Source organism: Vicia villosa, linkage group LG2 (genome assembly GCF_029867415.1).
Source record: "Vicia villosa cultivar HV-30 ecotype Madison, WI linkage group LG2, Vvil1.0, whole genome shotgun sequence".
Lineage (NCBI taxonomy): Eukaryota > Viridiplantae > Streptophyta > Magnoliopsida > Fabales > Fabaceae > Vicia > Vicia villosa.
In genome coordinates this window covers 135,850,857-135,922,945 of record NC_081181.1, presented here as the reverse complement: position 1 = coordinate 135,922,945, position 72,089 = coordinate 135,850,857, and the positions used below count along the sequence as shown (strand labels likewise).

At 31.4% G+C, this 72,089-nt stretch overlaps 7 protein-coding genes, 1 long non-coding RNA gene and 2 pseudogenes across 14 annotated transcripts; 8 read left to right on the top strand and 2 right to left on the bottom strand.

Moving 5' to 3' along the window:
- Positions 1-1,324: 1,324 nt before the first annotated feature.
- Positions 1,325-5,829, top strand: LOC131650104 (mitogen-activated protein kinase kinase kinase 20-like). Its single transcript, XM_058919839.1, has 2 exons — positions 1,325-1,338; positions 4,905-5,829. The coding sequence occupies exons 1-2, from the start codon at positions 1,325-1,327 to the stop codon at positions 5,827-5,829; spliced, it is 939 nt and encodes a 312-aa protein (XP_058775822.1).
- An 11,368-nt stretch (positions 5,830-17,197) lies between these two features.
- LOC131646879 (mitogen-activated protein kinase kinase kinase 20-like) lies at positions 17,198-20,108 on the top strand. The gene is made up of 2 exons (XM_058916822.1): positions 17,198-18,072; positions 20,102-20,108. Exons 1-2 carry the CDS (start codon positions 17,198-17,200, stop codon positions 20,106-20,108), a joined length of 882 nt encoding a protein of 293 aa, XP_058772805.1.
- A 2,885-nt stretch (positions 20,109-22,993) lies between these two features.
- LOC131650103 (mitogen-activated protein kinase kinase kinase 20-like) lies at positions 22,994-23,932 on the top strand. The gene has a single exon (XM_058919838.1). It carries the CDS (start codon positions 22,994-22,996, stop codon positions 23,930-23,932), a length of 939 nt encoding a protein of 312 aa, XP_058775821.1.
- Positions 23,933-33,128: 9,196 nt separating this feature from the next.
- LOC131650102 (mitogen-activated protein kinase kinase kinase 20-like) lies at positions 33,129-34,068 on the top strand (annotated as a pseudogene).
- Positions 34,069-42,663: 8,595 nt separating this feature from the next.
- LOC131650101 (uncharacterized) lies at positions 42,664-43,191 on the top strand. Its single transcript, XM_058919837.1, has one exon. The coding sequence runs from the start codon at positions 42,664-42,666 to the stop codon at positions 43,189-43,191; it is 528 nt and encodes a 175-aa protein (XP_058775820.1).
- Positions 43,192-45,889: 2,698 nt separating this feature from the next.
- On the top strand, positions 45,890-46,825 carry LOC131650100 (mitogen-activated protein kinase kinase kinase 20-like). The gene has a single exon (XM_058919836.1). It carries the CDS (start codon positions 45,890-45,892, stop codon positions 46,823-46,825), a length of 936 nt encoding a protein of 311 aa, XP_058775819.1.
- A 3,045-nt stretch (positions 46,826-49,870) lies between these two features.
- On the bottom strand, positions 49,871-51,849 carry LOC131650099 (ATP-dependent DNA helicase pfh1-like; annotated as a pseudogene).
- An 87-nt stretch (positions 51,850-51,936) lies between these two features.
- LOC131650098 (uncharacterized) lies at positions 51,937-53,420 on the bottom strand. The gene is made up of 3 exons (XM_058919835.1): positions 53,300-53,420; positions 52,946-53,041; positions 51,937-52,844 (listed from the first exon to the last, which is right to left on the bottom strand). Exons 1-3 carry the CDS (start codon positions 53,418-53,420, stop codon positions 51,937-51,939), a joined length of 1,125 nt encoding a protein of 374 aa, XP_058775818.1.
- Positions 53,421-61,940: 8,520 nt separating this feature from the next.
- Positions 61,941-65,488, top strand: LOC131646878 (uncharacterized). 7 transcript variants are annotated; one of them, XR_009297661.1, is made up of 12 exons: positions 61,941-62,196; positions 62,319-62,409; positions 62,628-62,701; positions 62,881-62,927; positions 63,144-63,200; positions 63,347-63,507; positions 63,600-63,621; positions 63,782-64,015; positions 64,085-64,454; positions 64,534-64,776; positions 64,870-65,263; positions 65,379-65,488. It is a non-coding gene; the product is annotated as an uncharacterized LOC131646878 (long non-coding RNA). The 7 variants fall into 7 exon arrangements; XR_009297662.1 differs by having other exon boundaries at positions 64,612-64,776; positions 64,870-65,482; XR_009297666.1 differs by having other exon boundaries at positions 64,534-64,675; positions 64,870-65,482.
- A 2,989-nt stretch (positions 65,489-68,477) lies between these two features.
- LOC131650097 (uncharacterized) lies at positions 68,478-69,005 on the top strand. The gene has a single exon (XM_058919834.1). The coding sequence runs from the start codon at positions 68,478-68,480 to the stop codon at positions 69,003-69,005; it is 528 nt and encodes a 175-aa protein (XP_058775817.1).
- The last annotated feature ends 3,084 nt before the right edge of the window (positions 69,006-72,089 follow it).

Sequence of the window (72,089 nt, the reverse complement as noted above, 5' to 3'; positions counted from 1 at the left end):
GGGGAATCAAGCCCTTTCCCGATACAGAATAAACAAGATAAACAAATATAAATGCAGCAAACACATGAAATGACACAGAGGTTAGGCAGGACCTCTCTTGTTTGGGGGGGAATTTGGCATCCCTAATTCCTCATTGGGGCTGGACCAGCAACAGGTCAACCATTGGCTTGGATGAAAAACCAAGGTTTTTAACACTTATATCCCCAGCAGAGTCGCCATTTTTCTGTGGTTGTCGTTTTTTTTTACCTCCCCGTTTCACTTGGGAGGACGGCACGCTAGACCCTTCACGCGAAATTTGGAAGGAGAATGCGCCCGTGGTGGGATGAACTTTATTTCAGTTCTTCCTACGATATCACACGAACTTTCTTATTGTCCTACAAGTAGGAAAGGGAAAAAAAGATCTCAACTAAACCCTAAGAGTTTGCTAAGTGTGGGGATTCACCTAGACTAGAAATTCTGGAGTCCGGGGGGTCGGTTATACATAGGGAAGTGTTTAAGCACCCTACATATCTGTAGTACTCTACAGGAACCTTCTCTGTGTCTAAATGTGTTTGTGCTGCTAATGATTATTGGGAAAGTTTCTCCTTTGTATTAGGAGAAGGAATTGAATTGAATAAAAGAAAGACAGACAGACTGACTGACTATTTTTGGTATTTTATTAGCTCGCTGAGATTCCTTGTGAACCTCATGCCTACATATCCCTAATGGAAGTCAGAGCTTAATGTAGTTCGGGGAACTAATTAATTATTAATTATTTTTGGGTGCCTTGCTTGAAGCTCAAGGTTGAAGCTTGAATTAAATCTCTGTTTACAGTAAAGAGACATGAATTTATCTTTACAGAGAGGTATTTCTACTATTCCACCACAAACATTAAAAGAGTGACAGAATAACTGAATTCATTTCATTCAAGAGGGGGACCTTACTTGTGTATGTGCAAGTATACTAGTCAAATGCCTCTTAAATGAAAGAAAGATGCTCATCCAAATTAGGGAAAGTTACCACATGTCTGGGTTTTACTGCCAGCTCATGCCTTTCAAAATCCTAAATGGGAGACTTGATTAAAATGTAATGTAATGTTTGTTTGTTTGAATGTGGTGAGATAGAGGAAAGATCTCTCTATAGAGATAAGCTATGTCTATCTACTGTATAAAAGATTTGATTTTTAACTGGCTTGTATGAGGCCCAGGCTTGAGGCTTTTTGATTGATTGATTATTATTATGACTCTGGGAGAAAACTCCACTGGGGATTATTTTACAAGGGGTTTTTATGTTCTGTACAAAGCCCAGAATTGAGGCTGACTCTACTTGGAGAGTGTTTATTTTGATGGATTTTATTCGGTGTTCTGTACAAAGCCCAGAATTGAGGCTGACTCTAGCTAGGGAAAACATCATTTTCTGCCTTGTACAAAGCCCAAGGTTGTGGCGGACTCTTAAATAAACTGAGTATGGATGACTCTAATAGGGAAAAGATCCTAGATGTTAGGAATCTTTGACACATGAAGTATGGTTTATCTGCCTTGTACAAAGCCCAAGGTTGTGGCTACCTGAATGATGAAGGACTCACTGGGGAGACTCTATTATCTGCCTTGCACAATGCCCAAGGTTGAGGCTGACTCTTAACAGGGGAGTTTTATTGTTTTGGTGCCTTGTATGAAGCCCAAGGTTGAGGCTAACTATTTTTGTTGGATTTTGACTCTACTGAAGGATTTATTTATTAAAAGACTGATTTTTTGGAAGCTAACCCTTTCCAGGGATTTTGTCTCAGCTGGAGAATTTGTCTTTTGAAAAGAATGATTTTTGGAAGCTAACCCTTTCCAGGGATTTTATTCTTTTAAACAGGTTTTTATTAATTGACTTTGGAGGCTAACCCTTTCCAGGGGTTTTGACTCTTTGGGGAAATTATCTCCTAAGAGAAATGAATCTTTGGTTTTTGAAGAAGTGTTTTTGGAGGCTAACCCTTTCCAGGGGTTTTTGACTCTTTGGGGAAATTATCTCCTAAGAGAAATGAATCTTTGGTTTTTGAAGAAGTGTTTTTGGAGGCTAACCCTTTCCAGGGGTTTTTGTTAAAATGAAAGAATGATTTGGAGGCTAACCCTTTCCAGGGGTTTTTGTTAAAATGAAAGAATGATTTGGAGGCTAACCCTTTCCAGGGGAGTTTTATTAAAATGAATGGCAGAAAGATTATCTAGTGGAGACTTCTTGTTTAAAGCCCAAGATGAAGGCTGACACTGACTGAGGGTAAGCAAACATGGATCCTAGACTCTGCTAAGGAAAATTGATGAAGATAAGGGTGACAGAGACTGTCCATGTCTCTCATTCCAAAAGGTGTACTCAATGTAAAATTTGAGACAAACTTAGCTTGTTTAAAGTCTGGTTTAAATGGGAAGAAACTCACCAGGGTATGTTAAAAGGTGACTAAAGACCTGTTCCTATGTTTATAAGAAACCTGGTGGGTCCTTGTATACAAGCTCAAGAGGAAGCTGGAAATGCTTTTAAGAAGCCTATGGGTCCTTGTACAAAGCCCAAGAGGAGGCTAATCAAGGGTCATCGAGGGTTCTTGTTATAGCACAAGAGAAAGCTATGTAGTTTTGAACTTATTTTGGCTCTAAGCAAATGGGTAAGAGGTTTCACCGGGAATAATTCCTCTTGGGTGGATGTGTCCTATTTTTTGGATTCTAAGGTTTTTGCCAAGATGTTTCACCGGGAATAATTCATCTTGGGGGTTTGAACTACAGATCTCTAATTAGGAAAGAGCCTTCACCGGGAAGACATTCTCAATCCTAGGCCATATTCCTATAATATATATATAGTTTAACTGTCCTAGGGTTTACACTCAAACGTAGTTCTAAACTAATATATGCACAGTTTATATTTGACAGTAATTTAAATAAAGACTGTAAATGGAAAGCTTGTAAAGCCTAACCTGGATGGAGTGGGGGCCTTTGAAGAAGTGTGTACAAAGCCTTAAAAATGGAGATTTGGCTCTGATCAAAAGGTGTTACAGAGCTGTTGTAACGATCCAGATAGCTTCAATGACTCCTTTGGAAGGTGTTGAGATGCCTGGCTTGGATTGAAATTGCCCAGAACTTCTTGCTCGACCCCAACTGCAACAGCTCCAAGTGAGAGGTGAAGATGATGATTCTCCACGCCCAGAAGTGTTTCAGAGGTTTGGATCACCTCTAAGTGACTCCCCTAAGGTGTTTGAATACTTAATTCCAAAGGAAGAGCTCTGGTTTGAAGAATCCGAGTCTTCTTGCCAAAGAACCTTTGAAAACCTTAAGTATGAAGAAAGAAGAGAGAAAGCAAGAATTCTGTTGCTTTGGTGTCTTTTTTGAATGAGAAAGACCCCTCTATTTATAGGCAATTGGTTCAGAGTGATTGTGCATAGTGAGCTTGCTTAGTGAAGTGAGTTTGGTTTCTTAGCCATGAAGAAAATTTGAAAAGATCCCAAATGCAATGATGCATTTTCGGGCTAGCTTCCCCAACCATTGATCTTGTATGATCTAAGGGAACATTTCTGATTCAGAGGAGAGTTCTTATTGGCTTAGAGCAAGATTCCTAGATGATTCACCATTTGCCATAAATTTAAAAATGCAATCATTACATAATCACATGCCTTTGTTTTTGGGAATCTTCTCTAATCCTTATGCAATGATGAATTTGGATGTATGGCATGCTTGCAGATGTATTAGAGGTCGTGTAGCATCACTTAGTGAAGCAAAATGCACAAAATTGCAAAGTTTCAAATTGTACATGACCTATAATTTCACTTCATGAGGCCAACTTTGAACAAGCATAACTCTTAGCTCAAAATGAATTTGGAGAAGGTTGATTATAATTTGGAAATCCCTAAACATCTACTTCAAATCATTAGTTTATGGTTCCTTCAGAATCCTTTGGCAAATTTGTGAAAAATGAGGCCAAAGTTGGAAGAAAACTAGGTTAAAAACACTTAGAAAATTTTCTAAGTGTTTATGACCTAAAACTTCAAAATTTCCAAATCTCTTAAATGATTGATCTTTTGAAAAAAGTTCCATTGTAAGATGTTGTTTTATTTTGCAAGATCTACAACTTTCATGTTGGAAGTTTTTTGAGTTGTGTAGGTGAAATTTTGAGTTCCCACAATGCCCTCAAAAACCCTAATTCCCGACTTTTTGCTCCTTGATGATTCTTCTTGAATTTCTTTGGTCAAATGACTTTAATGTCCATATATTGATGATATTGATCTTTGAATGTCATGGTTTGACCAAAAATCTTAAAAGTCAAAGGTGATCCCATACAATTGACTTTTTCCAGATAAACTGAGATTCTGGACTTTTGTGTGGAATTAAGATCTTCTCCTCAAATGAGTGATGTAAATGGGTTATATTGATGTAGTAAAGGTTCTTGAATCATGTCTTGAGTTTTGGATCCATGCCCTGATTAAAAGTCAACTATCCAGATGAATTAGGTTAAAAATCCTAATTGTCGACCAGATGAAATTGGTGACTGTAGATCTTGAATTGAGGTGTGATGTCCAGTGGATCTTATTGTATGGATCATTTGAAGATGATTGAAGTCTTTAATAGATGTCTTGGAGCTTTTTAGGGTTTCCCAAAGGTGATCCCTGATTTCAGTCCTTGATAGGCTCAAAAACCCTAGTCTGGTGACCTGAGTAAACCTATACTCAGATGACTGGGTGTCTAATCAATCAAAGGTGAATATAAAAGTGAAGCTTTTGAGTCCTATGATTGTGTTAGAGACCAATCCTTCTATTGATTGATCCTTTACCTGAGTTTTCTTGTCTTTGAACATCCTTGATTAAATGCTAGATGAAGAAGTGACTGCTCTGGGTACTTGCTTTGACCTGATGAAAATCCTGAAGATATGTCATCTCAGGGGGGTCAAAAATTAGGGTATGACAGCGGTGGTATGCTAGGTAGTGGAAGCTTCGCCACTGTCTATTTAGCCACACACACAAAACAATCTCTTAACTTTCCGTCTATCACCGCCGTCAAATCCTCCGAAAACTACACCTCACATTTTCTTCAAAAGGAGAAACACATACTAGATTGTTTAGGTTCATCTCCACATATTATCAAGTGTTTTGGTCACGATTTTACTTTTGAAAATGGCGAGGACTGTTATAATATATTTCTTGAATATGCCGCCGGTGGAACACTTTCCGATCAACTCAAGAATCACGGAGGAAAGTTTTCGGAAACTCTCATTCGCCGTTACACAAGGTCTGTTTTAGAAGGACTTAAACACATTCATGAAAACGGTTTTGTTCATTGTGACATAAAGCTAGAAAACATTCTTGTATTCGACAACGGAAATGTTAAGATTTCAGATTTTGGTCTAGCAAAGGAGACAGGTTTAGAACATGGTGAGAAGAAGTTGGAATTCAGAGGAACTCCTATATTTATGGCGCCGGAGTCGGTTAACGATAGCGTTTATGAATCTCCGGTGAATATTTGGGCTCTTGGTTGCGCCGTCGTGGAAATGATTACCGGTAAACCAGCATGGATTATGAGTAGCAAGGAAAATATGTGGTCGTTGATGATTCGTATTGGGATTGGAAAAGAATTACCGTTGATTCCAGATGAATTATCAGAAGAAGGCAAATATTTTCTTAAAAAGTGTTTTGTTAAAGATCCTTTGAAAAGATGGAGTGCTGAGATGCTATTGAAACACCCTTTTATTTCTGATGATGATGAAACTGTTTTATCTATGAAAGAGTTGTCATTACCATTAATGTCTCCAAGAACTCACTTTGATTTTATTCAATGGGCCTTTTCTACTGTGAAGACTTTACCGACGGAGAGACTCCAACAATTAGTTACATAGATTGATTAGAATCAGACAGGTGTTTTGTCCGGTGAAATTAGAATTTTGATGAATCACATTGTAATGTTTATATCATAAAAGTCATTTTTTTTAAAGTTATTTCATTTTTATAATAAAGAATATATATTTGAAAAATACTTGCATGGATACAAACCTAAATCCATATTTTTAGGAACATCCAATAACAAAGAGGATAAATCAAATTTATTTAAATTTTATTTCCTTTTTAATTGGAATAATTAGGGTGATTAGGATAATGGAGGAGAGATATAATTTTATTTTTAGTTTTTAACAAAGTATTTTCGTATATATTATTAAATGTGGTAACAAACATACGGAATAATTTCTCAGTTAGGTATTTTCGATAATGTAAACTTTAAACTTAAAACAACAATCCTTTTTTTTTTTAAGGATCTATTCATTGAAGAAGTAGTTTTAATCAAAGAGGATATTATTGAATTAGATTTAAGTCTTTATTTGGATGATGACAATAATAATAATAATAATAATAATAATAATAATAATAATAATAATAATAATAATAATAAATAATAATAATACTAAATAATAATAATAATATATAGATGATTTATATTTTTATGGCACGCAAGTTTAAGAAAATGTTAAACTGTAATTTTATTGTTGAAAAAATATATATAGTTAATTCGGGGTGGACAGGCGGTCATATAGGTTTGAATTCGGGCTCAAAAACGCAATCCAGTCCAAACCTCGGGTGCCATACCAAACCCCAATTCCGACCAAAAAAATCAGTTTGATCGGGTTATAGTTTATCGGATTCCCGGTTTGTATGCATGATTCAGTTAGATTGGATTACATGACAGTCAAATAATTGCATTATTTGACCATTCAAAAACATTCATATATTAGAAATGATATAGCAGAAAAATTCATAAATTATAATAAACATTCATGCTTCATAATTATATTAAAACTAGACATTCAATTTTGACATTGAGTTTTGTTGAAACTTAAATACTGTGTTAATATTTAAATTACAGTCATCCTTCATATAAAAATTAACATGAAAAGCCAATATAATAACACAGCTAAGGGTGGGAATAGGCCAGACCGACTAACAGGGGCCTACGGTCCAGCCTACATAGGCCTATGTCAGGCCAGGCTTTTTATATAAATAGAAAAGGCCTAGGCTTTTTTATAAGCCTATTTAACTAAAAAGGCTAGGCCACAGGCCATATAAAAAACCTTTTACGCCTATGAGACCGACCTATTTAAATAAATATAAATAATTTTATTATTAATATATTGTATTTTGTACTTTAAATTAAATTCTAAAAATAAATCTTAGTTATCTTGAAGAAATTATGAAAATAAGATGAAAATAAATCTTATGAACAATGTCATAAGTGAAGGTTCGAAAAACACAATAAGGGGGGTTGGAATGAGTTTTTGATAAAATAAAAAACTTAAGGCATGTTTGATTATCTTGGTTTGTTTGAACTCAAACTACTCCATTCCACCCGCCAAGGTGATTTTGCCTCTCTCTTACGAGGACTTAATCCATTAAATCAAACTTGATTACAACAACTTTCACAATGAAAACTGTCAAAGTCTTCTTGAGATAAACCACAATCCGGTTTCTCAAGGAACAATAAAACAAAACTTAATCTTATGTGTTTACAAAAGAGCTTCTAATAAGTTGTATCACAACTGTGATGTATAGACAATATTTAAGAACAATGTACAAAAACAATAAAAGAATGAATAGTAAATTGAGAGTTTTTCGTAATGGTTTGTGCATTAGTGTTCTCTACTTTGACTTCAGTAGTGTCTTAAATATATAGTGAAGCTTTTGAACCGTTTGAGACACACATTTTTCACTTTTGGAATGTTGAAATAATATGATTTAAGACCTTTCCAAAGATAGAGATTTTGTCCATAGAATTGATGATCCAGCCGTTAATAGAAGATCTTGAATTTAACACTTTGTAACAGAAAAGAGTATCAGAGCATTATGCATTGGTGCAAGAAGCATTTCTCTTATCAGAGCTTGATTCAGAACTTCTGCTTCTGAGAAATCACATTCAAAACCTGAGCAATCGATAACTTTACTACTTCGATCTTGGAGAGCTTGTTGTAGTTACTTTCAGAACATGATCTTCTTTAGACGGAGATCGAGTGGCAAATACTTATTGTTCTTGTAGACTTCCTTCAAAGTTATCAGAACTACTTGTTCTTATAACCTTCCTTCAAAGATTAGATCTTCTTATTCTTGTAAACCTCTCTCTTGATGAAGCCTTCTGATTCTGAGAGACTAATGTTCAGACTTTCTTCTTCATATAAGCTTCCGTCAATGCAGCCTTCTGCTACGTTTTCTGCTTTAGAACTTCTGAAACACAAATAACAATTAGGGAGCATATATGTTCTTATTAAAAATATGTGTTTGTTACCATCAAAACTATTTCAAAGATGTAGAACCAAACTTTGTTCTAACAATAAGTTCTTCCATAAGTTCTCTCAAGAAATAGTATCGCAAAATTTATGCCACTAGGTAAAATCAAATAAGTCAATGCAAACAAACATTTAATCTCATTGATCTTTTAATTTGTTAGTTTATATAAAGTAGAGTTGAATGACTTATTTACAAATGTTCAAATGAAAAGGCTTTTAAGTAGGCTAATAGGCCAATCAGGCCTTCAAAAAGGCCAGGCTCAGGCCCAAAAGATAAGCCTACGATAGGCAATAGGCCGACTTAGACTTTTAAGTAGGCTAAAAGGCCAGAAGTTATTTCTTGATCTGAATAGCTTCCTTGTGTTGTAGGGAAGCTAAATGACTGCTTCATTGCTCCTTAGGACCTCTGGAAATTGGAACTCGATTGTACCTACTAAACAAGAAAACAAAAATGGAATTTGATGTCCGATGTGTTTCACCTCCAAATGAATGATTCAAACAACTTCCATATGACACAGTGAAGGTGTTTGAATGGATATTTTAGCTAGTGAGCTTATGGAACAAAGTTTGGAATGATAAGGCCTTTGGTGAAGCTTTAACGGAGGTATGGAAGTGATTCTGAGTTTGAGGTGTTTGGTAAGTGTTTGGAGGTGATCAACAGCTTCCAAATGATGTATGGAAGATGTTAGAAAGGTTGGTTTGCACCCAGAACTTCTCTAACTAAAAAATTTCTATGGAAATGCAAATGACACAAAAAAATGGATTTTGGAATGAAGGGTGACTTTGGGATTTCTTGTGTGTTTGATCAAGGGAGTGATTCCCTCTATTTATAGGCATGAATTAGGGTTTATGGGTGAAGGAATATCAGAATTTGGCCTTCACATGTGATAGTTGTAACGCCTGTATAATTTTAATATTAATTTAATTAGAATATTGAATTAATAATTAGAATTATTAAGAATTTTATGGAAAATAATGGTTTATGGCAATTGGGCCACTGTAAGGAAATAGTAAAGAAGGGGGTGTGATATAGTAAAGTTTTTACTAACCTTAATATTATTATTTTCATAAAATAATAAAGAATTGGAGAAAAGAAAGAACGTGAAAGAACAGAAGTTTTGGGAACGAGGAACGTGAAGGAGAACTGAAGAGGAGAGACCAAGGATCAAGAATTTGGCTAAGGTAAGGGGGGACTTGTCTGATTATCATCTATTATCGGGTTAGGGGTTGATAATACTGAATAGATGTAGAATTCGGGTCGATTGAGTCATATGATAGGTTTAGGGATTGAGTCAAATTGTATGATGTTTGATCTCTATGTTTGAATCCATGATGTCTGTGTTATTATGATCTCAATTGATGCATAATTGGTGTATTATGAGGTGTATTTTGTGTTGTTTGTGCATTCCACTTCCCTAGGTTTGTACTGGTATGGATTGGGTGAGTTTGGAATGTGTAGAATGTTGTTTTCTGCAGGTTGGGGTTTCTGAAATCTCCGGTTGGCGCCGCGTGCATAGGGTTGGCGCCGCGAACAGGTGGGCAGAATGCAAAGAAGTTGTGATACGCACAGGTCGCGCCGCGTACCCGTGTTGGCGCCGCGAAGGCGTAACTTTTTCTCGTTTCGCGCCGCGTGCAGATGGTTGCGCCGCGAATAGCTTGGCAGAGAGCCAAGGATTCTTGGAATGCTCAGTTCGCGCCGCGAACTAAGATGGCGCCGCGTGCTGTTGATGTTTTGAGATATTTTTTTAAAAAGTTCAAAGATGCATAACTTTTTAACTGTTGGTCCGTTTGATGTGTCGTTTCGAGCTAAGCGAACCTTATAGAATAATATATATGATGATGATTGATTGGTTTTAGAATGATGAAAATACATGTATACTATTTCTTATTGGTGATGATGATTGGTGCAAGTACGTGTATGTTTTATATATGAAGATGATGGAATTGTGATTGAATGATGTTAATATATATGAACATACTTGAATGATGATGATGATGTTGATGATGATGATGATGGTATAAGTATGTTGTATATGTTGAATTCATTCATGTTCATTGATGATACTGTATCCATAAGGGTGTGTTGGATCAGTGAAGGGCATGATTCCCATTGTGTGGAATCTGTGCTGGCAGGGCCGTATCTTGATGATGTTGGATCGGTCATGGGTTATTTCCATTTGATGATGTTGGTACCACATGCATAGTGTCAATTCATACATATGCATAATTTGTAACATGATTGGATGTATTCCAGTGTTGTAAATGTTGATGATGTGTTGATTGTTGTTTGACTTGTTTTGAATGTCTGTTTATGAAACAATTGGGTGAATGATGCAACTGTGATGTGTTATTGCTTTATAACCTAATAACATTTGTTAATTATGATGAGACTCACCCTTACATGTTGTCATTTTCAGATTGAGGATAGCGGTTGTTCGACTCAGTGAGGATTAGCTCATGAGTCAGTTATTTTAGTAGCGTCAGGTGTCATGCTCTGATAGTTGTAACACTGGGGACGCGATGTTTAGAGTTTATGTTTGATAATTCTAGATATGTTTTGATGTTTTGAAGGATAAGTTTTAAAGATGTTAAACTTAGTCCATTTGATTTAATTTCCGCTGTGTTAATATGAAACGTTTTAATTTATGGTGATTACCTCAGTGAATGCATGACATGACTGAATGATGTTATTTATTTTGCAATTGTGGCACCCTTATTTCATGTACTCCGAATATTGTTTTATATTGCCGCGGGGTTAGTAAGGGGTGTTACAATAGTGGTATCAGAGCAGGTCGGTCCGTCCGGCCAATTGTCGAGTCAGTTGAGTTGCGCGACAGTTGTATACTGTCGGCGGTTTATCCCTTGGTACACGACATGTGAGTGAATCACTGTCGGTACTTGTTTGTTTTGTTGCAGCTGTTAGATTGAAACAAGTGGGGGAGAAGCTTTGCTTATCGGTTATGTTTCAGTTGTAAGATGATTGATTCAGTAGGCTATTGTTGGCAACAGTGCAAGCGTTGTTGGAGTTTGTTGTTTCCCGAATTTAAGGTGACTTGGAATTAAGATTTGACTGGTAATTGAATTGGAACATCTTGAAAGAAGATGATTAGAAGTATTTCGTGATTAATTGTAGGAGAGGAAAATTAGAAAGTTGCGATGTGTCAGCTCTGCTGGTGTGCTGCGAAGTTGTCAGTTGAGTAGCCTTGCCTCTCGGAAGAGGTTCAGTTACGAGTTTGCAAGGAGGATTGCTGTCGTGATGTTTCAGAAAGCGGACTTCGGCGGGGGAATGTGTCGCTTAAGTTATAAGAATGTTTGGAAGTGAAGAGATACGATGAGGGGCTGTTTGGAATGTGATCGAGTTGAAGAGAATGAGTTTTCGAGTGAGATTTTCGTAAGCAAAACGCAGGAAAATTGCTGAATAGCTGCAGAACTTCGAAAATTCATAACTGGAGTTCTGGACATCCGAATTGAGTTCCGTTTGAAGCATCGGAAAGCTAACGAGATGAACTTTGTTATAAAAATAGTTGCAGCAGCTGTAACATATTTAATTGCGATAGAATGACGTCGGAAAGAGGTGAAGTTACGGTTACTCTTGTTCTTATAACTAGACTTGTTTATCGGTACTGCACGGGATGTCAGTGTCAGTGTTGAACGGATTGAAGGAATAATTAGAAGGTTTGTTGAGAAGTAATTTTAAGAATTGGATGTACCATTTGAAGAGTTTTGGGAATACCGTATAGAGCGTCGCTGCATGATGTCGATGTTGCATTTCGGATAACGATGGAAAATTCATATCTTGGGTTCCGAGTGTCAGATTGACGTGTCGTTTGAACCTACGAAGAGGAGAGATTATGTTCTACCTTATGGGAGATTTATAAATACAATAGATTGATCCTATAAGGAGATATTGTGAAGTCGGTTAAGGAAGCGTGAAACTTGTTGAATAGGAATGCCTACTACCGTGATTGTTTGAAATAAAATTGAGCGGAACATGTTGTTGATGAGATATTCGGTAATAAAGATGGTTTGAGGGCCGATGGATTTTAGTGAGAAGTGAATACGTAGTAAAGATGGGATAAACTTTAGAACTCTTGGAATCATATTTGTGATGGCAAAGTAACGATAAGTATAAAAGAAGAATTTTAGAGGATTTCTGACACCTATTGATGTGAGGAAGACTTCGTTGAGATTCCGAGTGGAATGATATTTGGACGTGAAGGATGTCATGGAATTTGGATTAAAACCACGAGTTATGAATGTGGTCTTGGTCTTGCAGGTTAGTTGTATGGTTCAGGATTCAAAGTGTTTAGTGATCATAAGAGTTGAAGTACCTCTTTGGTGAGAAAGGGGCTTAATATGAGGCAGCAGAGATGGTTAGAGTATATTTTTTTTGGATTAAGATTTTGGTTTGATTTACTATCCTGGTAAGAAAAATGCTGAGCTATTGTGTTGCGTAGGAAGTCTTTAAATATGTCGGTGCTAATGGTGAAGGAGTTGGATTTAATTGGACAATTTAGAGACTTGAGTTGGTATGTGAAGGTGATCCTAATAGTGTTAGTCTGGGTATGCTAAGCCTGACCAGTGGTATTCTTGACGAGATTAGAGAAGGTCAGAAAGATGATGTTAAGTTGATCGATAGGTTGACTTTGAATTACCAAGGTAAAGGCAGTGAATTCAGAATCGACGGGAATAATATAATGAGGTTGAGTGATTGGATTTGTGTTTCTGATGTTTTGAGCTTCGGAAGAATATTCTAGAAGAAGGACACCGTAGTGGATTATTGAACTATGACGATGTTAATGAGTTTGGGTGCAAACTTGGAAATGGACACTATTATGTAGTAACGACGGTTTATGCTTAAATATGATTTTCAACTATCTATTAACAAATTTAGGACTTGATCACCCTAAATCTCTTGTAGATAGTAGATGGAATCATATAGATGAGATGAACTTGTTTTGTTACCTTAATGGTATAAGATGTGATGAATGCGAAGCCGTGGGAATAATCACTCACTATGTTAAGTGAATTTATGAAGAGGTGAATATGAAAGAGTGCAACATGATGGACAAATGACTTAAGACGGGTAATCAGAGTCGCACAGCGAAAGTGTGATGTGGAGTAGTGTTACGAGTACTACTCATGGGAAGTGAGGAATTAATATGTCTGGAGCTTACATAGAGAATATGTGTTGATCTATATGTTGGATTTAGAATCCAGTGGATGTAAGGATGTCGTGTCGAAGAATTATAACTCTTTTGAATAATTGCCGAGATGATGAATATGTTATTACGGTTGTACGTAGTTAACGAGTATGTATTCGGCGAAATTAAAACGAAGAATTGATACTATATGATGCTGTAATAATTTTGTGTTGCTATTAAGGTGATATTGTAGATTCCAGATATAATGAGTAATTACACTCTATGAATGACGAAGTGGATTTAATTCTTAAAAGAGAGTGGGACTCAGTTGGGCTATTTTGTAAGCAATGGTATATTGATGCTAATGAGTGTGACTATAATTACTTGTGTGTACTTGTTCCGATGGTTAGGATGTTTAAATAGAGGAAGTAAATCAGGAATTGGTTTTCGTTGGATGCGAGTAAGGATTGCTAAGTGGAAGATTAGTACCATGAATGATGAGGAATGATTCTTGAACGAATGAGTAAAGAGAGTCGGAATCGGGTGAAACTCAGAAATCTATTTGGTATAGATGATTGTGATGAGTAATCAGAGTAGTGCGGAAAAAGCGGAATGTAACGTGTTGGATAATTGCTGGTGTGACTTAAGATGAGTCAGATAATTGGAATTCAATGGTATAGGAATATGAGTATTGAGTTTCTTGAAGGAAGCGGTTGGTGAAAAGTGTAAGTATTACCTTATCACTCAAATGGAAAAGTGTGTCTGAGGATGATAAGTTCGGTAGATGGTATGCATACCTGCAGTATTGATCAGTGTGATCACACTATGGATTGTGTAATTGTATTACTCAGTGTTAAGCGTATTATATAGGTTGTACCTCAATGTTCTATTGTTGTTAACCTTTTGGAGATATAGCGAGTGATATCCTTTTGGATGGTCAAACGCGACGTAAGAACTGGGATTTGAACGTATGAAACATGTTTCCTGTTGGTTATGTCAGATGGATTTTGAGGATTGACTGATGGTAATGTTAATTGAGAGCTAGAGAGTCAGGTAAAGGACTCTTATACGAGCTGGTTACTTGAGGTATGTTTTCGAGGACGAAAACTCTTTTAGTGGGAGAGAGTTGTAACGCCCGTATAATTTTAATATTAATTTAATTAGAATATTGAATTAATAATTAGAATTATTAAGAATTTTATGGAAAATAATGGTTTATGGCAATTGGGCCACTGTAAGGAAATAGTAAAGAAAGGGGTGTAATATAGTAAAGTTTTTACTAACCTTAATATTATTATTTTCATAAAATAATAAAGGATTGGAGAAAAGAAAGAACGTGAAAGAACAGAAGTTTTGGGAACGAGGAACGTGAAGGAGAACTGAAGAGGAGAGACCAAGGATCAAGAATTTGGCTAAGGTAAGGGGGGACTTGTCTGATTATCATCTATTATCGGGTTAGGGGTTGATAATACTGAATAGATGTAGAATTCGGGTCGATTGAGTCATATGATAGGTTTAGGGATTGAGTCAAATTGTATGATGTTTGATCTCTATGTTTGAATCCATGATGTCTGTGTTATTATGATCTCAATTGATGCATAATTGGTGTATTATGAGGTGTATTTTGTGTTGTTTGTGCATTCCACTTCCCTAGGTTCGTACTGGTATGGATTGGGTGAGTTTGGAATGTGTAGAATGCTGTTTTCTGCAGGTTGGGGTTTCTGAAATCTCCGGTTGGCGCCGCGTGCATAGGGTTGGTGCCGCAAACAGGTGGGCAGAATGCCAGGAAGTTGTGATACGCACAGGTCGCGCCGCGTACCCGTGTTGGCGCCGCGAAGGCGTAACTTTTTCTCGTTTCGCGCCGCGTGCAGATGGTTGCGCCTCGAATAGCTTGGCAGAGAGCCAAGGATTCTTGGAACGCTCAGTTCGCGTCGCGAACTAAGATGGCGCCGCGTGCTGTTGATGTTTTGAGATATTTTTTTAAAAAGTTCAAAGATGCATAACTTTTTAACTGTTGGTCCGTTTGATGTGTCGTTCCGAGCTAAGCGAACCTTATAGAATAATCTATATGATGATGATTGATTGGTTTTAGAATTATAAAAATACATGTATACTATTTCTTATTGGTGATGATGATTGGTGCAAGTACGTGTATGTTTTATATATGAAGATGATGGAATTGTGATTGAATGATGTTAATATATATGAACATACTTGAATGATGATGATGATGTTGATGATGATGATGGTATAAGTATGTTGTATATGTTGCATTCATTCATGTTCATTGATGATACTGTATGCATAAGGGTGTGTTGGATCAGTGAAAGGCATGATTCCCATTGTGTGGAATCTGTGCTGGCAGGGCCGTATCTTGATGATGTTGGATCGGTCATGGGTTATTCCCATTTGATGATGTTGGTACCACATGCATAGTGCCAGTTCATACATATGCATAATTTATAACATGATTGGATGTATTCCAGTGTTGTAAATGTTGATGATGTGTTGATTGTTGTTTGACTTGTTTTGAATGTCTGTTTATGAAACAATTGGGTGAATGATGCAACTGTGATGTGTTATTGCTTTATAACCTTATAACATTTGTTAATTATGATGAGACTCACCCTTACATGTTGTCATTTTCAGATTGAGGATAGCGGCTGTTCGACTAGGTGAGGATTAGCTCATGAGTCAGTTATTTTAGTAGCGTCAGGTGTCATGCTCTGATAGTTGTAACACTGGGGACGCGATGTTTAGAGTTTATGTTTGATAACTCTAGCTATGTTTTGATGTTTTGAAGGATAAGTTTTAAAGATGTTAAACTTAGTCCGTTTGATTTAATTTCCGCTGTGTTAACATGAAACGCTTTAATTTATGGTGATTACCTCAGTGAATGCATGACATGACTGAATGATGTTATTTATTTTGCAATTGTGGCACCCTTACTTCATGTACTCTGAATATTGTTTTATATTGCCGCGGGGTTAGTAAGGGGTGTTACAATAGTTGTACCCGCATTGGGGACGGTAACAAATATTGTTCCGCAGGAATAATACTCTTATACTATTTCTAACTAACATAATTAGTGTTAGATATCAAATATATGTTACATTATTTTATCAGGATTTACAATGTAAAATATTGTTTATCAATTAAAATGATTATTTTAAGGTAATACTAAGATGCGTTTTAAGGGCATAAGTTAAGAGGTAAATATAATTTTTTTTAAAATTGTATAATGATTTTACTAAAAAATTATAATTATTATTTATAATTGTTTTTTTTAATTCAAATTTTTCATTTGTATATTTCTTAATATATTTTAGGGCATCTGTTAGTATGACTTTTTTTTATTGATTTCCAATCTCAAACGTGTGTATATGATTAAATATATATATTGTACTTTGAATAATAAGGATAATAATATTTAGGAAATTAGTTTAGAAGATAGATCCTAATTAATTGCAAAATTAATAAATCATTTTTTTATATTGATTATCAATGTATAATTGGGAATTATATTTTGAGAAAGGAGTGTAGTAACTCAGTTCAGAAGATAAATTTTTTATTTAGAATATAGATCCTAATTAATAGTAGAATAATAACTAACAGTACTTGCTATTAAATAATTAATACTTATTAATAAATATTATATAATTAAATTTGGTTTGATGATGGAAATATTTAAATTTATATCTTATCCTAGAGAAGTTGGTACCTCACATATTTAAGGGTTTAGGTTTTGTAATATAACATACATCTTTCCTCATAGTAACACAAACATGACAAACATGGATTGGGTTCGCGGTGGTACGCTAGGTAGTGGAAGCTTCGCCACTGTCTATTTAGCCACACACACAAAACAATCTCTTAACTTTCCGTCTATCACCGCCGTCAAATCCTCCGAAAACTACACCTCACATTTTCTTCAAAAGGAGAAACACATACTAGATTGTTTAGGTTCATCTCCACATATTATCAAGTGTTTTGGTCACGATTTTACTTTTGAAAATGGCGAAGACTGTTATAATATATTTCTTGAATATGCCGCCAGTGGAACACTTTCCGATCAACTAAAGAATCACGGAGGAAAGTTTTCGGAAACTCTCATTCGCCGTTACACAAGGTCTGTTTTAGAAGGACTTAAACACATTCATGAAAACGGTTTTGTTCATTGTGTCATAAAGCTAGAAAACATTCTTGTATTCGACAACGGAAATGTTAAGATTTCAGATTTTGGTCTAGCAAAGGAGACAGGTTTAGAACATGGTGAGAAGAAGTTGGAATTCAGAGGAACTCCTATATTTATGGCGCCGGAGTCGGTTAACGATAGCGTTTATGAATCTCCGGTGGATATTTGGGCTCTTGGTTGCGCCGTCGTGGAAATGATTACCGGTAAACCGGCATGGATTATGAGTAGCAAGGAAAATATGTGGTCGTTGATGATTCGTATTGGGATTGGAAAAGAATTACCGTTGATTCAAGATGAATTATCAGAAGAAGGCAAAGATTTTCTTAAAAAGTGTTTTGTTAAAGATCCTATGAAAAGATGGAGTGCTGAGATGCTATTGAAACACCCTTTTATTTCTGATGATGATGAAACTGTTTTATCTATGAAAGAGTTGTCATTGCCATTAATGTCTCCAAGAACTCACTTTGATTTTATTCAATGGGCCTTTTCTACTGTGAAGACTTTACCGACGGAGAGACTCCAACAATTAGTTACATAGATTGATTAGAATCAGACTGGTGTTTTGTCCGGTCAAATTAGAATTTTGATGAATCACATTGTAATGTTTATATCACATGATGTTAATTAATTCTTTTTGATGAAATGAATGAAATTTGTTTTAATATATTTGAATTTGTTCTATTTTGTAATATTTTTTTGAGTATCGAAATGAATGAAAGTTTTTGCAATATTTTGAAATGATAAAGTTAAACTATGATACTCGCTAAATCAAAATTTTCTGTTTCTGTTACTACATTGCTAAACCAACAATAAAAAAGTATAGTGTCAAATAAAGCTAAATCAGTATCCATCATGCCAAACACGAATGGGTAACAAATACAAGGATCAAGGTCTTAAACAATTGTAGTTCTAGGCATGATAATTTTTAACTTATTTAAGGTAAATTTAACAATTTCTTAATAATTTTTTTAATGTTATAATGATGTAAATTAAGTTAAGTTACAGATTCATATGTTTGTTGTGGTGATAGAGTGCTTGAAGATTTTTTAATGATTGCATCAAATTCAAATTTTAAGTGTAGTTATTGAGCTTGTTTGAAGGATTCAAAAATATTCTTAAGAATAAGTTATTTGAAAATAAATATATGGAAATTTATTTTTTTAAAAAGGTGGTTAATATATAATTTGACATTTTAACTAAAATTGATAATTATAACTTCAAGAAAATTCCAGAAAAAAAAAACTAACTTAAAAAAAAATTATATAAATTTTATGAGAATAAACATTTTTGCCTTCTTACATTATAATAAAATCATAAAAGTCATTTTTTTAAAGTTATTTCATTTTTATAATAAAGAATATATATTTGAAAAATACTTGCATGTATACAAACCTAAATCCATATTTTTAGGAACAACCAATAACAAAGAGGATAAATCAAATTTATTTAAATTTTATTTCCTTTTTAATTGGAATAATTAGGGTGATTATGATAATGGAGGAGAGAAATAATTTTAGTTTTAGTTTTTAACAAAGTATTTTCCTATATATTTTTAAATGTGGTAACAAATATACGGAATAATTTCTCAGCAAGGTATTTTCGATAATGTAAACTTTAAACTTAAAACAACAATCCTTTTTTTTTTAAGGACCTATTCATTGAAGAAGTAGTTTTAATCAAAGAGGATATTATTGAATTAGATTTAAGTCTTTATTTGGATGATAATAATAATAATAATAATAATAATAATAGTAATAATAATAATAATAAATAATAATAATAATAATAATACTAAATAATAATAATAATAATAATAATAATAATATATAGATGATTTATATTTTTATGGCACGCAAATTTAATAAAATGTTAAACTGTAATTTTATTGTTGAAAAAATATATATAGTTAATTAGGGGTGGACAGGCGGTCATATAGGTTTGAATTCGGGCTCAAAAACGCAATTCAGTCCAAACCTCGGGTGCCATACCAAACCCCAATTCCGACCAAAAAAATTAGTTTGATCGGGTTATAGTTTATCGGATTCCCGGTTTGTATGCATGATTCAGTTAGATCGGATTACATGACAGTCAAATAATTGCATTATTTGACCATTCAAAAACATTCATATATTAGAAATGATATAGCAGAAAAATTTATAAATTATAATAAACATTCATGCTTCATAATTATATTAAAACTAGACATTCAATTTTGACATTCAGTTTTGTTGAAACTTAAATACTGTGTTAATATTTAAATTACAGTCATCCTTCATATAAAAATTAACATGAAAAGCCAATATAATAACACAGCTAAGGGTGGGAATAGGCCAGACCGACTAACAGGGGCCTACGATCCAGCCTACATAGGCCTATGTCAGGCCAGGCTTTTTATATAAATAGAAAAGGCCTAGGCTTTTTTATAAGCCTATTTAACTAAAAAGGCTAGGCCACAGGCCATATAAAAAACCTTTTACGCCTATGAGACCGACCTATTTAAATAAATATAAATAATTTTATTATTATTATATTGTATTTTGTACTTTAAATTAAATTCTAAAAATAAATCTTAGTTATCTTGAAGAAATTATGAAAATAAGATGAAAATAAATCTTATGAACAATGTCATAAGTGAAGGTTCCAAAAACACAATAAGGGGGGTTGGATTGAGTTTTTGATAAAATAAAAAACTTAAGGCATGTTTGATTATCCTGGTTTGTTTGAACTCAAACTACTCCATTCCACCCGCCAAGGTGATTTTGCCTCTCTCTTACGAGGACTTAATCCATTAAATCAAACTTGATTACAACAACTTTCACAATGACAACTGTCAAAGTCTTCTTGAGATAAACCACAATCCGGTTTATCAAGGAACAATAAAACAAAACTTAATCTTATGTGTTTACAAAAGAGCTTCTAATAAGTTGTATCACAACTGTGATGTATACACAATATTTAAGAACAATGTACAAAAACAATAAAAAAATGAATAGTAAATTGAGAGTTTTTCGTAATGGTTTGTGCATTAGTGTTCTCTACTTTGACTTCAGTAGTGTCTTAAATATATAGTGAAGCTTTTGAACCGTTTGAGAGACACATTTTTCACTTTTGGAATGTTGAAATAATATGATTTAAGACCTTTCCAAAGATAGAGATTTTGTCCATAGAATTGATGATCCAGCCGTTAATAGAAGATCTTGAATTTAACACTTTGTATCAGAAAAGAGTATCAGAGCATTGTGCATTGGTGCAAGAAGCATTTCTCTTATCAGAGCTTGATTCAGAACTTCTGCTTCTGAGAAATCACATTCAAAACCTGAGCAATCGATAACTTTACTACTTCGATCTTGGAGAGCTTGTTGTAGTTACTTTCAAAACATGATCTTCTTTAGACGGAGATCAAGTGGCAAATACTTATTGTTCTTGTAGACTTCCTTTAAAGTTATCAGAACTACTTGTTCTTATAACCTTCCTTTAGAGATTAGATCTTCTTATTCTTGTAAACCTCTCTCTTGATGAAGCCTTCTGATTTTGAGAGACTAATGTTCAGACTTTCTTCTTCTTATAAGCTTCCCTCAATGCAGCCTTCTGCTACGTTTTCTGCTTTAGAACTTCTGAAACACAAATAACAATTAGGGAGCATATATGTTCTTATTAAAAATATGTGTTTGTTATCATCAAAACTATTTCAAAGATGTAGAACCAAACTTTGTTCTAACAATAAGTTCTTCCATAAGTTCTCTCAAAGAAATAGTATCGCAAAATTTATGCCACTAGGTAAAATCAAATAAGTCAATGCAAACAAAAATTTAATCTCATTGATCTTTTAATTTGTTAGTTTATATAAAGTAGAGTTGAATGACTTATTTACAAATTTTCAAATGAAATAGGCTTTTAAGTAGGCTAATAGGCCAATCAGGCCTTCCAAAAGGCCAGGCTCAGGCCAAAAAGATAAGCCTACGATAGTCAACAGGCCATACTTAGACTTTTAAGTAGGCTAAAAGGCCAGAAGTTATTTCTTGATCTGAATAGCTTCCTTGTGTTGTAGGGAAGCTAAATGAATGCTTCATTGCTCCTTAGGACCTCTGGAAATTGGAACTCGATTGTACATACAAAACAAGAAAATAAAAATGGAATTTGATGTCCCATGTGTTTCACCTCCAAATGAATGATTCAAACAACTTCCAAATGACATAGTGAAGGTGTTTGAATGGATATTTTGGCTAGTGAGCTTATGGAACAAAGTTTGGAATGATAAGGCCTTTGGTGAAGCTTTAACGGAGGTATGGAAGTGATTCTGAGTTTGAGGTGTTTGGTAAGTGTTTCGAGGTGATCAACAGCTTCCAAATGATGTATGGAAGATGTTAGAAAGGTTGGTTTGCACCCAGAACTTCTCTAACTAAAAATTTCTATGGAAATGCAAATGACAAAAAAAAAATGGATTTTGGAATGAAGAGTGACTTTGGGATTTCTTGTGTGTTTGATCAAGGAATTAGGATTTGTGGGTGAAGGAATATCAGAATTTGGCCTTCACATGTGATAGTTGTACCCGCATTGGGGACGGTAACAAATATTGTTCCGCAAGAATAATACTCTTATACTATTTCTAACTAACATAATTAGTGTTAGATATCAAATATATGTTACATTATTTTATCAGGATTTACAACGTAAAATATTGTTTATCAATTAAAATGATTATTTTAAGGTAATACTAAGATGCGTTTTAAGGGCATAAGTTAAGAGGTAAATATAATTTTTTTAAAAATTGTATAATGATTTTACTAAAAAATTATAATATTATTTATAATTGTTTTTTTTTAATTCGAATTTTTTATTTGTATATTTCTTAATATATTTTAGGGCATCCGTTAGTATGACTTTTTTTTTATTGATTTCCAATCTCAAACGTGTGTATATGATTAAATATATATATATATATATATATATATATATATATATATATATATATATATATATATATATATATATATATATATTATTGTACTTTGAATAATAAGGATAATAATATTTAGGAAATTAGTTTAGAAGAGAGATCCTAATTAATTGCAAAATTAATAAATCATTTTTTTATATTGATTATCAATGTATAATTGGGAATTATATTTCGAGAAAGGAGTGTAGTAACTCAGTTTAGAAGATAAATTTTTTATTTAAAATATAGATCCTAATTAATAGTAGAATATTAACTAAGAGTACTTGTTATTAAATAATTAATACTTAAATAATTAAATTTGGTTTGATGATGGAAATATTTAAATTTATATCTAATCCTAGAGAAGTTGGTACCTAAGTTGGTACCTCAGATATTTAAGGGTTTAGGTTTTGAAATATAACATACATCTTTCCTCATAGTAACACAAACATGACAAACATGGATTGGGTTCGCGGTGGTATGCTAGGTAGTGGAAGCTTCGCCACTGTCTATTTAGCCACACACACAAAACAATCTCTTAACTTTCCGTCTATCACCGCCGTCAAATCCTCCGAAAACTACACCTCACATTTTCTTCAAAAGGAGAAACACATACTAGATTGTTTAGGTTCATCTCCACATATTATCAAGTGTTTTGGTCACGATTTTACTTTTGAAAATGGCGAAGACTGTTATAATATATTTCTTGAATATGCCGCCGGTGGAACACTTTCCGATCAACTCAAGAATCACGGAGGAAAGTTTTCGGGAACTCTCTTTCGCCGTTACACAAGGTCTGTTTTAGAAGGACTTAAACACATTCATGAAAACGGTTTTGTTCATTGTGACATAAAGCTAGAAAATATTCTTGTATTCGACAACGGAAATGTTAAGATTTCAGATTTCGGTCTAGCAAAGGAGAAAGGTTTAGAACATGGTGAGAAGAAGTTGGAATTCAGAGGAACTCCTATATTTATGGCGCCGGAGTCGGTTAACGATAGTGTTTATGAATCTCCGGTGGATATTTGGGCTCTTGGTTGCGCCGTCGTGGAAATGATTACCGGTAAACCAGCATGGATTATGAGTAGCAAGGAAAATATGTGGTCGTTGATGATTCGTATTGGGATTGGAAAAGAATTACCGTTGATTCCAGATGAATTATCAGAAGAAGGCAAAGATTTTCTTAAAAAGTGTTTTGTTAAAGATCCTATGAAAAGATGGAGTGCTGAGATGCTATTCAAACACCCTTTTATTTCTGATGATGATGAAACTGTTTTATCTATGAAAGAGTTGTCATTGCCATTAATGTCTCCAAGAACTCACTTTGATTTTATTCAATGGGCCTTTTCTACTGTGAAGACTTTACCGACGGAGAGACTCCAACAATTAGTTACATAGATTGATTAGAATCAGACTGGTGTTTTGTCCGGTCAAATTAGAATTTTGATGAATCACATTGTAATGTTTATATCACATGATGTTAATTAATTCTTTTTGATGAAATGAATGAAAGTTGTTTTAATATATTTGAATTTGTTCTATTTTGTAATATTTTTTTGAGTATCGAAATGAATGAAAGTTTTTGCAATATTCTGAAATGATAAAGTTAAACTATGATACTCGCTAAATGAAAATTTTCTGTTTCTGTTACTACATTGCTAAACCAACAATAAAAAAGTATAGTGTCAAATAAAGCTAAATCAGTATCCATCATGCCAAACACGAATGGGTAACAAATACAAGGATCAAGGTCTTAAACAATTGTAGTTCTAGGCATGTATAATTTTTAACTTATTTAACGTAAATTTAACAATTTCTTAATAATTTTTTTAATGTTATAATGATGTAAATTAAGTTAAGTTACAGATTCATATGTTTGTTGTGGTGATAGAGTGCTTGAAGATTTTTTAATGATTGCATCAAATTCAAATTTTAAGTGTAGTTATTGAGCTTGTTTGAAGGATTCAAAAATATTCTTAAGAATAAGTTATTTGAAAATAAATATATGGAAATTTATTTTTTTAAAAAGGTGTTGAATATATAATTTGACATTTTAACTAAAATTGATAATTATAACTTCAAGAAAATTCCAAAAAAAAAAAACAAACTTTAAAAAAAATTATATAAATTTTATGAGAATAAACATTTTTGCCTTCTTACATTATAATAAAATCATAAAAGTCATTTTTTTTAAAGTTATTTCATTTTTATAATAAAGAATATATATTTGAAAAATACTTGCATGGATACAAACCTAAATCCATAAATTTAGGAACAACCAATAACAAAGAGGATAAATCAAATTTATTTAAATTTTATTTCTTTTTTAATAGGAATAATTATGGTGATTAGGATAATGGAGGAGAGAAATAATTTTATTTTTAGTTTTTAACAAAGTATTTTCCTATATATTTTTAAATTTTATTTCTTTTTTAATAGGAATAATTATGGTGATTAGGATAATGGAGGAGAGAAATAATTTTATTTTTAGTTTTTAACAAAGTATTTTCCTATATATTTTTAAACTTAAAACAATAATCCTTTTTTTTAAGGATCTGTTCATTGAAGAAGTAGTTTTAATCTAAGAGGATATTATTGAATTAAATTTAAGTCTTTATTTGGATAATATTAATAATAATAATAATATTAATAAATAATAAATAATAATAATACTAAATAATAATAATAATAATAATATAGATTATTTATATTTTTATGGCACGCAAGTTTAAGAAAACGTTAAACTGAAGTTTTATTGTTGAAAAAATATATATAGTTAATTAGGGGTGGACAGGCGGTCAGATAGGTTTGAATTCGGGCTCAAAAACGCAATCCAGTCCAAACCTCGGGTGCCATACCAAACCCCAATTCCGACCAAAAAAATCAGTTTGATCGGATTATAGTTTATCGGATTCCCGGTTTGTATGCATGATTCAGTTAGATCGGATTACATGACAGTCAAATAATTGCATTATTTGACCATTCAAAAACATTCATATATTAGAAATGATATAGCAGAAAAATTTATAAATTATAATAAACATTCATGCTTCATAATTATATTAAAATTAGACATTCAATTTTGACATTCAGTTTTTTTGAAACTTAAATACTGTGTTAATATTTAAATTACAGTCATCATTCATATAAAAATTAAGATGAAAAGCCAATATAATAACACAACTAAGGGTAGGAATAGGCCAGACCGACTAACAGGGGCCTACGGTCCAGCCTACATAAGCCTATGTCAGGCCAGGCTTTTTATATAAATAGAAAAGGCCTAGGCTTTTGTATAAGCCTATCTATAATATAAGAAAGGAAATTGTTCTGGTTAATACATTATTACCCCTTCTTAATTATCTGCCACTACACATAATTAAGGGCAAATTGAGTCTAAATCAACTAAATGTCAGATAATTAGTTGTTTTTGGTTACATTAGAATGCTTGTTTGGAATAAAACTAGCTGCAAATGTTTTTTTAAATATTATAATATTTTAACAAAGTTTCATTTCACCCAAACCTTCCTATATGCAAAAGCTTTTTAGATGCTGCTACTGCTATATGACATAAAGTTCTGCTGCTTCAAAATATATCTTCCCAATGCATACTTTTGTTGCTTCATTCTTTTTCTTTCCCCTTTTTTTCTCTTTCTCGATTTACTTCTCTTTCTCATTCTCACCTTTATTCATTTTCTTCTTCTTATTCTCTTTCTTTCTTATTTATTTCACTCATCCTTCTTCTATCTATATTTTAATTTGTTGTCTTCAAATAAATTTGGGAATACATTTCAGATTAGGGTTTTTATAAATTTATTTATTTTCTTCTTCAACTTTCATTTTTAACCAATATCTTATTTTACCATTTTTAACTTTTTTTTGCTTATTCTATTGCAGGTTATAAATTTGTCTTTCCCCTTGATATGATGCTTTCATTAGGTATGTTTTGTTCTACTTAATCACTATATATTTCTTTTATATGTTTATCTTGGTGATATTTTTCTTTGACAAGTCATTGAATTCGTTGTGTTCTCTTCTTTTTGGTTGGTTTAATATTTTACATAAATGTGTGAATCAAAATCCTAAGAAAAAAATTCTACAGATCTGGAGAAAGTTATATTTGGAGAAAAGCGATGTAAATATGGAGAATCAAATCGGAAGAAAATCCTTTTGTTTGATTTCTGTCATTTGTATTAAATATCCATTCTACTTCTTTTTCATAAATCTCTTTTTTACTCTACCATCCTAAGAATTTTCTAAAGAAATTTGTGTTTTAAACACAACACATGAACATTAGGTTTATTTAAATAAATTTGTGTTAAGTATACACACGTAAATAAAATGTTTTGTTTTTATTTTCAGGTAATCTTGCTTTGAAAATAAAAAAGATGGAAGTGTAAGAAAAATGTAAGAACTACAAAATCAAGTAGCAATGAATAAAAATAAAAGATTGTTTTTATATTTATTTTGTATATACTTAAGATTTTATTTTTTTTGTGTTTACTAACTTGGAGATCTTTGAAATAATTTGATAATTTTACTTATTTATCCTGCATGAACACAATCATTTCTACTGGGTTTTAATTTTTATGAATTATTAATATTTGACTTTCATATTTGATTTCAATTGAAGCTCTAAGGAGTACATTCATGGAGTAGTATTGAGATTTAGATAAGGTGGTTTATATCTCATTATCTATTTCATTAATTTTTGTGTCTCTAATTTTTTTTTGGGTAATTAAAAATGTCAAATTTCTCATCTAATTATCTGATACAATTTATAATTGTTTTGTGCAGCTTGATATTGAAATTGTAACTCATAATTAAATAATTTTACATTTAATATTCATATTCAAATCTACAAAAATATTGTGGACAAACCTTTGAATGTGCATAATTATGAAGATATAGAGTAATTTACATTGTATAATTTTTTTGCCATTGACCTGACTAATATGTAGAGAGATTAATGGGAGCTTGAACCATAATGATATATGTGTAGTTGAAGAGTCTGACCTGTGTTGGAAGAAGTTTGAAGTATATAAATATGAGCTTATTTATCCTACTCTGGTTTTTGTTCAAATTATATGTACATATTGTTATATTATTGGAGTTGTTTGCATTTATGATGTTACTCTTCTTATCCCACAATGTTCTGTTATTGTGATAGAAGATCTTTAAAGGACGAAATGGAAGAGAAACAAAAAAAAAAGAAGAGGATAAGTTGTAACCAAACTATATTCATTTGAATATATCAACCACTATTTAAAAATCAATCCTTTTTTCTCTCTTCTATTTTATGCAAATATATACTTAGTCTATATTTTTTTGTTTTAGTTTATTTCCTCTCATTTTTTTATTTATGGTGCCTGATATATACAAAGAATTAATAATATTGTATTGTAAAAGTATAAATTATTATGGTTTATGTCAGCTTTTCTAGCTTGTAGCGTACACATTACTTTCATCATTAATATCACATCAACTTGCATAAAAAAAATACAATAAACATACAATTTATATATAATTTATATTAGGTCATAATTCTAAAAATCAATTTGAAAAATTGAACATTAATTGGAAATAGAAATTAAAGATAAACTAAATATCATTAATGATCTTTTTTAATACAATTCATTATTTATAATTTAATTACATTTATTTATTTCTTTCTTTCTACCAAATAATTAAGAACGTTATTTATAAAATAATAACTATTGTCGCGTTAAACTTTAAAATTGATAACTATTTATATATTTTATTTTTCAACAAAAATAATAATTAAAATAAATAGAAAAAGTATATATTTCAAATTATGAACAACAACCTAAATATTGAAATGCATTCGATTTCTGGTATGCTGAAATGCATTTAATTGTGCTCGGACATAGTTTGAAACAGCCTAAAGTTTTTCAGCATATTTTGAAACATTTAATGTTACTATAATTTTTTATACGGGCATAGTTTGAATATATAGGCTTTTGCAACCTCATTGAAACAAGTTTTTTATTATATTATTTCTGGTATGCTGAAATGCATTTAATGCATAGTGACTAATATCCACCATATCTCCATTCTCTGGTATCTCTCATCATTGCTTTTGATTTTTTATTTTTTTTCAATCCACTTTCTTCAACAAACCAAACCCATTTTCTGAAACAAACATATCTATGGATATATCTTCTCTCAACAATTTAATTAAGGGTCATGCTAACATGTGCCCTTAGGGCACATGTTAAGGATACTATAATTAGAAAAAGTTAAATATAATTAAGTGCAATAAAGTCATATTTAAAGTTTCAATATATTGAATGCACAAGTTCCAAAATAAAATTTCTATAAATATCTCATTAACGTGTGCCCTTGGGGCACATGTTAGCTTTTCCCTTTAATTAATTAATGTTATTAATTAAAATTTATGCAATTAAAATAAAAATTTATTTCTTGTCTAAGTGATTTTTGTTTTTGTTTTAAAAACTGAAAAAGTTTAATTTTAATATTTTTTGTTACATATATTTTTATAAATGTAAAAAAATAAATTATTGATATAAATATTTTTTATAAACGGGAAACAATTTACTATTGGTACAATTATTTTTATAAATGAGAAAAAGTGTATTGTTGATATAAATATTTTTATAAACGAAAAATGTATTATTGAACAAATATTTATTAACACAGGAAAAAACGTATTGTTGATATAAATATTTTTATAATCGGAAAAAAGTCTATTTTTAATATAAATATTTTTTAAATGAAAAATAGTATATTGTTGATACGAATATAAACGAAAAAGTGTATTGTTAACACAATATTTTTTTATAAACGGGAAAAAATGTTTTGTTGATAAAAATATTTTTATAAAGTGGAAAAAATTATTGTTGATACAAATATTTTTGAAATTGAATAACAAAATATTTGAAAGTAGTGATGTAATATTTAATGCTATATTCACTTTTTTTTTCACTTTTTTCTAACATTGAATATCAACTCTCTCTTATGTCACCTCAATAAAAAGGAATAACTTACAAATCCAACTTTACTACGGGAAAAATGAAACCACTGACCTAAACATGTAGTCAGGGCCGGCCCTGTGCATGTGCAGGAAGTGCTACAGCACAGGGCCCCAGATTTTAGGGGCCCCAAAATTTTAAAAGGTCCAATTTTTTTTCCATAAATATTAATTGAAATAAATAAAATGTTATGATAAAAATTCAATAAATCAGAAAATGCTATAATAAAAACTCAATACATACACAAATTGAGATAGATCAAAATTCAAAATAATTTTAATTAAATATATTATTGATTAATACATAAATATAATTTTTAGGTGTTTTTTTAATTATTATAATTGTATTTATATTTTAAATTTGGGCCCATTTTCAAAATTAGAACGGGGCCTCTACGTTAATTGGGCCGGCCCTGCATGTAGTGAGTCAATAAAATTTTATTGTTTATTTTCTTATATCGTAGAAATTATATAAAACGGGAAAAATTAAATAACTGATTCAAATATTGATATCGTTTACATTTCATCTTCTAAATAAATAAACAATAAATAATTTTTTTTTTGATTTAACAATTTAATTTTTCTTTCATTTCATTTTTATTATATATTGAAAACAAATGCGCGTACCATACCAGTACCCGTGCGAATGCACGGGTATCCCGCTAATTTAACTAAAAAGGCTAGGCCACAGGCCATATAAAAAACCTTTTACGCCTATGAGACCGACCTATTTAAATAAATATAAATAATTTTATTATTATTATTATATTGTATTTTGTACTTTAAATTAAATTATAAAAATAAATCTTAGTTATCTTGAAGAAATTATGAAAATAAGATAAAAATAAATCTTTTGAATAATGTCATAAGTGACGGTTCGAAAAACAAAATAAGGGGGGTTGGATTGAGTTTTTGATAAAATAAAAAACTTAAGGCATGTTTGATTATCCTGGTTCGTTTGAACTCAAACTACTCCAGTCCACCCGCCAAGGTGATATTGCCTCTCTCTTACGAGGACTTAATCCATTAAATCAAACTTGATTACAACAACTTTCACAATGACAACCGTCAAAGTGTTCTTGAGATAAACCACAATCCGGTTTCTCAAGGAACAATAAAACAAAACTTAATCTTATGTGTTAACAAAAGAGCTTCTAATAAGTTGTATCACAACTGTGATGTATACACAATATTTAAGAACAATGCACAAAAACAATAAAAGAATGAATAGTAAATTGAGAGTTTTTCGTAATGGTTTCTGCATTAGTGTTCTCTACTTTGACTTCAGTAGTGTCTTAAATATATAGTGAAGCTTTTGAACCGTTTGAGGGACACATTTTTCACTTTTGGAATGTTGAAATAATATGATTTAAGACCTTTCCAAAGATAGAGATTTTGTCCATAGAATTGATGATCCAGCCATTAATAGAAGAACTTGAATTTAACACTTTGTAACAGAAAAGAGTATCAGAGCATTGTGCATTGGTGCAAGAAGCGTTTCTCTTATCAGAGCTTGATATAGAACTTCTGCTTCTGAGAAATCACATTCAAAACCTGAGCAATCGATAACTTTACTACTTCGATCTTGGAGAGCTTGTTGTAGTTACTTTCAGAACATGATCTTCTTTAGACGGAGATCAAGTGGCAAATACTTATTTTTCTTGTAGACTTCCTTCAAAGTTATCAGAACTACTTGTTCTTATAACCTTCCTTCAGAGATTAGATCTTCTTATTCTTGTAAACCTCTCGCTTGATGAAGTCTTCTGATTCTGAGAGACTAATGTTCAGACTTTCTTCTTCTTATAAGCTTCCCTCAATGCAGCCTTCTGCTATGTTTTCTGCTTCAGAACTTCTGAAACACAAATAACCGATTAGGGAGCATATATGTTCTTATAAAAAATATGTGTTTGTTATCATCAAAACTATTTCAAAGATGTAGAACCATACTTTGTTCTAACAATAAGTTCTTCCATAAATTCTCTCAAACAAATAGTATCATAAAATTTATGCTTCTAGATAAAATCAAATAAGTCAATACAAACAAACATTTAATCTCATTGATCTTTTGATTTTTTAGTTTATATAAAGTAGAGTTGAATGACTTATTTACAAATGTTCAAATGAAATAGGCTTTTAAGTAGGCTAATAGGCCAATCAGGCCTTCAAAAAGGTCAGGCTCAGGCCAAAAAGATAAGCCTACGATAGGCTATAGGCCAGACTTTTAAGTAGGCTAAAAGGCCAGAAGTTCTTTCTTGATCTGAATAGCTTCCTTGTGTCGTAGGGAAGCTAAATGAATGCTTCATTGCTACTTAGGACCTCTAGAAATTGGAATTCGATTGTACCTACAAAACAAGAAAATAAAAATGGAATTTGATGTCCCAGGTGTTAGACATCCAAATGAATGATTCAAACAACTTCCATATTACATAGTGAAGGTGTTTGAATGGATATTTTGGCTAGTGAGCTTATGGAACAAAGTTTGGAATGACAAGGTCTTTGGTGAAGCTTTAACGGAGGTATGGAAGTGATTCTGAGTTTGAGGTGTTTGGTAAGTGTTTGGAGGTGATCAACAGCTTCCAAATGATGTATGGAAGATGTTAGAAAGGTTGGTTTGCACCCAGAACTTCTCTAACTAAAAGTTTCTATGGAAATGCAAATGACACGAAAAAATGGATTTTGGAATGAAGAGTGACTTTGGGATTTCTTGTGTGTTTGATCAAGGGAGTGATACCCTCTATTTATAGGCATGAATTAGGGTTTGTGGGTGAAGGAATATCAGAATTTGGCCTTCACATGTGATAGTTGTACCCGCATTTGGGACGGTAACAAATATTGTTCCGCAGGAATAATACTCTTATACTATTTCTAACTAACATAATTAGTGTTAGATATCAAATATATGTTACATTATTTTATCTGTTTATCAATTAAAATGATTATTTTAAGGTAATACTAAGATGCGTTTTAAGGGCATAAGTTAAGAGGTAAATATAATTTTTTTTTAAAATTGTATAATGATTTTACTAAAAAATTATAATTATTATTTATAATTGTTTTTTTTTAATTCAAATTTTTTATTTGTATATTTTTTAATATATTTTAGGGCATCCGTTAGTATGACTTTTTTTTATTGATTTCCAATCTCAAAGGTGTGTATATAATTATATATATATATATATATATATATATATATATATATATATTGTACTTTGAATAATAAGGATAATAATATTTAGGAAATTAGTTTAGAAGAGAGATCCTAATTAATTGCAAAATTAATAAATCATTTTTGATATTGATTATCAATGTATAATTGGGAATTATATTTTGAGAAAGGAGTGTAGTAACTCAGTTTAGAAGATAAATTTTTTATTTAAAATATATATCCTAATTAATAGTAGAATAATAACTACTATTAAATAATTAATACTTATTAGTAAATATTATATAATTAAATTTGGTTTGATGATTGAAATATTTAAATTTATATCATATCCTAGAGAAGTTGGTACCTCAGATATTTAAGGGTTTAGGTTTCGAAATATAACATACATCTTTCCTCATAGTAACACAAACATGACAAACATGGATTGGGTTCGCGGTGGTATGCTAGGTAGTGGAAGCTTCGCCACTGTCTATTTAGCCACACACACAAAACAATCTCTTAACTTTCCGTCTATCACCGCCGTCAAATCCTCCGAAAACTACACCTCACATTTTCTTCAAAAGGAGAAACACATACTAGATTGTTTTGGTTCATCTCCACATATTATCAAGTGTTTTGGTCACGATTTTACTTTTGAAAATGGCGAAGACTGTTATAATATATTTCTTGAATATGCCGCCGGTGGAACACTTTCCGATCAACTCAAGAATCACGGAGGAAAGTTTTCGGAAACTCTCATTCGCCGTTAGTTACACAAGGTTTGTTTTAGAAGGACTTAAACACATTCATGAAAACGGTTTTGTTCATTGTGACATAAAGCTAGAAAACATTCTTGTATTTGACAACAGAAATGTTAAGATTTCAGATTTTGGTCTAGCAAAGGAGAAAGGTTTAGAACATGGTGAGAAGAAGTTGGAGTTTAGAGGAACTCCTATATTTATGGCGCCGGAGTCGGTTAACGATAGCGTTTATGAATCTCCGAAGGATATTTGGGCTCTTGGTTGCGCCGTGGTGGAAATGATTACCGGTAAACCAGCATGGATTATGAGTAGCAAGGAAAATATGTGGTCGTTGATGATTTGAATTGGGATTGGAGAAGAATTACCGTTGATTCCAGATGAATTATCAGAAGAAGGCAAAGATTTTCTTAAAAAGTGTTTTGTTAAAGATCCTATGAAAAGATGGAGTGCTGAGATGCTTTTGAAACATCCTTTTATCTCTGATAATGAAACTGTTTTATCTTTGAAAGAGTTTCCATTGCCGTTAATGTCTCCAAGAACTCACTTTGATTTTATTCAATGGGATTTTTCTACTGTGAAGACTTTACCGACGGAGAGACTCCAACAATTAGTTACATAGATTGATTAGAATCAGAATTTTGATGAATCACATTGTAATGTATCACATGATGTTAATTAATTCTTTTTGATGAAATGAATGAAAGTTGTTTTAATATGTATGAATTTGTTCTATTTTGTAATCTGTTTTGAGCATTGAAATGAATGAAAGTTTTTGCAATATTCTCTGTTACTCTGAAATGATAAAGTTAAACAATAATACTGCTAAATCAAAATTTTCTGTTTCTGTTACTACATTGCTAAACCAACTATAAAAAAGTATAGTGTCAAATAAAGCTAAAATAGGTATTCATCATGCAAAACACGTATGGGTAACAAATGCAAGGATCTAGGTCTTAAACAATTTGTAGTTCTAGGGATGATAATTTTAAGGTAAATTTAACAATTTTTTAATAATGTGGTGATAGAGTGCATGAAGATTTTTTAATGTAAATTAAGTTAAATTACAGATTCATTTTTTTTTTTGTGGTGATAGAACGCATGAAGATTTTTTAATGATTGTATCAAATTCAAAATTTAAATTTAGTTATTGAGCTTATTTTAAGAAATATATGGAAATTTAAATTTTTTTATTTTTTTAAAAAAAGTGCTGAATATATAATTTTATATTTTAACTAAAATTGATAATTATAACTTTAAAAAAATTTCCAAAAAAAAATTATAACTTTAAAAATATTATATAAATTTTATGAGAATAAACATTTTTGCCTTCTTACATCATAAATAATAAAATCATAAAAGTCGAGAAAGTTTTTTAAAGTTATTTCATTGAGATTTTTTATATTGAAAAAAATATTTCTTAAAATCTTGTAACTAACATCAACATAATAATTTCTCAATTAGGTAATTTTGAAAATGTCAATTATTTTAAAAAATTAAATAACAAGGAGGCAAACGAAATTGGTGGGTGAAAATGATATTATTTCACACCAATATTAGCGTCGGCCAAAACCGTCCCTAATATTAAAATAAATTATTATTTAATACAATAAAGTAAAAGGAGGCAAACGAAACTGGTGGAAAAAATGAAACAATTTCACACTAATGTTAATGTCAGTCTAAACCATCGTTAATACCAAATTTAAATAAGTATTTAAAATAATTAATAAAAAGGAGGAAAACGAAATTGCAAAGAGCCTATTCGTCGTAAGCCCTTTTCACCTTCACAGTTGATTCGACGGTGAAGTAAAATTATTTCGCACCAATGTTAGCGTCGGTCAAAGACGACGCTATAATTAATGACGTAATTAAAAAATAAAACAAAGGAGTTTACTCAGTTAGCGTCAGTTTAGTGAGACGTAATTGCACTGCTAATAACGTCGGAGTCGACGCTAACGCTAAAAATTTGCAGCTAATACGTGATTTTTTTGTAGTGTCCCTTTAAGACTCTAAATCTACTTAGACCTCAGATTGGTTTGTGGACGATTTTCGGCAGAAAGGGGATCATACATGCTCACTTCTTTTTGGAATGATCCTTGGGTGGGGCTTATCCCTCTTAGAGTTACTTTTGAAAGGCTTTTCCCGATCTCTGTGCAAAAAAAAAGTAACATGGGTGATATTGGTGTTTGGGAAGATGATGTAATGGTCTAGAATTTTATATGGAGAAGAAATATCTTTGATTATGAGAAATATATCGTGGATGACCTTATGCTGGCAATTCAGAGTGTTACTTTCACATTTGAGAGGCGTCGTTGGTGCAGGTTGTCATAAGTAAAAAATATCTACACTATTGTCTCCACCTACGACAATCTTCTTTAGTGGCATGCTTCTAAATCTATCACTAATAATAGTGATGGTTGTTTGTTAGCTTCCATTTGGAATTGTTGTGCTCCATCAAAAGTGGTGTTCTTTTCTTGGAAACCTCTCTAGGATAAGATCCCGACTAGAGAGAAGTATCACATTAGGCAGATCATTTTAGATCCTTTTATTATTTCATGTAGGTTAGGTGTTAGGTCTTTAGAAATAGTTACTCACTTGTTTGTCACTTGTTCTTTCCCTGCTTCCTTGTGGTATTTGATTTTTCGGTGGTTGGAGAAGGTAATTATCTAACTAGGTGATAATCTATCTTTATTTGATATTTTCTCCACTTTAAGGGATTTGGTTATGAGTAGGGTGGTCTTATCATGATTTGGCATTCAGTCACGTGGTCTTTGTCGAAAACCAATAATAATTTTATCTTTATAGGTATATTGATAGACAAGAAGGCCAAGAAACATAAGTGTATATTATTGATATACACTTATGGGTGGTCGGACCTTGGCTCAACAATATATTTGGAGGATTTTGTGAATTTCTTTCACAATTGTAGCAAGATAAAGTGTGCAATCAAGAGGTCTATAGAGGCGGTGATTTGGCTTTCCACGGTGTGGAGTTTGTGGCTCAAACGCAACGCGTTGATATTCAAAAGTGAATTTTTTAGCTTCACGGATTGTATGACGGAGATTGTGTTTAACTCTTGGAGGTGGCTTAATTCGTATTATAAACGGGTGGAACATTGTAATTTCTATTGTTGGAATATCCTTCTGCTCTCATGTTTTGAGGCTTAGGAGCTTTCCTTTTATTTTTGGCGGACTAACCTTTTTACTCCCTATTAATTAATTGCTTATTAAAAAAAATTAACTATATTATTTGTGTCCTTTCAACTATGTAATTATTTTTCATTAAAAAAAAATCACGTGTATAAATTTATATCTTCAAAGAACGAATGTACTTTGAAACAATTAGGAGAAAAACTATATTCTAATTTTGATATAAAACATTTGTATTAAGATCTTCATCGTTCTCTTAAATTTTTTAAAAGTTTTGAAAATAATACATTGTTTCTATAATACTATTGTTGATTCATAATAATTGAATGGGAACTAAAACATAACACAGAATAGACAATGGAAAACTGAATGTATAGTAAGGAACAAATCAAATTTGATATACAGAAGACTAGCGTACAATACTCAATCACCATACATTTATTTAATACTCTAATACTATTTTTCACTTAATTTTTTTTAGATATGAAATATATATTACATTATGTTGTTAGTATTTACAATGTAAAATACTCTTTATTAGTTAAAATAATTATTATAAGGTAAAATTAACTTGCGTTAAGAGGTAAGTAATTTTTAAAAAATTATATATTGATTTTAATAAAAGTTTATAATTATTATTTTTAATTGATTTTTTTAATTCAAACTTTTTGTTTGTGTATTTCTTAACATATTTTAGTGCACCTCCATTAGTATGACTTTTTTTTTTATTGATTTCCAATCTCAACGTCCGTATATGATTAGATAAGTATTGTATTTTAAATAATAAGAATAATACTATTTGCAAAATTGATAAATAATTCTTTTAGGTTGATTATCAATCTTAACCGTACAAGTATAATTGGGGATTATATTTTGAGAAAGGAGTTTACTTAGTTGAGAAGATAAATTTTGTATTTAAAAAATGGATCCTAATTAATAGTACAATATTAAGTAATTGTAATTAATTAATTAATAGTTATTAATAAATAGTTAAATAATTAAATTAGATTTGATGATTGAAATATTTAAATTTAAATCTTGAATCCAAATGAAAGATTTTTACTAAAACTCTATAGAGTTAAATTATCTAATTTTTTACTAATTGTAGAGAAGTTGTTACCTCAAATATTTAAGGGTTACATCTTTGAAATATAACATAAAACTTTTCTCATATAAGCAACTCTTCAACCTACGGTTTTATTTCTTCCTCCAACAAACAGTAACAAACCTCATAGTAGTAACACAAATATGACAATTAATATTATTTATTTAAATTAGAATTTATTTAACTGAAATTATAATGGTGATGATAATTAAATAATTATTTTAAGTATTATAGTAAAGTGACATTATAAAATAATTATTTATTTTATTGGAATAAGGGATAATTAGAACTAAGAAAACTATAAAATAAAGGAAAAAATGAGAATAGAAGAGAACTGTCAGAACGTGGTTTTGGGAGAAAATAGAAGAAAATGACAAGAGAAAAATCCAGGGCTCAAAGGAGAACATCATTGTTAAAGGTCGAAGAACTCATTGCTAGAATTACCAAGGTAAGGGTAGAGTTCTTATTCTATAAGGCTTTGCATGATGATTTATGTGTTAGGAATTATGATTATCATTGTTGGAATGCTTTTTCTTCATGTTGTGTTCATCTCTTTTATGTGTTGAATGAAATTGATAATGTGTTGTTTGTATGAATGTTTGATTGGTGTGTTGGTGATTAGTTGAAATGTTTCTTCTCAATTCTATGAGTTTTATAATTGTATGATCATGATTTGTAGTTGTGTGTTGAGTTGATTTGTGTGATTATGCAATTATGTATGTATTTGATGAATTGGATGTTGTTAGAATGTTGTTGTCGATGTATGTGAATAAGAATCAGAATCTAGAACATGAGCATACGAATCATATGAGAATTGGGGGTTGTGGGATGGTTGGAAAATTAATTTTGTGTCAAAAGCAGTAGAAAAATGATTCCACTACAGGCGTAATCGGTTACGTGTTTTTGTTGTAACCGGTTACACTATTGAAAAATGAATTTATGTACTATTTTTGAGTATGTAACCAGTTTAGTGTCCGATTGGGGCCCCGTTCGAAGCTTTAGAAAGATGGTTCAATTTAATTTCATTTTTTGAAAATGATTTAATGACATGTGATGGTATTTTATGGTATGTAATTATATGTTGTGGCGTGGAATATGCATCAATGCATTATTGATGTTTGTTTTATTATTATAGTGCTGTTGCAGGATGTTTAAAGCATGTGTTTTGTGTATGGTGGTCAGCATTGGCGTGGTACATTGACTAAGGTGAAGGTCACTGTATATTTTTGTTGTTGCATGTCTATTATGTATCATGCATCATGGTGTTTGGACGATGGTCCGTTTTGGCGAGCCGCAATCCTATGGTGGGGATTGGGTGCGAGTAGTTGGTTCCAGGTGGAAATCGGTGAAGTGTTACTTATGGTGATGGTAAATATTTTTGGTGATTCTTAATCCTATGATAGGGATTAGGTGTGAGTAGTTGGTTCTAGTTCGGAATAAGTGAAGCATTACATATGGTGATGGTAATTGTCATACCCCAAAAATTGCCCTCTCATTTTTAAAGACAAAAATCTTAAAGTGCGAAAATAATTGAAGAGGACATCCTAAGCTTCCCAACAAATTCAAAATTATTCTCAAATAATGAAAATTGAGAAAATTATGGCTGGTAAAATTTGGGAAATTTTGAGTCAATGCATAAAGTCCAAATTGAGCAAATTCATTATTGGGCCACAGTTTTAATCCAATCACCCCCTTAAATTGTTTTATTTCAATTGTTTTGATTTATTCATTTAAATAATTCAAAATAAGGAAAATAAAATAAGTTAAGCTCTTAGTGAGGTCCAAGCCCATTTTCCTTTTAACCTAATGTTTTCTTATAAATAACTAACAACCCTTGTAAATGGACATATTGATATATTTGGTATAATAGTTGTGAAACCTTGAAAATACAGTTTTACGTTGTTGGTTGTTTTTTGATTAAAAAACTTTGTTATTAGCACTGTCGAAATTGTTCAAAAATTTGTTTATTTATTAAATGATATGAAATTTTTTGTAAATCAAAAATTGTAAGAGTAAAAAAATGTGAAAAATTAAACTTTTATGATTGTAAAAGAAGAGAAATGTGAAAAACTAAACTTCGACGAGTTAAATTTCAACACTATTTCTATATCATTTTCTTTTATATAAATTTAAATTAATTTACAATTTAAATGAAATACATTTTTTTTAATTTATTGTGTTTTCATTTATTAAAGGCCTAATTTCAAAATAGAACAGGGCCTCCAAATTATTTGGGACGACCCTGATTCTAAGGCTAAGGTTTTCATTTGTAGAGATGATAAACTTTCAAATACAAAGAAAAAGAATTTAAACAAAAGCATATATTTCAATTCATTCTAAGATTGTTATTTGTAGAAGCGGAAACCGATTAAACTCTCATTCAAATTGCAAAGCTTGAAAAATAATAATTATAAATTATATTACGTAATATGAATATGAATTTGAAGTGAAATTGCAAAGCTTTAAATAATGAAACTTTCTCAGAGCTCTTGGATTGGAGTCGATATTGCTACAAAGACCTGCAAAATATTATATTCCTTTATACATATTATTATTATTATTATTATTATTATTATTAGTTATTATTGTAGAATCAATTTAAAAATAAAATAAAATTAGGGTTGATGTTAGAGTAATTATGGAGAAGACATGTGTCTAGGGTTGATATTAGATTAACTATCAAGATGACATGTGTCTAGGGTTGTCATCCTGACAATCATAGATTTATATTAAGTAGATTATTATTATTATTATTATTATTATTATTATTATTATTATTATTATTATTATTATTATTATTATCTTACAATATAATAAAGCAAGATGAATTCTTTGGCAAGTTTGTCAAGTGTCATCGTCTTAGAAGTCTTACCATTTTAAAACTTGCTATTAATGGTAATCTTATTATAATTAGTTTTGATTATTTTATTATTATTTAATTAATTATTTCACTAATTTCTAACAATTATTTATTATTTATGATATATTATTCATAATTGGCCTTGGAAACAAACGAAAATCTTTATTTTTTTAATTATTGAATAATTTTTTTATTGTTCCTAACTACTATTTTTATTGTTTATTATTCATTATTCATTGTTTCACTAATAATGCATTTGATATTTTTAATGCCTTTATAAAATCCATTCAAATTGTATATAATAGAGAAAGATACTTGAGCTTTTTTTTTTTGTTTGGAATTTGAAATGCAATCAATTGAAAAGTCATGGTACATTGAATTATTAAACGGTTGTTTTGAATTAACCAAAAGAACAACTTCCCATATTGTGTCATCTGCCTTTTAATTTTTCTATTTTCAGTCTCAAACATATAAATTCAAAGATGCCAAACGAAAAAATGCCACAACTTCTCTTCTTCCATTCCAATCAATCTACGCAAGTATCTTCTACATTTTTTCACGCAAGTAGTTTTCTCACAACCATGACCATATTACACACTATTAACATCAATTTCATAAACTAAATTAAATTCACACCCAAACTACCAATTCATATGTCAAAACCATGAGTCAAATACACAACCACAAATCAAAACCACATTCATGATAAGCGCAGAAGAGATATCCAAAATTGAAGTATACAACAACAACTCACTTGCAGCAGCCATAATAGAAAAAAAAGCAGATGCAAATATCACAAAAAAATATAAAGCAAACTCAACTTTTCCGTCGCCAGCAGATTTCTAGAAAACTCCCACGACGAAGCCGCATGTACCGGCCGCCGATGCGCCAATGCACATATACGCTGCAACAACAACGTCGATCATCCATGTAAACACGCAGCACATAACCGGTCAACCTCCACGTCAACATTCGCATCCAACCCCAAAACGCAGCATTCACGCACTCCTTCGCCACGTCTCCAGTCCACCGCTGCGCCACTATCAGTACCGGGCTCCTCCGACAAAGTCTCGTCCGGTCACCATTGAGAAAATCATTACCACTTTATTCTCTGTCACTATGTATCTACTCTTTGATTTTTCCTTGCCATGTTTTATTCTGATGTTATCTGGATTTGCTTTTAAGTGAGCATAATAAAAGAATTTGTTGGATGCTTGGTGTTTGATTGAGAAAAAGTATTTTAAAGAAAGAAAACAAAATCTTTTCAAATTACTAAAACAAAAAATAATAATAATATCAATGTTTTTTTTAATATTAACTTTTTTATATAATTCATGTAATAAAAATTACATAATGGCCTTACTTCATTTTTATAATAATATTAGTATTTTAGGTTTAGTTTTTTCTTTTGACTTTACTATTTCGACTTTTTTTAATGAAAATAACTACTTCAACAACAATGATCAATTATTCATATTTATCATTGAATTACTTTTAGAAATATCAAATAATAATTTGATGAGTGTTAGATAAATCTTTGAACCGAGTATCAAAGCTAATAAATTTGTAAACTATTGTGATTTTTTTAATATTAACTATATTGTGGTCCAAAGCATTGAGATATTTAAATAATTTTATATTTTTAATTATTTATAAACATTATATGTTTAAAATAAATATTAAATAATCATAAGCGAAAAAAATTATATTTTGAATAATGATAAGTGAAAAAAAATTAAAAATTATCTTAAAAATAATTATTAATTTTTTTAAGATTATTGACTTAGTTTTTAGAGTTCATATTTCAATTAATATTATATTTATAATAAAATTTAATTTAGGATTTTCAGCGGTCAATAATTAGTCAATTATTAATTTAAAAATGAATATGAAATTCAATTTAAATTTGTCAAGTATGTTATTTTTTTTTAAAAAAGTATTCATATTGTATGAATGTAGATAATTAACTTTTAATAAAAATACTATATTTTATTTAAATCTCAATTATATTATAATTATTAATGAGTTATTAATGATGCAAGAGGTGAGGTGCTGCAACATCCACAAATCTGGGACAGATTACTTAACCATGGTAAATTCCAGATGAAGGTGATGTATGATGCAATGACTGGTCATGAACATATGGTTGATTGGAGGACTATATTTCATAGAAACTTGGCTAGACCTAGGGCAAATTTTGTTACATGGATGCTGTGTCATGAGAAGTTGGCAACTAAAGATAGACTTAGGAGGTTCAAACTGATCACTGATAGCATATGCAGTATATGTAAGGAGGATGATGAGTCTATTGCTCACCTGTTTTTTGAGTGCAGGGATAACAAAGATGTGTGGTGCCAAGTTCTGAAATGGATCGATTATGCTCACAGGCCGCTCCCCTGGAAAGAGGAATTGAAGTGGATCACTAAGGAAGCAACAAAGAAAGGTTGGAAGACCAGCCTCTTAAAACTTGCTTTCTCTGAAACTGTTTACGGCTTATGGTATAGAAGGAATAACATTGTCTTTGCCAAAGGGACTCACACTAATATAGTTCATAGTATTATAGATAGTATTGTATACAGAAGTTGGTTGTCTAAGAAGCTTAGAGACCATGTAGCTCAATTGATGATGTAATAGGTTTTTTGATTGGTTGGATCTCTTGATCACCATTTTGTACATAACAGTTTTTGTGGTAATATATATTATATTTGCTTCAAAAAAAATAATAAATAATTAAATATTTAATTGTGTAATTAAAAGAAAATACAATTTTTTTAAAAATAACTGAAAATTAATCTTTAATTTGTTATTGTATAAGTAGAAGACGCGTTAACACATAAATTTATTATAGTAAATTCATATTATTATGCAAAGAACAAAAGAAATAAGTGTCATTTTTTACACTACATGGCTATTATTTTTATATTGGTTATGCCAACTCAAAATACTCAATTATTTTAAATCTTTTTTGGTACAACTATTTATAATGATACTCAATTATTTTAAATCTTTTTTGGTACAACTATTTATAATGGTTCAATAATACAATCAAATTTTGTTTTACAATAAGATTATGTAATTATTGTTAAATAGTTAAATTATTTATTTCATTTGTACTAATAATTTATCCACTTATTTTTATGTTAACATTGTTTCATTTGTAATCTTTAAAAATAATTATAAAGTATTTTTTAAGCATAAGGGTCTGTTTGGTTCAAATGAGGGGAGGGGAGGGGAAGGATTTTAATGGAGGGAAGGGAAGGGGAGGGGAGGGTAGGGATTTTTTGTAATTATATATATGTTTGGTTTAAACGAGGGGAGGGGAGGGGAAGGAAGGGATTTCGTTTAAAAATATGTTTGGTTCATGAGGGGAGGGGAGGGATTTTAATAATAATTTACAATTTTATCCTTGTAAATTTATATAAGTGATATGATATTCAATTGTAAAAATTTCATAAATATTTTCTTGGAAATAATATTTGTATAACTGAGTGAATAAAAAGTCATAACTTATCGCATAATATTAAAAAAAATTGAGTACACTTGATTCGTATTATAACTCTCGACACAAAATAAACTATGCGTTGATAACAACTTTTGAATATATAAAATAAATTATAATAAAAAACAAAAAATTATAGTAATAATAATTTTTATTAAATAAAAAAATAATTTGAAGGTGAAAAATAATTATAATAAGTTGATGGAAGTAATAGAGAAAAAATCACAAAAAGAAAAGTAGGAACATGAAAAAAAAATTTAAAATAATAAAATAAAACTGAGGATATTTTAGTAAATATATTAATTAAATTAATATTAAAACTCAGATCCCCTCCCCTCCCTTCCGAATCCCCCCGATTCGGGGGAACGCAAAAAGTGTCATTTGGAGGGATTTTGCTCTCCTCCCCTCCCCTCCACTCCCCTCCTAAAAATTGAACCAAACACATTTTATTTTAAATATTCCCTCCCCTCCCCTCGCTCTACCTCGAACCAAACACACCCTAAAGAAATTTTATACCGTGCTCGCACGGGTACACTTACTACTTAATGTAGAATCAATTTAAAAATAAAATAAAATTAGGGTTGATGTTAGAGTAATTATGAAAAAGAGATGTGTCTAGGGTTAGGGTTGATATTAGATTAACTATCAAGATGACATGTGTCTAGGGTTGTCATCATGACAACCTTAGATTTATATTAAGTACATAAAGTATCAACATTAGTGGAGCAAATAATTAGTGGTGTGATTAAAGTTAAAAACACCATTAAAAAAAAGTTATGTGATGACACATCAGCAATATTAATTGCCAAAACAATACGGTAACATTAGTGATTTAAAAAAAAACTTTGATACCCTTATAATTAGTCTAAATTAGTTTTAAATTAGTGAGGTTAAAATTGGTTATTTGAGATATTTAATTATAGTTGTATATTAGATAGAAGAAATGTCATTGTCATTAATGTCTCCATGAACTCACTTCAATTTTTCTCAATGTGTTTTTTCTACTGTTGCGAGTTTACCGACGGAGAGACTCCAACAATTTAGTTATTGAGCTTATTTTAAGAACTCAAAAATATTCTTAAGAATAAGCTATTTAAAAAAATAAATATATAGAAATTTAATTTAATTTTTTTTAAAAAAAGTGTTGAATATATAATTTAATATTTTAACTAAATTTGATAATTAGTATAACTAACAAAAATCCCAAAAAAATATAACCCTAAAAATATTATATAAATGTTATGAGAAAAAACATTTTTGCCTTCTTACATCATAATAAAATCATCAAAGTCGCGAAAGTCTTATTTCTTAAAATCTTGTAACAAACATTAACGTAATAATTTCTCAATTAGGTAATTTTGAAAATGTCAATTTTAAACTTAAAACAACCATCCTTATTTTTTTAAGGGTATGTTCATTGAAGAAATAGTTTTAATCAAATTTAGTGAATATTATTGAATTAGATTTAGAACTTTATTTGGATAATAATAATAATAATAATAATAATAATAATAATAATAATAATAATAATAATAAATGCATGATCTAAATGTACTCCTATAAAGTAGACTCCAATATGAAACAAAGCTTTAAAAAATGTTTTTATTAGATGTCCGAGACTGAAATCCATTAAAAAATAAGAGTTAGCTATAAATAAACTATTAAATTTAATTACGAAGTTTGCAATATGAAAGGTTTTAAATAAAATTCTATAAAGTTAAATTGTTGAGAAAAGTTTGCAATATAACCTAAAACTTTTCTCATATAAACAACTCTTCATATGGTTTTATTTCTTCCTCAACATACATTAACAACACAAACATGACAAACATGGATTGGATTCGCGGTCGTTTGCTAGGTAGTGGAAGCTTCGCCAATGTCTACTTAGCCACACACACAAAACATTCGGTTAACTTTCCGTCTATCACCGCCGTCAAATCCTCCGAAAACTACACCTCACATTTACTTCAAAAGGAGAAACATATACTAGATCGTTTAGGTTCATCCCCACATATTATCAAGTGTTTTGGTCACGATTTTACTTTTGAAAATGGCGAAGACTATTATAATATATTCCTTGAATATGCCGCCGGCGGAACACTTTCTGACCAGCTCAAGAATCACGAAGGCAAGTTCTCGGAAACTCTCGTTCGCGGTTACACGAGGTCTGTTTTAGAAGGACTTAAACACATTCACAAAAACGGTTTCGTTCATTGCGACTTGAAGCTAGAAAACATTCTTGTATTCGAACGTGGAAATGTTAAGATTTCAGATTTTGGTCTTGCAAAGGAGAAAGGTTTAGAACATGGTGAGAAGAAGTTGGAGTTTAGAGGAACTCCTATATTTATGGCGCCGGAGTCAGTTAACGATAGCGTTTATGAATCTCCGGTGGATATTTGGGCTCTTGGTTGCGCCGTCGTGGAAATGATTACCGGTAAACCATCATGGATTATGAGTAGCAAGGAAAATATGTGGTCGTTGATGATTCGTATTGGGATTGGAGAAGAATTACCATTGATTCCACATGAATTATCAGAAGAAGGCAAAGATTTTCTTAAAAAGTGTTTTGTTAAAGATCCTATGAAAAGATGGAGTGCTGAGATGCTTTTGAAACATCCTTTTATTTCTTATGATGAAACTGTTTTATCTTTGAAAGAGTTTTCATTGCCATTAATGTCTCCCAGAACTCACTTTGATTTTATTCAATGGGCTTTTTCTACTGTGAAGACTTTACCGACGAAGAGACTCCAACAATTAGTTACATAGATTGATTAGAATCAGACTGGTGTTTTCTCCCGTGAAATTAGAATTTTGATGAATCACATTGTAATGTATATATCACATGATGTTAATTAATTCTTTTTGATGAAATGAATGAAAGTTGTTTTAATATGTTTGAATTTGTTCTATTTTGTAATCTGTTTTTAGTATTGAAATGAATGAAAGTTTTTGCATTGATAAAGTTAAACTATGATACTGCTAAATCAAAACTTTCTGTTTCTGTTACTGCATTGCGCCATCAATATAAAAGTATAGTGTCAAATAAAGCTAAATCAGTATTGATCATGCCAAACACGAATGGGTAACAAATGCAAGGATCAAGGTCTTAAACAATTGTAATTCTTGGGATGATAATTTTTAACTTATTTAAGGTAAATTTAACAAATTTTTAATAATGTTCTTTTTAATGTTATAATGATGTAAAGTAAGTTAAGTTACATAATCATATTCATATGTTTTTTTGTAGTGATAGAGTATGAAGATTTTTTAATGATTGTATCAAATTCAAAATTTAGATGTAGTTATGAAAATAAACATTTTTGCCTTCTTACATCATAATAAAATCATAAAAGTCACGAAAGTTTTTTAAAGTTATTTCACTATTGATGTTTTTTACAATGAAAAATATATTTCTTAAAATCTTGTAACAAACATCAACGTAGTAATTTCTCAATCAGGTAATTTCGAAAATGTCAATTTTAAACTTAAAACAACCATCCTTATTTTTCTAAGGGTCTGTTAATTGAAGATGTAGTTTTAATCAAAATAAGTGGATTTTATTGAATTAGATATAGCACTTTACTTGGATAATAATAACAATAATAATAATAATAATAATAATAATAATAATAATAATAATAATAATAATAATAATAATAATGACTTATGTTTTTATGACAAACAAGTTTTGAAAAATTTTATATATATACTGATGAAAAAAAATATTATATATATATATATATATATATATATATATATATATATATATATATATATATAGTTAATTAGGGGTGGACAGGTGGTCGGGTAGGTTTGGATTCGGGCCTAAAAGCTCAATCCTCTCCAAACCTCGAATGCCATACCAAAATCCAATTCCGACCAAAAAAATCGATTTGATCGGATTACGGTTTGTCGGATTACCAGTTTTTATAGTTTGGTTAGATCGGATTACATGGAAGTCAAATAATTGCATTATTTAACAATTCAAAAACATGCAGCAAAGATTCCCCTGACTGCCAGCATGGTAATCCACGTGGTATTTTTAATTTTTTTTAAATCGACATGAATTATTTATATTTATATTTTATTTTTTTAATCCATCCACATGAATTATTTATATTTATATTATACTTTTTTAATCTACATAAACTATTCAAATTTTAATTATTTATTTTCAATTATTTATCTAGCGTTCAGACGGGCACTCCCGTGCCCGTCTGCCCGCTTTTTTAATGTGCACAGTCGAGAAAAATAAATGTTTGTACATCTTTTAAGGAGGTATTTATATTGTACGACACATTTGAAAAAAAAATAGTAGTTAGACACTTCGCTTAAAATTGTGTTATGAGTCCTATCTTCTTCCTACATGACCCTAGGATACTAATTCAGTAACACATATGTCTCTTCTAAAGTTTGATTTATACGTCCTGCTAAAAATAATTCATATATAGACAATATTAGTAGAAGTAAACAAATTTAAGATACCATTGAAAGTATGATCTCTAAACATGCTAATAATATTATTACACTTTGAAAATGGGAAACAAACACATGCATTAAATTGTATTCAAAGACCGGTGCATACATTGCACAATTTATCGTGTGTAATCAATGACGCTCTTTTTGAGGAAGGCCGAACATAAAATCTTTGTGGGAAGAATTGTCTTTTTCCCAGCAATTGATTTCCACACTAATGAGTAAAAATGTAAGACTTTCATATTATAATCTTTTAGAGAAAAAGATAGTGTAGTATTAATAGTAATTAGTGTAATATAATATTTTTTATACCTTGAAAATAGTCTAATCAATTCTTCATACACCCCTTTATCAATGAAGTCTTGAATTTTAAAAAACTACAAATACATCACGAAATATATGATCAACAAACAAATACATTTAAAACATGTTACTCGTAAAGTATAATTTGGTTTAGTATAAAATATAAATAATGTAATACCTGAAGAATAGAGATAGATTGTTTTAGTATAGATTTGGTAGAACAACAACTCTTTTCTATGCTTGAATTACATGGATTCCTGCTAATAAAGTTAAACAATTAACTTAAATAATATATATAGTTTTATATCCAGAGATGAACAAATAAATAAACATTAAATCAATGCCTCCAAAAATATGTTAGGGCTAAAAAGTTTTACATGAATAATATAAATACCTCTCTATCCTTTGAGATAATATTTCTCTTTTCACCATTTTCCAAAGTTGTGTTTTATCTGTTATCACGGTGGAGCTCCAACCGAGAGAGTAAATCTGCAGACGTTTTACCTGTTTTAATAAGGATGATAGAAGTATTAGTGAAATGGTGATGAAAAATGCAACAAATAGTTTTTTCACATTTACTTTGCATAAACATGTAAATACACCTTATTGTCGGGTTTGTCGATGGAAGAAATAGTTTATTCGTCCTTCCATGTGTTCCATTTATCTTCAAAGTGTCCCATCTAAAATTTATTGCACAATAATAGTGAGAGGAACAATGACCCAATTGACATAATACAATGACATTAGAAAAATGATTCAGTATAACACACTTTTGTGTTGTAGTGAGGTTCAACATTCTTCTGTCTTAACTCCTTACATAATTGGAAGACTTCACTGTATTTTAGCTTTCCTGTATAGGAAAACAATCAATAATGTTAGAGTTAGTCATTAGCAAAAAATACAAAATATTCATTCGTATTTACTGTAACAAATATACGAATTAATGTGTAATGAATTTTATATTATAGTTAGTGAATACCTGCGGGTGCGATAAAAGAATTTGATCTCCCCCCTGTAATTTTCCCTCCCTAATCAAAACTCTTGTCGTAGTCTGTGCGACATCTGGATAAAGCCACATATAACTGTCCATGATTGAAAAACATGTCGTGGAAGATATATTCCAACATTTGGAATGGTTTGTCCTTGTGCTTTATTTATTGTAATTGCAAAACTTAGTTGTACAGGAAACTGCTTTCTACTTAGTACAAAAGGCAACCCATCACTTGCAGACGTTTTTATTTTAATTCTTGGCAAGAAAGCTCGTTTTCCCGCGTTGCTTCCTATCAAGATTTCCACATCCAACATATTCATAAATAAACCACGACATAATAAGAGCGTCCCATTACACAGTCCATATCTAGGATCTAGATTTCGCAACAACATCAATGGTGCACCTTTTTTTATCTTTAGAATATGTGGTGGCAAACTACCCTGTGCAATTGAGTTTAAAAATTCTTGCTGGTATAAATTATGAGTATCCCCTTCAACCTCGTCAAATGACAACAACTCATGTTCTTCTCCTGGAAACTGATCGATGATTATATCATTCAATTTTTGAACCTCGTCATTTGTTGGGGTCAAAATAGCTCTCTGTACCATATAAGGGGCATCCCATCCATGTAATTCTAATTCAGGAAAAATATGTTGGATAAGTACTTGTATAGAATGTTCACCCTCCCACGGGATTGCAATTTGTGAAGGTAACCTCACCATGTCATCTGGTTTGGTAGGTTGAACACCATCACCAATGCGAATAAGAAATTTTGCAAACTCATGGTCATGGAGTGACCGCATATTTTGACGCAACCGCAAAATCTTGGTATGAGCTCATAAATGAGACTGAACAACACACGCTGAAATCATTTGCGCCATAGTACCATTCTTTACAACAGGAAGAACTTGACGAAAGTCTCCCCCCATGATCATAACTTTTCCACCAAATGGAGCATTGTTGCTACAAATATCTTGCAATGATCGATCTAAGGCTTCTAAACAATTTTTGTTTATCATTGGGGCTTCATCCCAAATTATTGCAGCTGCCACTCTAATGAGGTTTGCAAGATCTTTTTGCTTTTGAATACCACAGATGGAACCCGGTTGTATCTCGATAGGTATCTTAAATCGAGAGTGTGCAGTCCTACCACCGGGTAACAGTAGTGTTGCAGCTATGCCAGATGATGCAGTTGCCAAGACAATTTCTCCTCTATTTCGTAAAGTTGCCATTAATGTTCGATAAAGGAATGATTTACCTGTTCCTCCTGGGCCATCAACAAAAAATACCCCACCGTATTTTTGATCAATGACATTCATGATGGTTGTGAACGCAATCATCTGGTCATTATTTAACTTAGCAACATATTCAATATCTTCATTCGGGATATCAACCGCTAACCTCTCTTGTGTGACACTTGGGTTTAAATTCTCCTCTATTGCATCAGGGGATAATGATGGAAGATCATAATCTTCATTTTTTTTCCATGTTGGCCTAAGAGTTCATTCAAATCCTTCAACAACATATTAGTCAAGACTAATTCCACACCATTGTTCATTGCTTGATAATCCTCTGTCATATGTGTAAAAAACTCATTCCAAAGACTTCTAACATCAGTAGGTTCACAAAATATTAGAATCGTCGCAAACAACCTCCTTAAAGCATATGGCATTTGGAGACCCGCAGCCTCAACCAAACAATCACGAATACTATGATCAGTCTCCAAAAATCCTCGGTCCTCTGCTGACTTTTTAAATGTATTAAATGGAATGTCATTATTTGTAAGAAGATATTACCAACTGGTTGGACCTCTGACATGAGATAACAATAATCGCACGTAGAACTTATCCCCCTCCGAAGGTGATACTGTATAGATTCTTCCAATAACTTTTCTCGTTGATCGCCTGCGATGCCACTCCTTGCTCCTATTGTTCCAACAGTAGTGCTCTGGTATCTCTCTATACAGATAATTCCTTGCCTCCGGATCTCTTTGATTTAGCTTAAAGAATTGTGTGAGCATTGTTTTGGAGTTGCGTTCATTATTTAAGACATCTGTAATTCTTTGATGTTCATAAAAGCGCACTTGATGACGGTCTGGCAAGTGGATCTATAGTCTTTCAACAGAAGGATATAATCGGTAAAGAGTGAATCGAAAAATTCTCCATATTGCCTCGGGAGCACAAATCCATCTCGCATCAACATATTGCTGGACTTCATCCATGTATGATCCTTTGTGAACCTCCATAGACACACGATCAGGACCCTTGTACACATATTTGTATAGATACTTGATACTTTTAATACTACTGCAAACCTCTACATTGATGTGACAGTCATATTTTAACACTAACCAAGGGTTATATGGAACCACCCATCTATTATCGATAGACCTATCTCTACCTATAGATATAGGTTCGTCAAACCTTCTCCTATACTCTGGATATGAGTCAATGCCTTGACGTGTTTCATCGCAAAATTTTTTGGGATACCTTTTTTTACATTGGCCATCTTTCATACATGGTGATCTTCGATTGAGTACGCCGCAAGGTCCGTGGATCATATGTTTTACAACTGCTTCATGCAACTGTGGTTCACATTCTAATTTAGGTATTTCAGCTCTAACCACACTATCGTAATCTTTTGGGTTACGCAACTTGTCGTTACTTTCCAAGACCAACAACATATGCACATGCGGCAATCCTCGTTTTTGAAATTCAGTGACATACATGTAACTTTTAACCTTTCCTAAGACTCCTCTGTTAATGACATCATCCTTCAGTTGCTCGAATTTAGAACGAAATATTCTCGTTAGTAAATCTGGGCGATCTTGTGGTGTTTGAAAAGGTAGAAGTTCTGATGTTATCTCATACCATGAAGGATTGCACGTCATGGTCAAAAAAGTATTTGGTTTACCGCTATTAAGAACAATAGCCATGCCATCTTCGTAATGTTGTGTCATGTCTCGACGACCTCCAATAAATGATGATGGTAATATTGTTCTTTTTCCAATATTTTCTACGATGGTTAATGTAATGCGTTAGATTTAGGATATATGATTGGTTGTGATTAAACAAACAAATAATTATTAATCTATAAAATTCTAAACTAATGCGTACCTGCATTAGTTTCACCAACATGCAAAGCATCTTGTAAACCTTGGTACACTTCAGCACGTATATTTTCCTGGTGTTCTCGAATCCACCTTAACCTCCCTGATTCAATTTTGACATAATTGTCTACGACATATTGTTGTAATAGTCGACCCGTATTTAACAACATTGAATGATCATTTGGACGAATCTACGATGGATTAAAAATCATGTTGATAGTAAACCATATGTTTTTCAAATTATATTTATGCTATTCTAATATGTACAAAAAATAACTTAAATGTACCTGTAGCATGTAGCTTTAATACGCTCGACATGACACTCTTCGTCCATTATAATTTGTCGTGTTAACATCCCAACCATGTGTCCCAAATGGAAACAATATAGGATACTGCAAGGGATCATAATATCCTTTTATTTCTTGTAATTTCTTTGGATTGCCATCATGGCGAATGACATTAATATCCCTTCCATATGCCATAGATTTAGTATCACCTCCAACAATAATTGCAGCGACTTGTTCCGCAGATGGAAGATTATATTGAGGGTGATTACTTGGACGCTCTTTGAGTATGAGGCTACAGTCACTGATATTTGGAAGTAATGACAGTTGTCTGAACCTAATTGTTAGCTGAAGATTTCGTTTTACAAATATGATCCTTCGAAGGGTGAAGATTCGAAGGAGGATGGTTCCTGATGACCGTCTTTGAAGATAAAATGGCTCCTGACGGCCATGTTTCGAGGATGAAGAATTTTTAAGTCGTAACGGAGATAGTGAATGCTGAAGCTAGTAGGAGTGTATATCTTCGAGACTTAGACAAATTTTACGAAATATGTTAAGTACTGATGCTTAGTGTATTTCCGTGGTATTTTAATGTTAAGTTATATTGCCACGCGTCGGAGGAGGATTCAGGCGGGAGGATTTGAAATTCGAAGAAGTTCTCATAACTGTCCAGAGACAGATGGCTTTCCGAGGATTCTCATGAGAAACGTGGCATTAGATTAGCGTAGGACCGTTAAGGTCGAAACTAGTATAAATAAGGGTTCTAATGTTAGGATTCAGTGTGTTCATTTTGTACAAATCACTCACATATTACTCAAATATCAAGTGTTAAGAGAAAGAGTTCGCTGAGAAATGTACGTATGATACCACCACCATTTTAATACATGTGTATTTTCCTTTATTTTCAAGTATCTTTCGATATTATTGCATTTCGTTTACTTCTTGCCATTTACATTCCTGCATTCTTTATTTTCATGTTATTTATCTTTGAAGTATTTAACATTTCCGCACTTTAAGATTCTTGCACTTTTACAGTTTTTGTCCTATGTTTTATCTTGACTTACTTTTCGCTGGAGTTATATTTACGCGTATAACTAAGTGATTGCTAACCTTTATTATTTCGATTGAGTAATTCTTATTTTCAAGACAAATCATAAACATGGATCGAATAACAATCTTTTTGACTATGTCCTAGGATCAACCTAGTCGACCCTGCGAGTAACCAAATCATATTTATTATAGTTTGGAAGACTAGCGGTTGTTTACCGGAAATCACCGTAAACACTAATTACAAAAGGATTATACTGATGGAGCAGTTGTTGTAGTTTTTGAACCACAGTACTCTGGTGTAGTCGTGGATTTTCCTGTATTCTATTATGTAGCTCGTTATCTGTTTCATAGATGGAAATGATTACCGGTAAACCAGCATGGATTATGAGTAGCAAGGAAAATATGTGGTCGTTGATGATTTGAATTGGGATTGGAGAAGAATTACCGTTGATTCCAGATGAATTATCAGAAGAAGGCAAAGATTTTCTTAAAAAGTGTTTTGTTAAAGATCCTATGAAAAGATGGAGTGCTGAGATGCTTTTGAAACATCCTTTTATCTCTGATAATGAAACTGTTTTATCTTTGAAAGAGTTTCCATTGCCGTTAATGTCTCCAAGAACTCACTTTGATTTTATTCAACGGGATTTTTCTACTGTGAAGACTTTATCGACGGAGAGACTCCAACAATTAGTTACATAGATTGATTAGAATCAGAATTTTGATGAATCACATTGTAATGTATCACATGATGTTAATTAATTCTTTTTGATGAAATGAATGAAAGTTGTTTTAATATGTATGAATTTGTTCTATTTTGTAATCTGTTTTGAGCATTGAAATGAATGAAAGTTTTTGCAATATTCTCTGTTACTCTGAAATGATAAAGTTAAACAATAATACTGCTAAATCAAAATTTTCTGTTTCTGTTACTACATTGCTAAACCAACTATAAAAAAGTATAGTGTCAAATAAAGCTAAAATAGGTATTCATCATGCAAAACACGTATGGGTAACAAATGCAAGGATCTAGGTCTTAAACAATTTGTAGTTCTAGGGATGATAATTTTAAGGTAAATTTAACAATTTTTTAATAATGTGGTGATAGAGTGCATGAAGATTTTTTAATGTAAATTAAGTTAAATTACAGATTCATTTTTTTTTTTGTGGTGATAGAACGCATGAAGATTTTTTAATGATTGTATCAAATTCAAAATTTAAATTTAGTTATTGAGCTTATTTTAAGAAATATATGGAAATTTAAATTTTTTTATTTTTTTAAAAAAAGTGCTGAATATATAATTTTATATTTTAACTAAAATTGATAATTATAACTTTAAAAAAATTTCCAAAAAAAAATTATAACTTTAAAAATATTATATAAATTTTATGAGAATAAACATTTTTGCCTTCTTACATCATAAATAATAAAATCATAAAAGTCGAGAAAGTTTTTTAAAGTTATTTCATTGAGATTTTTTATTTTGAAAAAAATATTTCTTAAAATCTTGTAACTAACATCAACATAATAATTTCTCAATTAGGTAATTTTGAAAATGTCAATTATTTTAAAAAATTAAATAACAAGGAGGCAAACGAAATTGGTGGGTGAAAATGATATTATTTCACACCAATATTAGCGTCGGCCAAAACCGTCCCTAATATTAAAATAAATTATTATTTAATACAATAAAGTAAAAGGAGGCAAACAAAACTGGTGGAAAAAATGAAACAATTTCACACTAATGTTAATGTCAGTCTAAACCATCGTTAATACCAAATTTAAATAAGTATTTAAAATAATTAATAAAAAGGAGGAAAACGAAATTGCAAAGAGCCTATTCGTCGTAAGCCCTTTTCACCTTCACAGTTGATTCGACGGTGAAGTAAAATTATTTCGCACCAATGTTAGCGTCGGTCAAAGACGACGCTATAATTAATGACGTAATTAAAAAATAAAACAAAGGAGTTTACTCAGTTAGCGTCAGTTTAGTGAGACGTAATTGCACTGCTAATAACGTCGGAGTCGACGCTAACGCTAAAAATTTGCAGCTAATACGTGATTTTTTTGTAGTGTCCCTTTAAGACTCTAAATATACTTAGACCTCAGATTGGTTTGTGGACGATTTTCGGCAGAAAGGGGATCATACATGCTCACTTCTTTTTGGAATGATCCTTGGGTGGGGCTTATCCCTCTTAGAGTTACTTTTGAAAGGCTTTTCCCGATCTCTGTGCAAAAAAAAAGTAACATGGGTGATATTGGTGTTTGGGAAGATGATGTAATGGTCTAGAATTTTATATGGAGAAGAAATATCTTTGATTATGAGAAATATATCGTGGATGACCTTATGCTGGCAATTCAGAGTGTTACTTTCACATTTGAGAGGCGTCGTTGGTGCAGGTTGTCATAAGTAAAAAATATCTACACTATTGTCTCCACCTACGACAATCTTCTTTAGTGGCATGCTTCTAAATCTATCACTAATAATAGTGATGGTCGTTTGTTAGCTTCCATTTGGAATTGTTGTGCTCCATCAAAAGTGGTGTTCTTTTCTTGGAAACCTCTCTAGGATAAGATCCCGACTAGAGAGAAGTATCACATTAGGCAGATCATTTTAGATCCTTTTATTATTTCATGTAGGTTAGGTGTTAGGTCTTTAGAATTAGTTTCTCACTTGTTTGTCACTTGTTCTTTCCCTGCTTCCTTGTGGTATTTGATTTTTCGGTGGTTGGAGAAGGTAATTATCTAACTAGGTGATAATCTATCTTTATTTGATATTTTCTCCACTTTAAGGGATTTGGTTATGAGTAGGGTGGTCTTATCATGATTTGGCATTCAGTCACGTGGTCTTTGTCGAAAACCAATAATAATTTTATCTTTATAGGTATATTGATAGACAAGAAGGCCAAGAAACATAAGTGTATATTATTGATATACACTTATGGGTGGTCGGACCTTGGCTCAACAATATATTTGGAGGATTTTGTGAATTTCTTTCACAATTGTAGCAAGATAAAGTGTGCAATCAAGAGGTCTATAGAGGCGGTGATTTGGCTTTCCACGGTGTGGAGTTTGTGGCTCAAACGCAACGCGTTGATATTCAAAAGTGAATTTTTTAGCTTCACGGATTGTATGACGGAGATTGTGTTTAACTCTTGGAGGTGGCTTAATTCGTATTATAAACGGGTGGAACATTGTAATTTCTATTGTTGGAATATCCTTCTGCTCTCATGTTTTGAGGCTTAGGAGCTTTCCTTTTATTTTTGGCGGAGTAACCTTTTTACTCCCTATTAATTAATTGCTTATTAAAAAAAATTAACTATATTATTTGTGTCCTTTTAACTATGTAATTATTTTTCATTAAAAAAAAAATCACGTGTATAAATTTATATCTTCAAAGAACGAATGTACTCTGAAACAATTAGGAAAAAAACTATATCCTAATTTTGATATAAAACATTTGTATTAAGATCTTCATCGTTCTCTTAAATTTTTTAAAAGTTTTGAAAATAATACATTGTTTCTATAATACTATTGTTGATTCATAATAATTGAATGGTAACTAAAACATAACACAGAATAGACAATGGAAAACTGAATGTATAGTAAGGAACAAATCAAATTTGATATACAGAAGACTAGCGTACAATACTCGATCACCATACATTTATTTAATACTCTAATACTATTTTTCACTTAATTTTTTTTAGATATGAAATATATATTACATTATGTTGTTAGTATTTACAATGTAAAATACTCTTTATTAGTTAAAATAATTATTATAAGGTAAAATTAACTTGCGTTAAGAGGTAAGTAATTTTTTAAAAATTATATATTGATTTTAATAAAAGTTTATAATTATTATTTTTAATTGTTTTTTTTAATTCAAACTTTTTGTTTGTGTATTTCTTAACATATTTTAGTGCACCTCCATTAGTATGACTTTTTTTTTATTGATTTCCAATCTCAACGTCCGTATATGATTAGATAAGTATTGTATTTTAAATAATAAGAATAATACTATTTGCAAAATTGATAAATAATTCTTTTAGGTTGATTATCAATCTTAACCGTACAAGTATAATTGGGGATTATATTTTGAGAAAGGAGTTTACTTAGTTGAGAAGATAAATTTTGTATTTAAAAAATGGATCCTAATTAATAGTACAATATTAAGTAATTGCAATTAATTAATTAATTAATAGTTATTAATAATTAGTTAAATAATTAAATTAGATTTGATGATTGAAATATTTAAATTTAAATCTTGAATCCAAATGAAAGATTTTTACTAAAACTCTATAGAGTTAAATTATCTAATTTTTTACTAATTGTAGAGAAGTTGTTACCTCAAATATTTAAGGGTTACATCTTTGAAATATAACATAAAACTTTTCTCATATAAGCAACTCTTCAACCTACGGTTTTATTTCTTCCTCCAACAAACAGTAACAAACCTCATAGTAGTAACACAAATATGACAATTAATATTATTTATTTAAATTAGAATTTATTTAACTGAAATTATAATGGTGATGATAATTAAATAATTATTTTAAGTATTATAGTAAAGTGACATTATAAAATAATTATTTATTTTATTGGAATAAGGGATAATTAGAATTAAGAAAACTATAAAATAAAGGAAAAAATGAGAATAGAAGAGAACTGTCAGAACGTGGTTTTGGGAGAAAATAGAAGAAAATGACAAGAGAAAAATCTAGGGCTCAAAGGAGAACATCATTGTTAAAGGTCGAAGAACTCATTGCTAGAATTACCAAGGTAAGGGTAGAGTTCTTATTCTATAAGGCTTTGCATGATGATTTATGTGTTAGGAATTATGATTACCATTGTTGGAATGCTTTTTCTTCATGTTGTGTTCATCTCTTTTATGTGTTGAATGAAATTGATAATGTGTTGTTTGTATGAATGTTTGATTGGTGTGTTGGTGATTAGTTGAAAAGTTTCTTCTCAATTCTATTAGTTTTATAATTGTATGATCATGATTTGTAGTTGTGTGTTGAGTTGATTTGTGTGATTATGCAATTATGTATGTATTTGATGAATTGGATGTTGTTAGAATGTTGTTGTCGATGTATGTGAATAAGAATCAGAATCTAGAACATGAGCATACGAATCATATGAGAATTGGGGGTTGTGGGATGGTTGGAAAATTAATTTAGTGTCAAAAGCAGTAGAAAAATGATTCCACTACAGGCGTAATCGGTTACGTGTTTTTGTTGTAACCGGTTACACTGTTGAAAAATGAATTTATGTACTATTTTTGAGTATGTAACCAGTTTAGTGTCCGATTGGGGCCCCGTTCGAAGCTTTAGAAAGCTGGTTCAATTTAATTTCATTTTTTGAAAATGATTTAAATAACATGTGATGGTATTTTATGGTATGTAATTATATGTTGTGGCGTGGAATATGCATGAATGCATTATTGATGTTTGTTTTATTATTATAGTGATGTTGCAGGATGTTTAAAGCATGTGTTTTGTGTATGGTGGTCAGCATTGGCGTGGTACATTGACTAAGGTGAAGGTCACTGTATATTTTTGTTGTTGCATGTCTATTATGTATCATGCATCATGGTGTTTGGACGATGGTCCGTTTTGGCGAGCCGCAATCCTATGGTGGGGATTGGGTGCGAGTAGTTGGTTCCAGGTGGAAATCGGTGAAGTGTTACTTATGGTGATGGTAAATATTTTTGGTGATTCTTAATCCTATGATAGGGATTAGGTGTGAGTAGTTGGTTCTAGTTCGGAATCAGTGAAGCATTACATATGGTGATGGTAATTGTCATACCCCAAAATTTGCCCTCTCATTTTTAAAGACAAAAATCTTAAAGTGCGAAAATAATTGAAGAGAACATCCTAAGCTTCCCAACAAATTCAAAATTATTCTCAAATAATGAAAATTGAGAAAATTATGGCTGGTAAAATTTGGGAAATTTTGAGTCAATGCATAAAGTCCAAATTGAGCAAATTCATTATTGGGCCACAGTTTTAATCCAATCACCCCCTTAAATTGTTTTATTTCAATTGTTTTGATTTATTCATTTAAATAATTCAAAATAAGGAAAATAAAATAAGTTAAGCTCTTAGTGAGGTCCAAGCCCATTTTCCTTTTAACCTAATGTTTTCTTATAAATAACTAACAACCCTTGTAAATAGACATATTGATATATTTGGTATAATAGTTGTGAAACCTTGAAAATACAGTTTTACGTTGTTGGTTGTTTATTGATTAAAAAACTTTGTTATTAGCACTGTCGAGATTGTTCAAAAATTTGTTTATTTATTAAATGATATGAAATTTTTTGTAAATCAAAAATTGTAAGAGTAAAAAAATGTGAAAAATTAAACTTTTATGATTGTAAAAGAAGAGAAATGTGAAAAACTAAACTTCGACGAGTTAAATTTCAACACTATTTCTATATCATTTTCTTTTATATAAATTTAAATTAATTTACAATTTAAATGAAATACATTTTTTTTAATTTATTGTGTTTTCATTTATTAAAGGCCTAATTTCAAAATAGAACAGGGCCTCCAAATTATTTGGGACGACCCTGATTCTAAGGCTAAGGTTTTCATTTGTAGAGATGATAAACTTTCAAATACAAAAAAAAGAATTTAAACAAAAGCATATATTTCAATTCATTCTAAGATTGTTATTTGTAGAAGCGGAAACCGATTAAACTCTCATTCAAATTGCAAAGCTTGAAAAATAATAATTATAAATTATATTACGTAATATGAATATGAATTTGAAGTGAAATTGCAAAGCTTTAAAAAATGAAACTTTCTCAGAGCTCTTGGATTGGAGTTGATATTGCTACAAAGACCTGCAAAATATTATATTCCTTTATACATATTATTATTATTATTATTATTATTATTATTATTATTATTATTATTATTAGTAATTATTGTAGAATCAATTTAAAAATAAAATAAAATTAGGGTTGATGTTAGAGTAATTATGGAGAAGACATGTGTCTAGGGTTGATATTAGATTAACTATCAAGATGACATGTGTCTAGGGTTGTCATCCTGACAATCAGAGATTTATATTAAGTAGATTATTATTATTATTATTATTATTATTATTATTATTATTATTATTATTATTATTATTATTATTATTATTATTATCTTACAATATAATAAAGCAAGATGAATTCTTTGGCAAGTTTGTCAAGTGTCATCGTCTTGGAAGTCTTACCATTTTAAAACTTGCTATTAATGGTAATCTTATTATAATTAGTTTTGATTATTTTATTATTATTTAATTAATTATTTCACTAATTTCTAACAATTATTTATTATTTATGATATATTATTCATAATTGGCCTTAGAAACAAACGAAAAATCTTTATTTTTTTAATTATTGAATAATTTTTTTATTGTTCCTAACTACTATTTTTATTGTTTATTATTCATTATTCATTGTTTCACTAATAATGCATTTGATATTTTTAATGCCTTTATAAAATCCATTCAAATCTATCATATAAGAAAAGTCTACCACTATCCCATCTCTAAGCTATGCCACATCAGCATCTCTTCCCACAATAATCCACATCAGCATTGTCAAAATTAACTTCTTCTTTCATGCAGTTACATCCTTCTATTCTTCAATTTCCATTATTCTCATAACTGTCCTTAATCCCACACTTTCCAAATTCCAAACCTGTCAAAAAAAAGTTTAAATTCTTCTTCTTCTTTACTGTCCCAAAATCTCTCTCGTCCTTTTTCTCTCTCTCACGAACTCTCCTCTTCTTCTTCTTTTCATTCTTCTTCTTCCTTCCTCCTTTTCAATCTGACTTTTTTTGATTTTGTTCTTTCAGAAAGTATGTAATCGCTATTCGAGTGGGTAAATCAACGATTTGGTTACTTCAAACGGTAGGACAGGTTTGTTCCAAATCGATCCGCCATAGATTTCAGTTACACTCAAGACATGCTAACAGAATGATAAGTTAGCCTAATGAATCCTCAGAATAATTTGTCTGAAATTATTAAAATTTTCAAACCAGGGAATCCATCCATCAATTTGGGAATTTCTACTCAGTTCTATGATGCCAAGAGTAAATTTGAGGAAAGAGAGGAGATAAGGCAGCGTAGAAGGTAATCGTTTCCCCTTCTATCAATCTAAATGATCGTCGATTAGTTGTATAACTTAATCTGTATTTTCAGGGCGAGTTTTTACTACATATTTGTTTCTATAACACCGGTTTTTCATATTAAATTTATGATACCCGTCTGATCACTAATAGTAGATTAATAGACAGTGATTGAAGGATTTGCTATTGAGGAACGTTTGTTGATAAAATTTTACATTGCAGGTTGAAGCTGTTTTGCTGCTTTTGGGATACCCGTGATTTGGTGGGTCGACATGATTTATGTGAAAGGGGAAAAGGTGAATAAAAACCCTTGAATTTGAGAGTATTGGATTGTGTTAGTGTCATGTCGATCTGTGAGAATGCCTAAATTTCTCCCGATTCTTCGTTCTTTCTCTTTTCCTCATGTTTGTTCATTTTTGTTATTGAGTTTCGAACTACTTCGATTTTGTTTTTGATTTAAGATTTGTTGTTTCAGGTGTGGTGATGTTGGCTCACGCGGAAGGGGAAGATTCGTCGGCGGTGGTGAGATTTATTGGTTTGGTTGACATCAGTGTTTATCTTCTTGGTTATTATTAATCACACTTTGCGGTCTTTTTCTTTCTCGCAAACTTAATGTAGCATTATGTTGAATTGTCTGGTAGTTGAAATTTGGGTTGAATTGTTGAATTTTCTGCTACCTGGCTCATGAAATGATGCAAGCTTGGCTTAGACTACTTCTCTGCTGTTTTGATGCTGCAGGTTTTGATGCAAGCTTGGCAACGGTCGTTGATTTTGGTCTTTCGATGTCAGGGTCATGTACTACTCTTTCAAACATTGTTTCTAATATAGAGATTATTGAAATTCTATTTTATTTATGGATTACTACTGTGAATCCAGCATATGCAACTCGGTTTCTTTGAAATCTGGAAAGAAAGGTAACAACCGTTCATATAATTCCGCAGCCGATTTACTGTTCTGTTTTAAAAGGGATCAACGACGCGGTTATGATCCGGATTGGTGACGCGGTTTCATCATTTGTTGCAAAGTTGCTGATTCCGTTTGCTGCCGATCATGGGAAACTGGACTAAGCAGCCGATTGCTATATCAAAACATGAACTCGAAGGTCACAACTTTTAATTGTTCATGAATTATACTTCTCTATATTTCGATTTCTAACAAATTGGGATATCTAAATAATGGTCTTCCACAAGACAGAGCAACACCTTGGTTTGACAAGGTATTCGATTTTTAGCTACTATTTTATTTCAGAAAGTTTTAATCTAATATGTTTTAATAAAAAAAATTTCGAAATGTTTCTATCTAATATGTTTTATACATATAGATTTAGAAGTATGTCTGAGCAATAAACATGTTGGATTACTGTTGTCATGTTGCAGAGCTTCTTGATTATTGCCTTGCTGAACTGGGAGGGAAAGTGGTGTATGGTGGCATTGTTACTGATCCATTGGCTGTAGAAAGAAATATTGTTGTCCATGGACAGATAATTCTGCAACTGTTAGCAGACTCTTTGCAACACCCTATTACCTTCAATCAACGTCAACGACTTTGTTGATGAATCTGTCAAAGAATTCTATTGCACTTCAGCTTTCATCGTTGGCACACCTGAACATGTAAGACTTTGTTAAAACTCCGTGTCTTTTTAATATCACTGAATCTAATGAATTCATTTAAATTTGTAGGTGGGAGTTTTGCTGGAACACCACCCAAGAAGATGGTTGTTGATGTTGTGTTTATGGCTACTATCAACATGGTTTGGCACTTTGATATTGTGTGGTGCTGCATATCTCTCAACAAAATTCTCATTCTTCCGTAGCTACCCTCATTTGTCTATAGAGACATGTCAAAAAATATTGCAGGGATGGTCTCAAAGTTATTTTCGTCTCCTTAGGATGCTTTTCACAACCATAAAGCTTCTCACTCTATTCGTTTTCTTCACTCAGGTAGGACGAAGAGGAATCATCCAGCAACAAAGCGGTTCCGCGACATGGAACAATTGTCTGGTGGTGAAAAGACTGTTGCTGCACTTGCATTGCTATTCTCCATCCATAGGTAGAGTTGTTGTACTTGCAAACTTATTTTATTTTTCTCATTTTTTTAGTAAAACTTAGATGGCCTGTTCTTGCCATAGCCATACTTCAAGCTGTGGTTGGAAGTCAAGCTATCATCACCGGAACTTTCTTGATAATCAAACAATGTTCCTCTTTAGGATGCTTCCCAAGAGTCAAAATCGTTCATACATCGTCCGCAATACCGCTTTCGGTGTCAATGCGGTAATTCTCTTCCCGGAAATGGTTTTCAAACTGAACATGGTGCGGTAATTCTCTTTCCGGAAATGGTTTTTAAACTGAACATGGTTTGTGTAATGTAATAGGTAATTGGATATGTGTATGTTTTGTTGTAAATTATAGTGTATTTGGGACCCTTGCTTGGCATGTGGTTTGTAACTGATTTTCTTTTTGTTTAGTTCCTTAGCTGCTTATGGAGCGTATGTGCATCCTATGCCATATTCGAACGAGATTGGTTTGCGAATGCTTATAGGCGGGGTTGTCAGGGAGGCTGCTGTGTTGGGGTATCACGAGGGGACAGAAGTTAGAATGAATTTCACTTGAGATTCACACTCTTATTATATGAGAATGGCATTGGAGACAATTCAGCAAAAAGAGATGCAATTCAGGTGAACTTTGGATTGTCAAGGCCCACATCCCCTGGAAAAGAGAGAGTTAGCACCGGTATATATTAGCAATAGTATTCTGTTAAGGTTCTGTTAATAGTATCGATGGAGCTTGCTGATTCCGTTTGCTGCCGAGTATGATGGCGATGGTTCAAAATTCGCAAGTTGTTGTGAGTTGTTGAAGAAGGTATGTGTAACATTTTTTTTCTGCAGATGTTGAAATTTCGAGATCGCGTCGGAGTTGGTGATGTGCGATCTGATGTTGTTATTTGAAGATGCTGCTAATTAATATAAATATGCAGATTTGGAAAATTGATGATATGGATTAACACGTTGATGGCCGTGCGGTTGAAGCTGAAGGCGTTATCGAGTTCTGTTGATTCTGTGTTGCTGTGTTGCTGTGTAATTGACAGAATACTACCGGCATCTATCATTTGTTATGTCATTATATTTATTTTGTTAAAAAAATAAAATATATGTACTTTAAAATATTTATATAATATATGTGTATCAGTTTAATTATATTTTAATTTTCCTAAAATATATCATTTATCAGTTTAGTTATAGTTTAATTATTTTTTTTCTTAATGGCTTTATTTTTTAATATTCAATTTTTTTTATATTAGTAATTTTATAACTTTACCAATTTTAACCAAAATTTAGTCTTTTACTAATACTTTTTATTATCCTCAATCCAAATGCGCGAAAACGACGGATGTCCGTGCGAACGCACGCGTATCAAAGTGACGGCTGCCATTGAATTTTACTGGTGGGTTGCATGAATTTAGATATCTATTGACCACGGGAACAAGCTCAAACGTTGGTGCCTACGCGAATATGGGCTTGAGTACGTGAATTTTTTAAACTGCGGATATGGGAACGGGTCCCTAAAATATATGCGAATATTTATATAATATATGTGTGTATCACTTTAATTGTATTTTAATTTTCCTATAATATATTATTTATCAGTTTAATTATAATTTAATTATCTTTCTTTTCTTAATGACTTTATTTTTCAATATTCAATTTTTTTTAATATTATTAATTTCATAACTTTACCCATTTTAACCAAAATTTAGTCTTTTACTAATACCTTTTATTATCCTCAATCCAAATGCGTGTTTGACTTGGCTGATATAGTAGCTATATATTTTAATCCACAAGACACGTGACCAGGCTCAAACGTTGATGTTCTCGCAGATATGGGCTTCAGTACGTGAATTTTTTAAACTGCATATATGGGAACGGATACTATAGTACCCTACCCATACCCTACTAATTTATAACTTTTTTCAATTTTAACCAAAATATAATCTTTTACTAATACCTTTTATTTGTCTCAAACCAAATGCGCGAAAACGACGGGTACGCGTGCGATGCAGTAAAATATTATTATATTGACTTATCAAATTACGCCCAACATATTCTTACAAACATTTAGGCCCAACACTTTAAAAATAACTTCTGTTTTCCTTCTTTATGATAACCTCTAATCTAATTTATAATTTTTTCCTAACATTTCTAATTTTTCTAAACCCAAATGCGCGGAAACGACGGGTACCCGTGCGAACGCACGGGTAAGACACTAGTTGTATATAATAGAGAAAGATACTTGAGCTTTTTTTTTTTGTTTGGAATTTGAAATGCAATCAATTGAAAAGTCATGGTACATTGAATTATTAAACGGTTGTTTTGAATTAACCAAAAGAACAACTTCCCATATTGTGTCATATGCCTTTTAATTTTTCTATTTTCAGTCTCAAACATATAAATTCAAAGATGCCAAACGAAAAAATGCCACAACTTCTCTTCTTCCATTCCAATCAATCTACGCAAGTATCTTCTACATTTTTTCACGCAAGTAGCTTTCTCACAACCATGACCATATTACACACTATTAACATCAATTTCATAAACTAAATTAAATTCACACCCAAACTACCAATTCATATGTCAAAACCATGAGTCAAATACACAACCACAAATCAAAACCACATTCATGATAAGCACAGAAGAGATATCCAAAATTGAAGTATACAACAACAACTCACTTGCAGCAGCCGTAATAGAAAAAAAAGCAGATGCAAAGATCACAAAAAAATATAAAGCAAACTCAACTTTTTCGTCGCCAGCAGATTTCTAGAAAACTCCCACGACGAAGCCGCATGTACCGGCCGCCGATGCGCCAATGCACATATACGCTGCAACAACAACGTCGATCATCCATGTAAACACGCAGCACATAACCGGTTAACCTCCACGTCAACATTCGCATCCAACCCCAAAACGCAGCATTCACGCACTCCTTCGCCACGTCTCCAGTCCACCGCTGCGCCACTATCAGTACCGGGCTCCTCCGACAAAGTCTCGTCCGGTCACCATTGAGAAAATCATTACCACTTTATTCTCTGTCACTATGTATCTACTCTTTGATTTTTCCTTGCCATGTTTTATTCAGATGTTATCTGGATTTGCTTTTAAGTGAGCATAATAAAAGAATTTGTTGGATGCTTGGTGTTTGATTGAGAAAAAGTATTTTAAAGAAGAAAACAAAATCTTTTCAAATTACTAAAACAAAAAATAATAATAATATCAATGTTTTTTTTTAATATTAACTTTTTTATATAATTCATGTAATAAAAATTACATAATGGCCTTACTTCATTTTTATAATAATATTAGTATTTTAGGTTTAGTTTTTTCTTTTGACTTTACTATTTCGACTTTTTTTAATGAAAATAACTACTTCAACAACAATGATCAATTATTCATATTATCATTGAATTACTTTTAGAAATATCAAATAATAATTTGATGAGTGTTAGATAAATCTTTGAACCGAGTATCAAAGCTAATAAATTTGTAAACTATTGTGATTTTTTTAATATTAACTATATTGTGGTCCAAAGCATTGACATATTTAAATAATTTTATATTTTTAATAATTTATAAACATTATATGTTTAAAATAAATATTAAATAATCATAAGCGAAAAAAATTATATTTTGAATAATGATAAGTGAAAAAAAATAAAAATTATCTTAAAAATAATTATTAATTTTTTTAAGATTATTGACTTAGTTTTTAGAGTTCATATTTCAATTAATATTATATTTATAATAAAATTTAATTTAGGATTTTCAGCGGTCAATAATTAGTCAATTATTAATTTAAAAATGAATATGAAATTCAATTTAAATTTGTCAAGTATGTTATTTTTTTAAAAAAAAGTATTCATATTGTATGAATGTAGATAATTAACTTTTAATAAAAATACTATATTTTATTTAAATCTCAATTATATTATAATTATTAATGAGTTATTAATGATGCAAGAGGTGAGGTGCTGCAACATCCACAAATCTGGGACAGATTACTTAACCAGGGTAAATTCCAGATGAAGGTGATGTATGATGCAATGACTGGTCATGAACATATGGTTGATTGGAGGACTATATTTCATAGAAACTTGGCTAGACCTAGGGCAAATTTTGTTACATGGATGCTGTGTCATGAGAAGTTGGCAACTAAAGATAGACTTAGGAGGTTCAAACTGATCACTGATAGCATATGCAGTATATGTAAGGAGGATGATGAGTCTATTGCTCACCTGTTTTTTGAGTGCAGGGATAACAAAGATGTGTGGTGCCAAGTTCTGAAATGGATCGATTATGCTCACAGGCCGCTCCCCTGGAAAGAGGAATTGAAGTGGATCACTAAGGAAGCAACAAAGAAAGGTTGGAAGACCAGCCTCTTAAAACTTGCTTTCTCTGAAACTGTTTACGGCTTATGGTATAGAAGGAATAACATTGTCTTTGCCAAAGGGACTCACACTAATATAGTTCATAGTATTATAGATAGTATTGTATACAGAAGTTGGTTGTCTAAGAAGCTTAGAGACCATGTAGCTCAATTGATGATGTAATAGGTTTTTTGATTGGTTGGATCTCTTGATCACCATTTTGTACATAACAGTTTTTGTGGTAATATATATTATATTTGCTTCAAAAAAAATAATAAATAATTAAATATTTAATTGTGTAATTAAAAGAAAATACAATTTTTTTAAAAACAACTGAAAATTAATCTTTAATTTGTTATTGTATAAGTAGAAGACGCGTTAACACATAAATTTATTATAGTAAATTCATATTATTATGCAAAGAACAAAAGAAATAAGTGTCATTTTTTACACTACATGGCTATTATTTTTATATTGGTTATGCCAACTCAAAATACTCAATTATTTTAAATCTTTTTTGGTACAACTATTTATAATGATACTCAATTATTTTAAATCTTTTTTGGTACACATTTTATACTTATAGCGCATACGCAATTAATGGATACACATTTTTTTGTACTTTCTTATAGCGCATACGCAATTAATGGATACACATTTTATACCAAAGAACAGGATGATAAAAGTACTATGCAAAATAGTGGTGTTACCTTGGTAGCTGAAGCTATGCACATATCAAGTGCGAATGACTTAAATCCGAAATTTGCAAATTTGTCATATTTTGGGGTTATCGAGCGCATTTTGGTGTTTGATTACGCGAAGTTTCAGATTCCTGTATTTGGTTGCAAGTGGGTTGAAAATAATAGTGGCGTACGAATGGATAAGTCAGGATTTTTGCAAGTGGATCTCAATAGGGTAGGGTACAAAGATGAGCCTTTCATTCTAGCCTCTCAAGCTAAACAAGTGTTCTATGTCAATGATCCGACAAGTACGAAATGGTCTATAGTGCTTTTATCTAACAAAATAGTTGATGAAAAAATTGAAGATCAAGGTGATATTGGTGTTGGCATTGAATCTTGTACAAGAAACGATCAAAATGAGAATGAATCTTGTATTAGAAATGATCATAATGAGGGTATTTGGATCAATCCAACCGTCCGCATTGTTAAGAGACGCGTAGTACACAAACCTACCAAGAAAAGAAAGAGACGTTAGTGATAAAGGTAATAGTATACATAGTCCGACTAATTTGTTTTATTCAATTTGGTGCATATTCTCGTTTTGTACATAACTTTTGAACCATGTATCCGCTTGTTGACTTCTTTACATGTAACTATACTATTTTGACGATTCCGGAGCTGCTCATGCACTTATCTTTACATTTCGGGACTATTTTTTTATCGGTTTTGCTTCTGCCCGTAATCAAAAGTCGGGCTTAGGGTCTGAATTTCGGAAAACCGACTTTGTTTTTGAGTCCGTGGCGACGTTTTACCATAGCCATGTAAATTTCGTTCAATTCCGATAACTTTCTTTTTTTACGCTTATTTTGATTTGTACCGATTTCGTTTCCGATTTACTTGTACATGCATGGTTTGACTTTCATTTGACTTGTATAGATTGTTAGCTTATTAATAGTGTACTAATGTGCTTTAGTTTGTTTGATACAGGTTCAATGGCTTCAGATAGAGATGCTCCACCTGAAAACCCACCTGAAAACTTACAAGAAAACTCACAAGAAAGAGTTGCTTCGGATACAAATGCTCCACCTGATACTGAAGCAAAAGAGGTTGCACGAGGCATCACTATTATGAGGGATATCATACGACATAGAGACCAAGGATTAGTATACCGATTGGAATGGAATTCTGATAAACAACCAATTGGTCCTAATTCTGCAAAGTTGACAAGTTATATTGGTACACTTGTCCGTATGCATATTCCAGTCTCCATAGCTACCTGGAAATCGAAGACGAAAAATTTAGAATTGGAGGAGAAAAAACAAGCGATTTGGGAAGAGCTTCAGGTATATATCATATATGGTTAATTGTTGTTATTATCTTGACGATAAATTGTTTAAATTATTTATACTAACACACTATGCGTACTCTTTTTGCAGAGGACTTTTGAGATACCAGATGAACGTAAAAGCTACATACTTAGTTTGGCCGGCAAGAGATATAGAGGGTGGAAAAGTTTTTTGACAAACACCTATCTTAAGGATAAAGATGGAAAATTTCTTGAAGTTGCACCGGGACGGCCAACAAAGTATGCGACCTTCATTGATGAAGCAGATTGGGCTGAGTTTGTAAAGCAAAGAGATGAAGCTTTTCAGAAAAAGAGTGCCACGAATAGGGAGAGAGCATCCAAACCCGCGTATCCATACAAAAAAGGGCGTTTGGGATATGCACGCTTAGAGGATAAAATTGTAAGTAAATAGAAATTCGATTTAATTAATTGTCTACATGTGCATGTTTTAATTGACGATTTTATCGTTTGTGTCAATGCATAGTTGGAGGAGACTAAAAGTGAGGAAGCTTCACTTCCTGTACATGTGTTGTGGAAGGAAGCTCGTGTGGGCAAGAATCACGCTGTCGATCCCGATGTTCAGAGAGTTTATACTGAATGTGTAAGTATAATACTGTGTCTTTAATTAAATCAAATGTTTTTTAATATATAAATGACTTTTTATCTCCACTAATAATTATTTAAATGTAAATGAATTACAGGAGACCTTGTCGCAATCGGCATCCACCGGTGAGGAGAGCGTACTTAGTAGAGTACTAGATGCTCCCGAGTATCCCGGTCGGGTGAGGGGTAAGGGTCATGGTGTGACTCCAACCTCTTTTTATAAGAGTTCTAGGAGAAGATCAAATCTTACCAATGAAGAAGTGTTGCAAAAGTTGCAGGAATTGCAAGCACAGGTCTCTGAATTGCAAAGAGATAAAGATATGTATATGAGAGAAAAGTGCAACACTTCATCGGTGAGAGAAACTAGTGATAAGGCTAGTATCAACTATCAAAAGAAATTTCCCGAGGTAATTATAAGTTTTTTTCCTTACAAACTGTTCTATTTTATTAATGATAATGACTTTATATTTACTTTTGGTTTAGGGCATTTCATCTTGCCAACTATACTTATCGGAACCGAATTATCGACTAGTTGGCAAGGGAAAAGTGCACAACACTTCGGGAGATTTACTTCACCACAGACCGCTCCCGGATGGACACCTGAAAGTATCGGTGGATGTTGTATTAGATCGTGATGCG

What these genes read in the sequence shown, in the direction of transcription:
- LOC131650097 (XM_058919834.1), top strand. Translation starts at nt 68,478, where the DNA reads ATGAAGGTGATGTATGATGCAATGACTGGTCATGAACATATGGTTGAT.
- LOC131650100 (XM_058919836.1), top strand. Translation starts at nt 45,890, where the DNA reads ATGGATTGGATTCGCGGTCGTTTGCTAGGTAGTGGAAGCTTCGCCAAT.
- LOC131650098 (XM_058919835.1), bottom strand. Translation starts at nt 53,420, where the DNA reads ATGGCATATGGAAGGGATATTAATGTCATTCGCCATGATGGCAATCCA. An exon ending in GTTTCCATTTGGGACACATG is followed by an intron (nt 53,042 to 53,299) that starts GTTGGGATGTTA and finishes AAATTGAATCAG; the next exon opens with GGAGGTTAAGGTGGATTCGA. An exon ending in TGTTGGTGAAACTAATGCAG is followed by an intron (nt 52,845 to 52,945) that starts GTACGCATTAGT and finishes TAACCATCGTAG; the next exon opens with AAAATATTGGAAAAAGAACA.
- LOC131650101 (XM_058919837.1), top strand. Translation starts at nt 42,664, where the DNA reads ATGAAGGTGATGTATGATGCAATGACTGGTCATGAACATATGGTTGAT.
- LOC131646879 (XM_058916822.1), top strand. Translation starts at nt 17,198, where the DNA reads ATGGATTGGGTTCGCGGTGGTACGCTAGGTAGTGGAAGCTTCGCCACT.
- LOC131650103 (XM_058919838.1), top strand. Translation starts at nt 22,994, where the DNA reads ATGGATTGGGTTCGCGGTGGTATGCTAGGTAGTGGAAGCTTCGCCACT.